Source organism: Coregonus clupeaformis, chromosome 14, assembly GCF_020615455.1.
Source record: "Coregonus clupeaformis isolate EN_2021a chromosome 14, ASM2061545v1, whole genome shotgun sequence".
NCBI lineage: Eukaryota > Metazoa > Chordata > Actinopteri > Salmoniformes > Salmonidae > Coregonus > Coregonus clupeaformis.
In genome coordinates, this window is record NC_059205.1 from 28705728 (window position 1) to 28768885 (window position 63158).

The 63158-nt window shown below is 40.0% G+C and overlaps 1 protein-coding gene across 1 annotated transcript; it reads left to right on the forward strand.

Annotated features, from left to right (window-relative positions):
- The first annotated feature begins 12161 nt into the window (after positions 1 to 12161).
- Positions 12162 to 59162, forward strand: pth1r (parathyroid hormone 1 receptor). Its single transcript, XM_041896856.1, has 13 exons — positions 12162 to 12167; positions 12409 to 12511; positions 25014 to 25124; positions 25709 to 25833; positions 29085 to 29179; positions 33464 to 33650; positions 37805 to 37958; positions 38490 to 38550; positions 39105 to 39171; positions 39349 to 39443; positions 54991 to 55132; positions 55535 to 55576; positions 57624 to 59162. Exons 1-13 carry the CDS (start codon positions 12162 to 12164, stop codon positions 57996 to 57998), a joined length of 1563 nt encoding a protein of 520 aa, XP_041752790.1. The 3' UTR covers positions 57999 to 59162.
- The last annotated feature ends 3996 nt before the right edge of the window (positions 59163 to 63158 follow it).

Sequence of the window (63158 nt, forward strand, 5' to 3'; positions counted from 1 at the left end):
GAAATGTTAGGCTCTGGTGTAAAGAAGGGCAATTGACCAAAACAAGTACAAAAAACAAACATATACCTGTATTCCCATAATTCAGGCGCTTTACGGGTGCAACAGGGTAAATATTATCTGTATATTATTTATCATCTATGTGACGAAGTGTGATCTGGAACGGATAGTCTCACTTTACGTTTAACCAAGAATCCCATCCTCAGTTATTTACTAACCAACAGAAGGAGGATTATTACTAGACTACTTAAGCATTCAGGAAATTGATCTGAAGCACGTTTTCAATCAAAACGCCTACTGATCAGGAGTTTGGTGTTGACAGACAAATCACAGAAACTGGAGTTGGACGTCTGAAAGTGGACATAGGACTTTTGTGTCAATAATATACAGTGTTTGCTTTTTTCTCCCCCAGCATTAAAAATGATTTAATGGTTTGGTGGCTGGACTTATCCCGAAATGACCTAAGTTTTTGAAAATCCATCAAGTGTAATTTGCCATGAAATGAAAAGCAACAGTGAGATATAAAAAAGTTCCCTTGTGTATATTGGGATGTCGGTTATTCACACCTATAGCTGTGCAGAAAGCACAATGCATACTCTACATCTTCAGAATGAGGAAGCCACTATTGACCTTTATTCTTAACAATTCATCAAGTAAGGTTTAGGAGAGAAGATTTTCTTTCATAGGAAAATCCCCTGTAGCTCAGTTGGTAGAGCATGGTGCTTGCAACGCCAGGGTTGTGGGTTCGTTTCCCACGGGGGGCCAGTATGAAAATGTATGCACTCACTAACTGTAAGTTGCTCTGAATAAGAGCGTCTGCTAAAATGACTAAGATGAAAATCTGCATTATTCTTACAAGCAATACATGCATTTAACACTAATATAAAGTGTTCCTATGGTCATTGTATGTTATATTTCCCTACATTTATATTTCCGACTAAAATGGCCTAGCTTTGTGTATTGAGTGATACTTTGTCTGTGTTCACGTTTGAACACCCCTCCCCCCACAGATGGCCCAAAATACACATCATGAACATTTGAAACACAGCTTGTGGCATATTTGTCTGCAGTAGGCAATTGTATCTCTCACATTCACCTTTCTTAATCTTAACCATCCCAGGTTAAGGTTAATGTATTAAATGCATGTCCATCCATATAATTGTTCAGAATGTCCTGCTTTTATAATTGTGGAATAACATGATTTCAGTAACGACTTACTTATCTGTTATTTTTATTTATATAATGTATACATGTTCATTTAATCATCTTGGAACACATACAGTACATTCCACTTTCAGCATTTGAGTCACAAATATACCGAGGGGACGATTTCAGAAAATGCTTTCTGCCATTGTATAAGACTGTCTATAATCAAGACTGTGGGTAATGTAGTGAAACCCACTGTCTCCACTCTGAGCTCAACTCAATATTTTTCACTCATCATCACCCACTTGTCATATTTCACCCATTTCCTATGAAATACAGTGCATTCGGACAGTACAGACACTTTGACTTTTTCCCCCCAAAAAATTACGTTAGACCTTATTCTAAAATGGATGAAATTGTTTTTTTCACCTCATCAGTCTACACTAAAAATTCAAAAGGCATTCGCAACTCTGAGCTATCTTTTTTGCAGGTGCGTCAGAGCTTTTGTGAGTTTTTTAAATTAGCACCCTTATGTTGAAATAGGCCCACCAACATCCATTCCATGCATCGAATGGGGTTGGAGTCGAGGGAAGAAAAGTAAGTGCTACCAAATATAACAATGTGCAACATTCTAATACAGTGTGTACATAAAACGTATTAAACACGTCTGTAAAACCACAATGAGGACTTCAACCCACTAAGCAAGTTTTCATAAATCATTGGGTACAGCACAAGAAAAACGTCAGAGTAATCTGAAATGGTGGCATTATATCATATTCACATTTACAACATAACATACATAGGCATTTCATCATTAATACCTTTAGGAAATAATGTCTGGAGGGTGAAAATCCAAAAACATTATATTTTGCTCAGAGTATTATTTATATCACCTCCCCTTTCTGATATCTTAACTTTCTCTATGCCACAAAATCTAAAGGTAGTAATGTCATGTTTTAGGTCATTAAAATGTACTGCGACTGGGTAATCCCTGTCATTTGTCTTGATTGAACTTTTATGTTCACAAATTCTCTGTTTGAGAGAACAAGAGGTTTTACCTACATAACAAAGCCCACATGGACATTTAATCATGTAGATAACATGAGTGGTGGAGCATGTAATAATGTCATTTATTTGGAACCGTTTTCCTGTATGTGGATGGTAGAAATATTCACACTTCATCATATTGTTGCACTGTGCGCAACCTCTGCATTTATATTTACCATTCGGAACAGGGCGTAAAAGAGCCTGGATGATTTTCTTTTCTGGCTGGCAGTTGGCATGGACCAATTTGTCGCTTAAATTGCGACCTCTCCTATATACAATAAGTGGTGGATTCTTAAATTCAGGTGGCTATGTCTACATAAGGGTGCTAATTAAAAAAACTCACAAAAGCACTGACGAAGGCCTTAAGGCCGATACGTAAAGCTTATTAAGGATCGGACCCTTTTTTAAAATTTTCGCCTAAAATGACTAACTGCCTGTAGCTCAATACCTGAAGCAAGGAAATGCATATTCTTGATACCATTTGAAAGGAAACACTTTGAAGTTTGTAGAAATGTGAAATTAATGTAGTAGAATATAACACATTAGATCTGGTAAAAGATAATACAAACAAAAAAACATGCGTTTTCTTGTTTATTTTTTTGTTCTGTTATCTTTAAAATGCAAGAGAAAGCCCACAATATAATATTGCAGTTTAGGCGCAATTTAGATTTTGGCCACTTGATGGCAGCAGTGTGTGTTTGCAAAGTTTCAGATTGATCCAGTGAAGCATTGCAATACTGGACATTTTTGTATCAAGTCTGCCCAAATGTGCCAAATTGGTAAACTGATACATTTTCAAGTACATAACTATAGAGAACATATAATACAAAAATTGATTTTATCAAACAAAACTATGCTACATTTTATCTCTGGGACCCTCAGGATGACAAATCAGAGCAAGATTACTGAATGTAAGTACATTATTTACCTTCAGAGGTGAATGTATCAAACCAGTTGCTGTGATACGTTTTTTGTGGTTGTGCACTCTCCTCAAACAATAGCATGGTAGTTATTCACTGTAATAGCTACTGTAAATTGGACAGTGCAGTTAGATTAACATGAATTTAAGCTTTCTGCCCATATAAGACATGTCTATGTCCTGGAAAGTCTGCTGTTTCTTACAATAGTCATGCTAATCACATTAGTGCACGTTAGCTCAACCGTCCCATATACGGGACACCGATCCCGTAGAGGTTAAAGAACAGTGATACTATCAAGAGTAGTGTGCAGGTTTCTTCTTCTTCTTTTTTTATCAATCTACACACAATACCCTATAATGACTAAGAAAAAACAGGAATTTTTAGCAAATGTATTAAAAATAAATAACTGAAATCACATTTACATAAGTATTCAGACCCTTTACTCAGTACTTTGTTGAAGCACCTTTGGCAGCAATTACAGCCTTGAGTCTTCTTGGGTATGATGCTACATGCTTGGCACACCTATATTTGGGGAGTTTCTCCCATTCTTCTCTGCAGATCCTCTCAAGCTCTGTCAGGTTGCATCGGGAGCATCGCTGCACAGCTATTTTCAGGTCTCTCCAGAGATCTTCGATCGGGTTCAAGTCTGGGCTCTATGCTGGGCCACTCAAGGACATTCAGAGACTTGTCCCAAAGCCACTCCTGCGTTGTCTTGGCTGTGTGCTTAGGGTCGTTGTCCTGTTGGAAGGTGAACCTTCACCCCAGTCTGAGTTCCTGCGCGCTCTGGAGCAGGTTTTCATCAAGGAACTCTCTGTACTTTGCTCCGTTCATCTTTCCCTCAATCCTGACTAGTCTCCCAGTTCCTGCCGCTCAAAAACATCCATCTTGGTTTCATCAGACCAGAGAATCTTGTTTCTCATGGTCTGAGAGTCCTTTAGGTGCCTTTTGGCAAACCAAGCTGGCTGTCATGTGCCTTTTACTGAGGAGTGGCTTCCGTCTGGCCACTCTACCATAAAGGCCTGATTTGGTGGAGTTCTGCAGAGATGGTTGTCATTCTGGAAGGTTCTCCCATCTCCACAGAGGAACTCTGGAGCTCTGTCAGAGTGACCATCGGGTTCTTGGTTACCTCCCTGACCAAGGCCCTTCTCCCCTGATTGCTCAGTTTGGCTGGGCGGCCAGCTCTAGGAAGAGTCTTGGTGGTTCAAAACATATTCCTTTTAAGAATGATGGAGGCCACTTTGTTCTTGGGGACCTTCAATGCTGCAGACATTTTTTGGTACCCTTCCCCAGATCTGTGCCTCGACACAATCCTCCCGGAGCTCTACTGACAATTCCTTCGACCTCATGGCTTGGTTTTTGCTCTGACATGCACTGCCAACTGTGGGAGCTTATATAGAAAGGTGTGTGCCTTTCCAAATGATGTCCATTCAATTGAATTTACCACAGGTAAATCATTAAGTTTGCCGACGACACAACAGTGGTAGGCCTGATCACCGACAACAATGAGACAGCCTATAGGGAGGAGGTCAGAGATCTGGCCGTGTGGTGCCAGGACAACAACCTCTCCCTCAACGTGACCAAGACAAAGGAGATGATTGTGGACTACAGGAAAAAAAAGAGGACTGAGCACGCCCCCATTCTCATCGACGGGGCTGTAGTGGAACAGGTTGAGAGCTTCAAGTTCCTTGGTGTCCACATCACCAACGAACTATCATGGTCCAAACACACCAAGACAGTCGTGAAGAGGGCACGACAAAGCCTATTCCCCCTCAGGAGACTAAAAAGATTTGGCATGGGTCCTCAGATCCTCAAAAAAATTCTACAGCTGCACCATCGAGAGCATCCTGACTGGTTGCATCACCGCCTGGTATGGCAACTGCTTGGCCTCTGACCGCAAGGCACTACAGAGGGTAGTGCGTACGGCCCAGTACATCACAGGGGCAAAGCTCCCTGCCATCCAGGACCTCTATACCAGGCGGTGTCAGAGGAAGGCCCTCAAAATTGTCAAAGACTCCAGTCACCCTAGTCATAGACTGTTCTCTCTGCTACCGCACGGCAAAGCGGTACCGGAGTGCCAAGTCTAGGTCCAAAAGACTTCTCAACAGCTTCTACCCCCAAGCCATAAGACTCCTGAACAGCTAATCATGGCTACCCGGACTATTTGCACTGCCCCCCACCCCATACTTTTTACGCTGCTGCTACTCTGTTAAGTATTTATGCATAGTCACTTTAACTCTACCCACATGTACATATTACCTCAACTACCTCAACTAGCCGGTGCCCCCGCACATTGACTATGCAACGGTACCCCCCTGTATATATAGCCTCCCTACTGTCACTTTATTCTATTGTATATATAGCCTCCCCTACTGTCACTTTATTTTTACTTCTGCTCTTTTTTTCTCAACACTTTTTTGTTGTTGTTTTATTCTTACTTTTTTTGTTTAAAATAAATGCACTGTTGGTTAAGGGCTGTAAGTAAGCATTTCACTGTAATGTCTGCACCTGTTGTATTCGGCGCATGTGACCAATAAAATTTGATTTGATTTGATTTAATCAAGTGTAGAAACATCTTAAAGATGATCAATGGAAACAGGATGCAGCTGAGCTCAATTTCGAGTCTCATAGCAAAGGGTCTGAATACCTATGTAAATGTAATATTTCTACAAACCTGTTTTTGCTTTGTCATTATGGGGTATTGTGTGTAGATTGATGAGAGAAAAAACTATTTAATCCATTTCAGAATAAGGCTGTAACGTATCAAATTGTGGAAAAAGTCAAGGGATCTAAATACTTTCCGAATGCACTGTATATGTGCATTTGAAACAAAACAAAAATAATCAATCTTTACTTTTTGCAGTATTTCTATAGAAACCAAATCTATTATCTCGTGTTACTCAAACAGCATTGACGACAACTTTGAGTGAGCAGTAAATGGGTGCAGGTTTTATTAAGTCTATAAACTTAATAAAGCAAGAGTGGATCCAATTGTACTGTATATTCATGAACAGGCAATAGCCATAGTGGTACAACACTGACCGTTTCAATGGTCTTGTCCCTTCAGTCTATATGCAGCAAACTCAATATTGGTCTGCACATTTCCTTTAAAGAGATTTAATTTCATTAATTGGCCTGGACTCTGTTCATTCAAGTAGTGTTTGTATTTAGACGACCAATGATGAAAACTCATATTTATATGGTGTGTACTTTCCTCATTTTCTTTTTGGCACGCTGTCAAAAAATATTTAACAAAAATAATACTGTATTTTTTTTTGCAATTCAGATAAATAAGAATGTGCAAAGCTTCTCCGTTTAAGAGTTATGTTTGCTTTAGTGGTTTGGGGCCTGGCCAGCAGAGAATGAACATAGTTTTTGAAAACTATCATAAGGCACAGACTTATTACCCATGATCCTCCTCTAAAGGATGGCTCTAATCTGAAATCATGATATCTTGACATAAGGAGGCATTATCTCTTCTTTACCAAGACGTGTGCCAGCTGCATTGTCTTCTAGTAAAATATTGTCTGAAGTCTGAGGGCAATTCCGTGATACCTGGGGGCCTCTCATTCTCTTTGACCTATTTCTGTCTTAACACAAATGTAACCCCCATTACTCTTCCATGCAACAGGGTCACAAAACTAAGCCATACCAGAAAGATCAAGGTTCACAGTAGAAAATAGCTTTATTAATCCATTATATAGAGACAACCTTTTAAAGGTGACAAATCCCCATCAATTTCCAGCTTGAAGGTATTTATCAAACTGTCATTTGTAGTTCAGGGGCAGACTTGTTCTTCCAGGAACACATTGCATGAAAACTCAAGTAAAACATTTCCTGCAGAATAAAATTGCATAGTAAAACATGGTCTCTATACAGTTATGTCTAAGATCTTTATTCTTCAACTTACTTGTGCATAGTTTCTTTAAAGACCTCAGATGGCTACTTAATGTCAAACTTAATTATTTTCTAAATATGCCATCTTTAGATTTGGAAAGAAGATGATGAAGACACCTGTCTTTTCAAGGGCTGACGTCAGCAAGCTCAGTTTTGTTGTTTTTCTGGCCTGTCACTGGCATTACCCCTGCATAAAGTAACATAAGTCAGCAGCGATTTAGATGTGAAAATTATCTTTGCTTCTCTGGAATAGACCTGTGGAATATTCTATATTGGCATAGCCAGTACAGTAAACAGGTTGTATCTATCCTTGTCGCTGTGTGGTGAAATGTTGTTCCATCTGTGGTTGTTTACCGTCCTAGGCCATAAATGTCTTCTTTCCTCTATAAACCCATTCAGCTCTCAAAATGGATATCCTTATTTCAAGCCTAAAACTAGTGAAAATATTGATGGATCGAGCATTATGGTTTCAAATGCTGCAGTGCAACCCTGTGTGTGGCTGGGGGCCTGGTATTTGCCATTTAATATTATATCACCTGAAACGCATTGCTTTAGAGACAAAACTCACCTATCTTATTTCCCTAATGATATAAGGTAGATTGAAGTCATGCACAATATGGTGTTTAGATATACAGACAACCAGAGTAGGCATTATAGACTGTACTCTGATACCTATTATTAATTTAAAAAACTAAGACTCAAGCTCACTTTCTCCTGGGAGTAGGCCTACATTAAGTCAAATGTCTCTTTTGGGTCAATTTGGTGGCACATTGGAGCATGCCAGTGTCTGCTTTAATGGGGTTTAAATCAATATCTGTGTAAAACAAATGCTGACATACAGTACCACATGCTGAGATTCTGACATGGCTGAGCAATTAAAGTTGTATCACTTCTTTAGTCACAGTAGCTAGGTTTCAATCCAATTGGCGACAGATTTTCATGCAAATATTCTAAAATCCGCATAAAGAAAATATGCAAATTTCCCCACCAGTGGTGTGTTTCCACCAAACTGACTTGTTGCGGATAAAAATCAGCACGTGATGATGTAGTGCACACAAAATGTACTTTTTCGCTTACGTTTTCATGTACCGAATACAAATCTAAAATTCAATGTGTTCCCATCGCATTTTCAACTCCACCGACAATTTTGTCACAAAAACTGTTGCGTTAAATAGCATATGGGCCTACTCTGGTCTTGGCACGTGCACTCTAGCCAACAATTCTCAGCTACAATGCAGGTAGGTTGTGCGGGTAGGTTAGTCTACATGATGAGATTTGTTTGGATAACAGCGAGAATACTTTTTTTTGTTAAACGGCAGTCAAGCATTGATCAACGTGTCACCAGAATAAGACCATCGATATTTAGCATCAAGATCACTGTGAATTTTCACCACCCTGTGAAGTTTATCATAATTTATTTAATCTGTAAGCTAATAAACTACATGGTTTCCCGAGTCATAGTGGGAGTACCACACACCATATCATCGCATGACTCCAAGTTTACTTTGATATGAATGTTATTATATCAATATTTGTGCATAAAGGCATTTCCACTGCTATTTCTAGCATAATTCATTTTACTGACACAAAAAGATCCCACCATGTCGAACGAACAAATTATCTGTTGGCATATATACAATTCTATGACTCGCATAAAAAAATGTGTATGACTCGCATAAAGACTGTCAATGGAAACGAGGTTAGAGAGACAATCTTATCTAGATTCTAGGTTCAACCTTTTTAAAACCTTTTGACATTAGCATGACACTTTGGCTCAGTTAGACTGTTCTTCCTGCACTTACAGTAAAAAAAAAAACGTGTTTTTGAATTGTATTTTTAAATACAATGATAAGAAATGTAGTTGTGTTACAGTGGGGGAAAAAATTATTTAGTCAGCCACCAATTGTGCAAGTTCTCCCACTTAAAAAGATGAGAGAGGCCTGTAATTTTCATCATAGGTACACATCAACTATGACAGACAAATTGAGAGAAAAAAATCCAGAAAATCACATTGTAGGATTTTTAATGAATTTATTTGCAAATTATGGTGGAAAATAAGTATTTGGTCACCTACAAACAAGCAAGATTTCTGGCTCTCACAGACCTGTAACTTATTCTTTAAGAGGCTCCTCTGTCCTCCACTCGTTACCTGTATTAATGGCACCTGTTTGAACTTGTTATCAGTATAAAAGACACCAAAAAGCAAAAATCCCAGAACCACACGGGGGGACCTAGTGAATGACCTGCAGAGAGCTGGGACCAAAGTAACAAAGCCTACCATCAGTAACACACTACGCCGCCAGGGACTCAAATCCTGCAGTGCCAGACGTGTCCCCCTGCTTAAGCCAGTACATGTCCAGGCCCGTCTGAAGTTTGCTAGAGTGCATTTGGATGATCCAGAAGAGGATTGGGAGAATGTCATATGGTCAGATGAAACCAAAATAGAACTTTTTGATAAAAACTCAACTCGTCGTGTTTGGAGGACAAAGAATGCTGAGTTGCATCCAAAGAACACCATACCTACTGTGAAGCATGGGTGTGGAAACATCATGCTTTGGGGCTGTTTTTCTGCAAAGGGACCAGGATGACTGATCCGTGTAAAGGAAAGATTGAATGGGGCCATGTATCGTGAGATTTTGAGTGAAAACCTTCTTCCATCAGCAAGGGCATTGAAGATGAAACGTGGCTGGGTCTTTCAGCATGACAATGATCCCAAACACACCGCCCGAGCAACGAAGGAGTGGCTTCGTAAGAAGCATTTCAAGGTCCTGGAGTGGCCTAGCCAGTCTCCAGATCTCAACCCCATAGAAAATCTTTGGAGGGAGTTGAAAGTCCGTGTTGCCCAGCGACAGCCCCAAAACGTCACTGCTCTAGAGGAGATCTGCATGGAGGAATGGGCCAAAATACCAGCAACAGTGTGTGAAAACCTTGTGAAGACTTACAGAAAACATTTGACCTGTATCATTGCCAACAAAGGGTATATAACAAAGTATTGAGAAACTTTTGTTATTGACCAAATACTTATTTTCCAACGTAATTTGCAAATAAATTCATAAAAAATCCTACAATGTGATTTTCTGGATTTTTTTTCCTCATTTTGTCTGTCATAGTTGACGTGTACCTATGATGAAAATTACAGGCCTCTCTCATCTTTTTAAGTGGGAGAACTTGCACAATTGGTGGCTGACTAAATACTTTTTCCCCCAACTGTATGTGCCACTCGTTTAAGTGTGCAGGATTTTCAACCGTGAGTTTTCAAACAGTTGGAAAGATGCCTGCTGGGAAGCAAGCATATAACATTTCTTGTCACAAATGCCGAAGATGTTACTTGTCAATAGAACAATATTTTTTGCCGATGCGTACTGATTCCAGCGCTCAGCGTCCAGCCAAAGGGACCTATTAAATCAAATTATTCATCACATACACAGTTTACAGCAGGTGTGAAAGGTGCAGCGAAGTGCTTCTACGCTAACTCCCGCAACAATGCAGTACATTGATCAATATCAACTGCCACGTTTTCATGCACAGTTTTTATGCGAGTAAATACATGTTTTACGACAGCTGTGATGGAAACAGGAAGTTTCGGTACAATTATATAAATGCTGACAGATCATTTGTTCGTTCGACATGGTGGGATCTTTTTGTGTCTGTAAAATTAATTATGCGAGAAATGGCAGTGGAAACGCATTTATGCGCAAATATTGATATAATAACCGTAATATCGAAGTAAACTTGGAGTAACGCAATATGGTGTGTGGTCCTCCCAGTACGACTCGGGAAACCATGCAGTTTAATAGGCTGCAGATGAAATAAGTTATGATGAACATTACAGGGTGGTGAAAGTGCACTGTGATCTTGATGCTCCTTCCAAACAATATTGAGGGTCTTATTCTGGTGAAATGATGATCAATGCATGACAGCGATTTGACAAATAAAAGTATTCTCGCTCTTACCCGCACTGTATCTGCGAGCTGTTAGCTAGAGCGCACGTGCCAAGACCAGAGTAGGCACATTTGCTATTTAATGTAACAGTTTTTGTGACAAAACTAACAGTAGAGTTGAAAATGCGATGGAAACGTATTGAACTAGATTTTTATTCAGTACATGAAAACGTATGCGAAAAATGTAATTTTGTGTGCACTATGTCATCATGCACTGATTTTTATTAGCAAAAAGTCCATTTGGTGTAAATACACCACTGGTGGGAAAATGTGCATATTTTCTTTATGCAGATTCTAGAGTATTCGCATGAAAATCTGTCGCCAATTGGATGGAAACCTAGCTATTTATAACAATAAAATAATAAAGTAAAAAATAACAAGTAATAGAAGAGGTAGTATGAAGTAATAATGGACTGTATTTAAAAAATAATGATGTACTTTGACTATATTTTTTTACAAATACAAAATGGGTATTGAATTGGTCACGCGGTAGAATAAATAGTATACAGTATAATTGAAAAGCCTTTGAGTGTGTGTGTGTGTGTGTATGTGTGTGAGTTCTGAGTGCATGTGTTTGTGTGTAAGTTTGTATGTAAGGGTTGGATGTATGGGTAGTCAGTGCAATAATCTCAAATGCAGATAGTCTCTAAGGTACAGGTCTGTGCAGGGACACAGCTTGGGTTAGAAAGGAAAACATTTCCTTGAATGGAAAACCACACCTGGGATATTATGTCTCTCTCTCCAGCACTGTGTTTGAAAGCTGAGCAAATGTTGCGAGGTGTAAGAGGAAAGCGTTTGGTCATAACTGATTAGTGCTTAATGATACACCAGCCACAGAGTGACTAAAATCACAGGCGTACCAGCTGGGACTATAAACAAAGAGCGAAACTGATACTGTTTAGACAAGAAACAGAAACCGCAAGGTCTTTTATAACCCCTTGACTTCATGGGCAGTTAAGACAGGAATAAAAATATGTAACCGACTTTACGTTTACCCAAACCACCGTGACTTACAGTTGGCCAAATGCCTCTTATTTGGTTCATCTTAATTGTACTGTGAAAGAAATTGCTTTTTTGTGTTTTAGCAAACCATTAGACTGGGACAATGAGAGTGATGGGGTTTTGATAATCGGATTGTATTGCATCTATGTACACATTCCACATGCTACAGTCTACCACCTACTGCTGTTGGCTAGGCTTGTTGTTTGTATACAGTATGAGGGTAGGGTGTGTGTGTCTGTATCTGTGTGTGTGTGTGGGGGGGGTGGCGGTGTCAACCTCGCATAAAATGATGCTGTCAACCTCGTATTAAAATGCTTATTGATATGGGAAATTAAATGTGGTTTCACAACAATGCATTCCTGCTCTGCTATCTGATGTTGTTACAAACTTTTCCATTGTGTTTATGGAAGAATGATTGCTCCTCAGTCCACTAACTCAGTGTCATTGTCCTTTTTATGCAGGTAGAGGCAGATGATGTGCTCACCAAAGAAGAACAGATCGGCCTGTTGTTCAAAGCTAAACGCAAGTGTGAGGTAGCCATCAGGAACAAACACAAGCCTGGTGGTGAGTTTTGAAATTGATTTTTAAATGTACTTTTTCTCAGATAAAAGTTCTGTAAACTGATGTACCAGCCTACCCTTTTTTTTATTGACATGAAAATGGTCCTGTCACATTGGTATTGGATAAATGACATATGTGGCTCCCTGCACAGTTAAGTTAATCTCTGTTGGTTCACTGCCTGCTCTGTTAACCAGGCACCAATGTAGTTATGTCACATTGACACCTGAGGGCATATCAGGAGTATAAGCATTATTTTGTCTACTATGTTGTCTTAGCAGGAAAATAACTCTGTTTGAACTGACATCACTATTACAGTGTTGACACACAGAGCAGAGGAAACAGTCGATTAAGAGGCTGAGATGTATAGATTATTGAGCGAGTCAGAACTTAAATACATCAGACATCGAAACAGAACAGGCTTTCTGTAGGAATAATGACTTGACTCTGACAGAACACAGGAAAATGTAAGCTGATTTTTAGAGCCTGTCACAAGATAATTCATTATCTTGTGGAGAAAATGGTTTCCTTTGTCACTATTTGAATCAAATTAGTCAAATTAGTGTGACTTCTGATGGCATTGATCCAATCCAAATTGTAGCTTTAATATGGAACATTCAGTCAGGACAATTACAGATAGTACCATGGCTGGACTATAGTTTTAAATTAAGAGTGGAACATTTATTATATTTTTTCCTGTATGGTTAGGGTGGTCGGGGGGATTTTTGAGAGAAGCTGATCCGGTCCATATTTGTTTACTTGTGGTTGTGTGAAGACCGTCACTTTCAGGCAGACCCCAGAATCCCTGTCTCTGTGGTCACTATATTTTTTTCAATTTGATTATTCTAAAGAGATTTTGGATTCCATATCCAGCCAGTCATATTATTTTCTCTTTAACCCTAGTTCATTGTGGTCTTCTTGTGTTCTTTCTGTGTTGGAAACAAACACATTCTTTCTCCTTATATGAAACACACCATTACAAATATTTATTGTAGAACTAAGAAATACAAAGGGTATTGTTGATGGATTCCCAGTAGTTATATTATCTCTCACAATATTCCCCAAATGTGCACAGATTCTGCAAATGTTCACAGCTTTCAGGCTTAACTTGAAATAGAACTTAAAAGAACACGTTTTAAGATCATCAATCATCTAAAGTCATCAAAATACTTCTTTGTACAAGATGGTTTCAGTATTTAAAAGTTAAAGGGTAAAGCATGCATGTGGTTCCTCAAAGTGTATTGATCAGAATGATTCCAGACACTAACACTAAGCAGAGCACTTGAAGCCACATTAGAGCTGTCTAAGATGAGTCTCCTTACCTCCTCTGACCACCATCAGCCCTAATGCAGCCTGACATGTCTTGCGTGTCACTGTCGTATGAGGTGTTACTATTTTGCCAGGGTATATTTCCCCCTTCAACAGCTTCCTTCTTCGTCATTTGGCAGAGTATTTGACATTTTAAATGAAATTTGTGTTGAGTCGGCCTAATATTTTATTACCATGGAGAATACACATCTTACCTCCAGTTTTCGTCAGTTTCTTTTTAAATTAGTCAATTTGTGAAATGAACAGAAATGCATATCACAAATTGAAATAATTGTATTTAATGTAGTGGTAAACTCCCAATTAATCCAAAGACCAGTTAAATGAATTAATGGATCTCTTGATGGTTGACTTTTGCTAAAACGTTCTATGCAATATATATTTTTATTACCTGGGAGAAATGAAATCTCACCTCCAGTTTGCGTCCGTTTATATTTAAATTAGTCAATTTGTAGGGCCTCCCGAGTGGCCCAGCAGTCTAAGGCACTGCATCGCAGTGCTAGAGGCGTCACTACAGACCCAGGTTCGATCCCGGGCTGTATCACAACCGGCCGTGATCAGGAGTCCCATAGGGCGGCGCACAATTGGACCAGTGTCGTCAGGGTTAGGGGAGGGTTTGGCCGAGGGGGCTTTACTTAGCTCATTGCGCTCTAGCGACTCCTTGTGGTGGGCCGGGCGCCTGCAGGCTGACCTCAGGCGTCAGGTGAACGATGTTTCCTCAGACACGTTGGTGCGGCTGGCTTCCGGGTTAAGCGGGCGAGTGTTAAGAAGCGCGGTTTGGCGGGTCATGTTTCGCCTCCCGAGGCCGTTGGGGAGTTGCAGTGATGAAATTGGGGAGAAAAAGAGGGTAAAACATTATAATAACAATAACAAAAATGTAATGAATATGTTCTCAGATACAATTCTTACTAGTGTGTGTATGTGTGTGTGTGTGTGTGCATCTATCAATTACACATACATGTTAATACATACACACAACAAGTAGGTCAAGCTGTATATTCACAATCTCCGTAGCGGATGTGAGTAAGACCTTAAAACAGGTCAACATTTGGATTACCAAATAAAATCAAATGTTATTTTTCACATACACGTGTTTAGCAGATGTTATAGCAGGTGTAGCGAAATGCTTGTGCTTCTAGCTCCGACAGTGCAGTAATATCTAACAAGTCATATCTAAAAATTTCACAACATATACCCAATACACACAAAACTAGTAAGGAATGGGATTTAAGAATATATACATATATGGACAAGCAATGACATAGCGGCATGGACTAAGATACAGTAGAATGTTATAGAATAGAATGCAGTATATACATATGAGATGAGTAGTCTAAGATGTGAACATTATTAAAGTGACTACTGTTCCATTTCTTAAAGTGGCCAGTGATTTCAATAGGCAGTAGCAGCCACTAATGTGCTAGTGGTGGCTATTTAACAGTCTGTTGGCCTTGAGATAGAAGCTGTTTTTCATTCTCTCGGTCCCAGCTTTGATGCACCTGTACTGACCTCGCCTTCTGGATGATAGCGGGGTGAACAGGCAGTGGCTACTCGGAACATATCCCAGTTTGCGTGATCAAAACAATCTTGAAGCGTGGATTCCGATTGGTCAGACCAGCGTTGAATAGTCCTTAGCACGGGTACTTCCTGTTTGAGTTTCTGCCTATAGGAAGGGAGAAGCAAAATGGAGTCATGGTCAGATTTGCCGAAAGGTGGGTGGGGGAGGGCCTTATAACCATCCCAGAAGTTCGAATAGCAATGGTCGAGGGTTTTGGCAGCGCGAGTGCAACAGTCGATATGTTGATAGAACTTCGGCAGCCTAGTCCTCAAATTTGCTTTGTTAAAATCCCCGGCAACAATAAATGCAGCCTCAGGAAATGTGGTTTCCAGTTTGCATAAGATCCAGTGAAGTTCTTTGAGGGCCGTCGTGGTATCGGCTTGAGGGGGGATATACACGGCCGTGACTATAACCGAAGAAAATTATCTTGGGAGATAATACGGTCGGCATTTGATTGTGAGATATTCTAGGTCGGGTGAACATAAGGACTCGAGTTCCTCTATGTTACTACAATTACACCATGAGTCATTAATCATGAAACACACACCTCCGCCCTTCTGCTTCCCGGAGAGATATTTATTCCTGTCTGTGCGATGAACTGAGAACCCATCTGGCTGGACCGATTCCGACAGAATATCCCAAGAGAGCCATGTTTCCGTGAAACAGAGTATGTTACAGGCCTTGATGTCTCTCTGGAAAGAAATCCTTGCCAGTAGTTCGTCGAGCTTGTTAACCAGAGACTGAACATTACTAGGATGTGTAGTCTGAGCATGCGCTGACCAACTGGCAAGTGTTTTCACTGACATTTTCAACCTGTCCCTGACTGAGTCTGTAATACCAACATGTTTCAAGCAGACCACCATAGTCCCTGTGCCCAAGAACCCTAAGGTAACCTGCCTAAATGACTACAGACCCGTAGCACTCACGTCTGTAGCCATGAAGTGCTTTGAAAGGCTGGTCAAGGCTCACATCAAGCCTATTACCCCAGAAACCCTAGACCCACTCCAATTTACATACCGCCCCAACAGATCCACAGATGATGCAATCTCTATTGCACTCCACACTGCCCTTTCCCACCTGGACAAAAGGAACACCCACGTGAGAATGCTATTCATTGACTACAGCTCAGCGTTCAACACCATAGTGCCCTCAAAGCTCATCACTAAATTAAGGACCCTGGGACTAAACACCTCCCTCTGCAACTGGATCCTGGACTTCCTGACGGGCTGCCCCCAGGTGGTAAGAGCAGGTAACAACACATCTGCCACGCTGATCCTCAACACGGGGGCCACTCAGGGGTGCGTGCTCAGTCCCCTCCTGTACTCCCTGTTCAGCCATGACTGCATGGCCAGGAACGACTCCAACACCATCATTAAGTTTGCAGACGACACAACGGTGGTAGGCCTGATCATCAACAACGATGAGACCTGGCCGTGTGGTGCCAGGATAACAACCTCTCCCTCAACGTGATCAAGACAAAGGTGATGATTGTGGACTACAGGAAAACAAGGACCGAGCACACCCTCTTTCTCATTGACGGGCTGTAATGGAGCAGGTTGAGATTTTCAAGTTCCTTGGTGTCCACATCACCAACAAACTATCATGGTCCAAACACACCAAGACAGTTGTGAAGAGGGCACGACAAAGCCTATTCCCCCTCAGGAGACTGAAAAGATTTGGCATGGGTCCTCAGATCCTCAAAAAGTTATACAGCTGCACCTTCGAGGTCATGCTGACTGGTTGCATCACTGCCTTGTATGGCAACTGCTCGGCCTCCGACCGCAAGGCACTACAGAGGGTAGTGCGTACGGCCCAGTACATCACTGGGGCCAAGCTTCCTGCCATCCAGGACCTCTATACCAGGCGGTGTCAGAGGAAGGCCCTAAAAATTGTCAAAGACTCCAGCCACCCTAGTCATAGACTGTTCTCTCTGCTACCACAAGGAAAGTGGTACTGGAGCGCCAAGTCTAGGTCCAAAAGGCTTCTTAACAGCTTCTATCCCCAAGCCATAAGACTCCTGAATAGCTAATCAAATGGCTACCCGGACTACTTGCATTGTCCCCATTCCCTCTTTTACGCTGCTGCTACTCTCTGTTTATTATCTATGCATAGTCACTTTAACAATATCTACATGTACAGCACCAGTTAAAAGTTTGGACACACCTACTCATTCAAGGGTTTTTCTTTATGTTTACTATTTTCTATAGCCACCCTTTGCCTTGATGACAGCTTTTCACACTCTTGGCATTCTCTCAACCAGATTCACCTGGAATGCTTTTCCAACAGTCTTGAAGGAGTTCACACAAATGCTTAGTACTTGTTGGCTGCTTTTTCTTCACTCTGCCATCTGACTCATCCCAAACCATTTCATTTGGGTTGAGGCCGGGGGATTGTGGAGTCCAGGTCATCTAATGCAGCACTCCATCACTCTCCTTCCTGGTAAAATAGCCCTTACACAGCCTGGAGGTGTGTTTGGTCATTGTCCTGTTAAAAAACAAACGATAGTCCCACTATCCCAAACCAGATGGGATGGCGTATCGCTGCAGAATGCTGTGGTAGCCATGCTGGTTAAGTGTGCCTTGAATTCTAAATAAATCACAGACAGTGTCACCAGCAAAGCACCCCCACACCATAACACCTCCTCCTCCATGCTTTACAGTGGGAAATGCACATGCAGAGATCATCCCTTCACCCACACCGCGTCACACAAAGACACGGCGGTTGGAACCAAACATTTCCCTTCTGAACAGTTGATTTTGAGATGTGTCTGTGACTTGAACTCTGTGAAGCGTTTATTTGGGCTGCAATTTCTGAGGCTGGTAACTCTAATGAACTTATCCTCTGCAGCAGAGGTAACTCTGGATCTTCCATTCCTGTGGCGGTCCTTATGAGAGCCAGTTTCATCATAGCGCTTGATGGTTTTTGCAACTGCGCTTGAAGAAACTTTCAAAGTTCTTGAAATGTTCCGTAATGACTGACCTTCATGTCTTAAAGTATTTGCTTATTTGAGCTGTTCTTGCCATAATATGGACTTGGTCTTTTACCAAATAAAATAGGGCAATTTTTTTACTGTTAGTACAGCATTCCCCGGAGCCCAGAAGGCGGTAACCCGGAAGAGGTCTCCTGGAGGAGACCTGTTTCTTTTCTTTTTCTTTATTGTTGTAAATAAACACCCTTGAAACTGAGGTATCACCCTTGTCTCCGTGGCTGATCTGTGTAAACGTCTTGATCAAACCCCCTGGTCTGCCACATAACATATTACCTCAATTACCTCGACTAACCGGTGCCCCCGCACATTGACTCTGTACCGGTACCCCTTGTATATAGCCTCGCTACTGTTATTTTTACTGTTCATTTACTGCTTTTATTTTTTACTTGTCTATTGTTTACTTAACACTTATTTTTGTTAAAACTGCATTGTTGGTTAAGGGCTTGTAAGTAAGCATTTCACTGTAAGGTCTACACCTATTGTATTCAGCGCATGTGACAAATACAATTTGATTTGATTTGGGGGAGAGGCATTGTGCAGGTGTTTCTTTATTTGTTTTTTGAAACCAGGTTTGCTGTTCACTTGCGCTATATAAGATGGAAGGGAGTTCCATGCACTCATGGCTCTGTATAGTACTGTACGTTTCCTTGAATTTGTTCTGGACCTGGGGACTGTGAAAAGACACCTGGTTGCATGTCTGGTGGTGTAAGTGTGTGTGTCAGTGCTGTGTGTAAATTGATTATGCAAACAGTTTGGAATGTCCAACACATTAATATTTCTTATAAAAATAAGAAGTGACGCAGTCAGTCTTTCCTCAACTTAGCCAAGAGAGACTGGCATGCATAGTATTAATGTTAGCCCTCTGATTACAATGAAGAGCAAGACGTGCCGCTCTGTTCAGGGCCAGCTGCAGCTTAACTAGGTCTTTCTTTGTCGCACTTGACCATATGACTGAACAATAATCAAGATAAGATAAAACTAGAGCCTGCAGGACTTGCCTTGTGGAGTGTGGTGTCAAAAAAGCAGAGCATCTCTTTATTACGGATAGACCTCTCCCCATCTTTACAACCATTGAATCTATATGTTTTAACCATGACAGTTTGCAATCTAAGGTAACACCAAGTAATTTAGTCTCCTCAACTTGTTCAACAGCCATACCATTCATTACCAGATTCAGGTCTAGAATTTAGGGCATTATTTTTACCAAATACAATGCTCTTAGTTTTAGAGATGTTCAGGACCAGTTTTTTGCTGGCCACCCATTCCAAAACAGACTGCAACTCTTTGTTAAGGGCTTCAGTGACTTCATTAGCTGTGGTTGCCGACGCGTATATGGTTGAATCATTAGCATACATGGACACACATGCTTTGTTTAATGCCAGTGGCAGGTCATTGGTAAAAATAGAAAACAGTAGAGGGCCTAGAGAGCTGCCCTGCAATACACCACACGTTACATGTTTGACATTAGAGAAGCTTCCATTAAAAGACAACCTCTGAATTCTATTAGATAGATTGCCATATCATGGATTCAGAGGTTGAAAAGCCATAACACATAAGTTTTCTCAACAACAGGTTATAGTCAATAATATTAAAGACTGCACTGAAATCTAACAGTACAGCTCCCACAATCTTCTTTTTTTTTGGGGGGAATGGATCAGCTTAATATTGCAGATAGATTGTATCTTCTATCAATGTAATTGTCTGCATCACTTCCAATCCCCCATGTCTTTTTTTATTTTTTATATATATATTCCCCTTTATTACTTCCCACAATCTTCTTATTATGAATGCATTTTAAACAATCATCAGTCATTTGTGTCAGTGCAGTACATGTTGAGTGCCCTTCTATATAAGCATGCTGAAATTGTTAATTTGTTTACAGAGAAATAGCATTGTATTTGGTAAAACACAATATTTTCCAACAGTTTGCTAAGAGCTGGCAGTAAGCTGATAGGTCTGCTGTTAGAACCAGTAAAGGCCGCTTTACCACTCTTGGGTAGTGGAATTACTTTGGCTTCCCTCCAGGCCTGAGGACAAAGATATTCCTCTAGGCTCAGATTAAATATATGACAGATAGGAGTGGCTATAGTCAGCTACCATCCTCAGTAGCTTTCCATCTAAGTTGTCAATGCCAGGAGGTTTGCCATTATTGATCGATAACAATAATTTCTCCACCTCTCCCACACTAACTTTACAAAATTCAAACTTGCAATGCTTTTCTTTCATTATTCGTTTTTTTATGCATGAATAGGATGGCTCACTGTTCATTGTTGGCATTTCCTGCCTAAGTTTGGCCACTTTGCCTATGAAATATTCATTAAAATAATTGGCAACATCAAATGGTTTTGTGATTAATAAGCCATCTGATTCGATGAAAGATGGAGTTGAATTAGTCTTTCTGCCCATAATTTCATTTAAAGTACTCAGAAGTTTTTTTTACATCATTCTTTATACACTACATGACCAAAAGTATGTGGACACCTGCTCGTCAAACATATCATTCAAAAATCATTGGCATTAATATGGAGTTGGTCCTCCCTTTGCTGCTATAACAGCCTCCACTCTTCTTGGAAGGCTTTCCACTAGATGTTGGGGGACTTGCTGCGGGGACTTGCTTCCATTCAGTCAGAAGAGCATTAGTGAGGTCAGGCACTGATGTTGGGCGATTAGGCCTGGCTCGCAGTCGGCATTCCAATTCATCCTAAAGGTGTTCGATGGGGTTGAGGTCAGGGCTCTGTACAGGCCAGTCAAGTTCTTCCACACCGATCTCGACAAACCATTTCTGTATGGACCTCACTTTGTGCACAGGGGCATTGTCATGCTGAAACAGGAAAGGGCCTTCCCCATATCGTTGCCACAAAGTTGGAACACAATCGCGTAGAATGTCATTGTATGCTGTAGCGTTAAGAGTTACCTTCACTGGAACTAAGGGGCCTAGCCCAAACCATGAAAACAGCCCCAGACCATTATTCCTCCTCCACCAAACTTTACAGTTGGCAATATGCATTAGGGCAGGTAGCGTTCTCCTGGCATCCGCCAAACACAGATTTGTCCGTCGGACTGCCAGATGGTGAAGCGTGATTCATCACTCCAGAGAACGCATTTCCATTGCTCCAGACTCCAATGGCGGCGAGCTTTACACCACTCCAGCCGACGCTTGGCATTGCGCATGGTGATCTTAGGCTTGTGTGCGGCTGCTCGGCCATGGTAACCCATTTCATGAAGCTCCAGATTAACCGTTCTTATGCTGACGTTGCTTCCAGAGGCAGTTTGGAACTCGTTAACGAGTGTTGCAACAGAGGACACTCGATTTTATACACCTGTCAGCAACGGGTGTGGCTGAAACAGCCAAATCCATTAATTTGAAGGAGTGTCCACATACTTTTGTATATATATTATGTCATTGATCTTGGCTTCATAATACAGTTTCTTCTTCTTTTTGTTGAGTTTAGTCACATAATTTCTTAATTTGCAGTAAGTCAGCCAGTCAGATGTGCAGCCAGACTTATTAGACACTCCTTTTGCCCCATCTCTTCCTCAATCCATGGAGTCTTAACAGTTCTAACAGTCAGTTTCTTAACAGGTGCATGTTTATCAATAATTGGAAGAAGCAATTTCATAAATTCATCAAGTGCAGCGTTTGGATGGTTCTTATTAATCACATCAGCCCAACAAATATTTTTAATATCATCCAAACAATCAACGTTGTTTCCACGTCATTTCAATGAAATGATGTTGAACCACGGTGGGTGCATCAGAGATGACTACTACTTAACCTGTATACCTGATGACGCTGTCAGAGAGTAGTAGACTCGACTTAGCCTTTATCTGGTGGCTGTATCCTGACCTCTTTTGAAAGGTTGCACACATCTTTCCAATCATAGCTCAGCTGAACCTGAAATTTGGGTATGCAAATTACCTACCTCAAAGAGAGAGGAAAGGCTCTGGTTTACTTTATGCCTGATAAAGCTTTCAAGACCTAATTTGGTGTGCTTGATTAATTAAGTTTTCTTTTTACTTTATAATTTGAGCGTTTTCATTTGAACTTCATTTCAACCTAATGTGCACATTGTTTATTGTTATTTTGTTTATGTAAGTTATTCAATCAAAAAGTTTTGATGCCTTTTAAAATGTCAGATATATGATTATGGTAGAATGTCAATATATTATATTAGGTGGCAAAGACTTTGACATCATTATGTTCTGTTCAGTATAGCCTATGTTGTAGTTAGTCTTATGATGACCCTGTAGAGATTATGGTGGAAACTGTTGCTGTTAACTGGCCATTATATGCAAAATTAGCAAATAGTAATGAACTGATCTTGCTATGAATAGTTATTATTTTTGTAATGTTGACAACATTGGCTAAGAAAAGTGTGCCCTTTATTTGGAATAGGCTACAGCTCAATTTGGTCTCCTCTATTGTGGAAAAACCTTGAAACCTGCATGCTGACTCAAACTCAAAGAATAACAACTGAATACATTTTTGAGGCGTTTGGCTTTTCTTCCAGATTTGTCTTGACCATGTCTTATGTGAGCACCCTTGGTGTTATGTGCCACTGTAAACTTGTGGTTAGCCAAACTATTATTAGAACTGTGGAGTGATGACTGTTTCAAATTGTTTGCACTGTGTGGTGGTAAAATTAGCAAATAGTAATGAACTGATCTTGCTATTCTAGCTATTTTGGAAGTGGTGGCCAGTAGGGTGGTGGGCCAACCTCAGCCCAAGGCCAGGGTCTTGCTTAGTGTTGCAGTGTTTCACTGTGAAGTCCCATCTATTTGTTATTATTTCTCAATTGCGCCTTAAATACACATGAGTTCTCCATTACTTCCCTGAGACAACGTTTTCATTGAGGGAGACACTGAGGTTTGCCTGGTTAGGTCAGTGGAGGGATGTGGGCTCAAGGCCCCAGACCTTGCAGTGTGTCAAAATAGCTCAGCATTCAAACCTGTGGTCTTGGTGTAAAATAACATCAGCAATCATCATAAAAGCTTGCATATATCAAAACTCTACTGCAATATGTTTTGACATCTGCAAGACCTGAATCAAATGACTGGAGGGAAAATAAAGTGTTATTAAAAACCTCAATTACATCACCAATACTAAAGTCCCCCACTCCCCCATAGTCACGTTTATATTTAAATCATGGTCATGGAATTTATAGGAAATTATATATGTGTGTGTTCTGTGTTTAATTTGAGCCTGCTGGTAGGTGGTCCGATGGCTTATAAAAGTACAGTGGAAAAAACTAAAACCTAAGACCGATTTCACTCTCAAAACACTCCCAGGACATGTGGTCATTGATTTTGAAAAACGTGAAGCATCATGCTACTCTCTCTACCCAGACATTTCTCTCAATCCAAAATCAGTTGAAAAAATACAAAGTCGACTCTCTAATTATGAGATCCGAATAACGGGCCATTTTGAAGGCACATAAAAATAATGTCGTCATAGCCTCTGATGTTTCTTTGTAACTTTGATTACATGAATGAGAAAATAATAGATTTTATAGCAAAGAGAACACAGTTTTAGTTTGATCCTTAACTAGTTATTAGTGGTGAGTGTGGGGAAGATGTTTTCAATAATATAAAATATAAGCGTTGCCAGAAATTGGCTTCTGCCAGGGATCTGTGGGGAGAGGGTACTACACTCACACTATCGGAGGGCTAGGGTTTCTGGACCATTTGGTATAGCTAACAATTAAGAATCATTTTGTTCTAAAATGGTACTGCTGCCCGTATGTATCAATGAACATGAGGTCCCTTGACATCTATCTATGGTTTGTTCTGTTCGCCAAAGCAACAATTCCTTGTGAGTTGAAGGCATTTTGCAAACTTGCTTAAAGTGTACAAACAGCAACTTTACCGCACAGTACGCACACCCAGGGGGTGAGGAAGAAAGATTTTACAAGAGGGTGGAAATAAGAGAGGTTAGCAGAACTGCTAACTGCTTGACTCTGCTCTTCCACTGTGGTAAACTAGACTCAGTCTTAAGTGGTGTACCATAGTATCTTTGTTTTTTCCCAAGGGATCCAGAACTCTGCACCATTGTCACTGTTGTTTTCTTGATTTTGCATGACATTTCCACAAATAAGATCCATATTGAAACCACTTTAACAGAACAGATGCGCATTTATGTTGAAGTGTGTGAGTGCTGCGGTGAGATCATAAACGTTCAATAAATAGCGCATTTAGGCCTATGCCACTCCTATGGATCATTAGAAACATGCCTGCATAGGCCTACTTAGTTATTTCATGACTGCAACATTGCAAGTCTCCTTTTCATGCAGAGGAAGCAATATAGACTAACAAACATGTCTTTCTTGTGAGGTGGACATAAACAGTGGAAGCAGATTCATGCCAAAACAAATTAAACTAAAAACATTGACATTTCCTACATACCCACCAATTAACAGGCTACTGGGGCCATCTTTCTCTACATGCTATTTATGATCATGACATTAGGTTCAAATTCATTTGTGTATCCTTTTCAGGGGACAACACAATCTAAAAACAGCTTGGTGCCTTGGAATATAACAAAGAAGCCTACAGAGATTTAAAGTTGGAGCCAAGGCAGTGAACAGTCAAACTCACTAGGCTTAAATGTCACCACTGCTTTGGCTCTATTCCTGCAGATGGTTACTGCTCGCCAGAATGGGATGGCATTGTTTGTTGGCCTGAGGGGTCTCCTGGAAAGCTGGTGTCCACTGCCTGTCCAGAGTACATCTACGACTTCAACCATAAAGGTAAGACTGGCCCTGGGTAGCCTGCAGTTCAACAGTTCTCTTGCACTGAGCTCATTTTCAATTTTACGTGAAATGTATGCACGCATGACTGTAAGTCGCTTTGGATAAAAGCGTCTCCAAAATGTCATATATTATAGGTCATGGTGCTCACATTAGTATAATAGTATAACAGCCTCTTGTATCTGCTTTAATCTGTAAGACAGCATTGGACATTGCTTTTGAATAAATGTCTATAGCTACATCGATGCAACAAGATTTGATATTTTAAAACTTGAGTACTTCATCTTACAAGGCTGTTACACTGGAAATAATAAGTTGAAATGTCCATGATTTCCGATGTGATAACATTCTACCAAACATCTAACTTACTATTCACTTTGTTTCCTAGAAAATGGCAACAGCATGTAATTTTTTTTTATAAATGTGCATGTTTTGCTTTTCACATTGCTGATTTATTCTAGGAAATTGTCACGTACAGTATATCTTAGTATCCTAGTATACAACAGCAATATGCACTTACAGGTGAAAAGAAACGACATGTGCATTGTGTCATTCTGTTGTATTCTATGTGTTGTATTCTACAGGACTAGCCTATCGCCGCTGTGACAACAATGGGACGTGGGAGCTGACCACTACCAACAACAAGACATGGGCCAACTACAGCGAATGTGCAAAATTCCTCTCACACTATAACCAAAATAATGAGAAGGTGACAGTCATGTCCATCCTAGCATGCATTTCTTTTTTTTCATTAGACAATGGCAACTTTGTCAGAGACGTGACACAATAGCAGTGGACAGGGACAATGGCCATTGTGTGTCATTTCTGAAAAAAGTGTGACATTTCAGTCTATTTCAATCTATTCTATTGTTTTAGATGGCATTAGCATACACAATCAATGTGGAGGTATTGGAATGTGTATGATATTGGACGTGTGATTTGATTGGTCAGAAACTAGGCCCTTTTTACTGCTGTAGGCTATGCCGCTTTTCATTTCTGTCACACATCAGATGGAGCTGTAGGGGGCTTTGTGTGTAAGTATACTGCAGGGGCTAGCTAGCTAACGCTCTCTGAGAGCTCAATCATTCTCTAACCTCACATGTCTGTAACTTATTGAGCCTCTACAGTGTTCATTGTCTGTCTGCCATCCCCATTGTTGGACATGTTTACGTTCTGCTTTTTCTGATGCCTCTACTCATTTGCAGGAAACCTAACAATAACAAAATATAATTAGAAGATCAACATAAAAACTCAGTTTACCATTTAGATGAAGAGTGTCGCCAAATGGAACAAAAGACGTGTCCCCTCAGAAATGTGAGGCAGACATGCCCATTCTTTACTATTGACTTATTTCCCCCTTGGAGATTATGTGAACAATGCTTGGAATGATTATACTTGTGTTTGGACCAAATAATCTTTTGATAGATTAAGTGAAGCGTTACCTCCGTTGAACCCCTTCTTACAATCTGATATGATTCCTGTATTGATATGTTAGGCTTCTTCCTCTGACTTAAATGGATTGGAGCTGAATTGGATATCAGAATAAAGGCTATATGACCGGCACATCTCTCCAAAAATGAGTGCTGTAGCCAGTATTTCAAGGAAAAGATTCAACATGTGGAAAAATTGATGTTTTAAACACTTTAAAGTAACTTTAATCATAGAAAGATTGCTGATACTGTTACGTCTTTACTTTGCTTTATTCCTTTGTCATCACAGAGGTAATTCCAATTCCATTCATTCAATTATATTTCCTCGGCCCTCAACCGTCATTTGAGGTGCTCATTGATCAAATGGATGACCTGTTACACTCAGTTCTGGGCCAATGGACAGCAAGGTTGGGCTCAATTTGAATTGAAGGCAGTAAAGTCAGGAAGCAAATAAAAATTATAATTCAATAATCGAAAAAAATTGCATTTATTTTCAATGACTTCTCAATAAACTGAAAAGTAGAAGCTATTTCAAAAGTTTAGACATATCTGAATTTTAAATTCAAATCACTTCCTGAATTGACTGCCTTCAATTCGAATTGAGCCCAACCCTGGTGGTCAGCAGGTTGGCATGGGTTACAGGTTGTCTGCTCCGTCACTGGGCCATGATAAGGAGGCAGTAAGTAATCAGCCCCTTAATGACGAGTTGAGGGCACTAAGCAGGAAATCTGTGAACCGCTATTCCCCACTCTTAACCTGAGCAAGGTTACTTAGCGGTTAGCTCCAGCCAAGGTTCAGAAGAGGTCATCCTGAGTACTGAAGGTTGGATGGTGATGGGATCTGCTCAGCTGACAAGAACAGGGCCATAGAGCACAGGGAAAGTGGACCAACTGATTGGACAAACACTGCATTCAGATGAACGAACAGCAAAGATTCTGCCTGCGATTTCTACTGACCATAATTTTTTCGTCCCAATGGGATCTGTTTTCTCCTCAGTGCTGCTCAATGCTGTGTTTTAGCCTGTTAACCCCAGCATTCAGTCTGGTTTAACCAAGCGATCTGCTTTTGGGCTTACTTCCATAATAACGTGCATCAAAGACCGCTTACTGCACCCCAAAATATCTGGCTTCATATGAATATTAAGCCAAACTTTTCTGGTCTCTCCCCACAAGTGCATTCTTCTCTCCTCCTTTTAAATGTAGGTTTCAACATTACGGTTGTGGGCGGAGGAGGTCATGGGTATCCCTCCATCCACATTTTGAGTAGAGGGCCCCTGATTTATTTCTTCTTCTTAGACTTCAAATGTTTATGTTGATGGTCTCCCGGTCCCAGGACTCATAGAAGCAGCAGCTATAGTTAATGAAAAATGCATACGCACCAAATTAAACCCTTCAGCCGCGCACCACAACTTAGGAACCCTTGGGTTTGGCACTGGGTCCCCATCCCTAAATGATAGCAGCAGTGGAGTAGGCTCTGGTTACAGCAGGCCCCAGAGGAGCCCCTCCGTTAGGCTGTGTTGATCCAGCAACCACGGGTAGCTAGCTAGAGGCCAGACCTGGATTCAAATAGTATTTCAAATACTTTGAGAGTTTGATTGAGTCCTGCCTGAAGTGCCAGGTGAACAGGATTTATTTTAGCCAGACAAGCTCAATCAAGTGCAGCTAAAGTATTTGAAATAAAACAAATCCTATTTGAACCCAGGTGTTCTAGCGTCTCACCTCTCCAGCGATATGTCCTCTGGTTGCCTGCTCTGTGCTGTAATCTCCTGCTGGAAGCCCCAGCATGCACCACACTTCACTCAGGGCTTTTGTCAGTGCGGCACATCTCTCAAGCCAAATATTCTGTTTATTAGAAACCTCCATCTCAGTCTGTTGCCTGTTGCCTCAGGGCAGCCTATTGCCTGGTGGGTCTCAGTCCTCTGGTGGGCAGCTCATTGTCAGAAGTAACGCACCACATTATATTCAGAAACTAATCAGAGGCCTGGATTGGTCGCACGCCATGAAATGACCTTTGACCTTGGAATGGCCGCACACCATCACAGCACCTTCTTTGAGCTTTGAGATTCATGGTGTTTTGTTTTTGGTCCGCAGTAGTTTTCTGTGTTGCAATGTGTAGCCTGCAACTGTGAGTCATTTTTGTCAGGAGTAACATTATCCTCAGTGCCTCTGTAAATGTTAAACAGTGATGCACAGAGACACTATGATAGCTTTCAGCAGATTTATGGGGACAATATTGTGTAATTGGAATGTCCTGAGTCAATTACTTATATATTGTAAAACAATCAATGTAGCACACCAGGCACATACTAATCATGGACTTATCAAACATCTATCACTTCCTCAACCAGGCTACTGTAAGTACTCTGACACCTCTGAGTAGACAGTTCACTCCTGACCTGCCACCTGATATGACTAACAATATCTCTCCTTCATATGTTCTTGTCTCTCTTGTCCCAGCAGGAGGTGTTTGACAGAGGGCTACTCCGTCTCTCTAACATTTGTCCTTCATATGACCTTGTCTGTCTCAACAGGAAGTATTTGACCGTCTGTACCTCATCTACACAGTGGGCTACTCCATCTCTCTGGGATCACTTATGGTGGCTGTGATCATCCTGGGATATTTCCGGTGAGTAGTACTTGTTGTCGTTGGGAAAATTCCTTCCTCAGTCAATATTTTATCTCCCACTAAATCTCCCATCAAATGTTTTGTGTGGTAAAACAAAGAGACAAAGCATGCAAAATGTGTTTATATCATGTTTTACATTTGCCTTTTCCATGAGCGTTTGACTTTTAAAAGGATTAGAGGTGGCTGCCTTTGAGGTTGTTGCCTTTTAGCCAGTGTGTGATTGTGATACGTGCCTCGTCTTGCTGGCATTTACAGTATATTCTTTGTTATTTTCATACTTATTAATCTCAGACCTCAGAGATCCATAGGAAAGCCGTGGTTAGTGTGTATTGTTATTATGTTTACTTGGTGGTATGTTTACATGAAGACATCAGTAATATATTGGTGTGCAGTTTCAGCCTAATTAATTAAAATTCTGTCATGTCCGGGCAGAAACCTTTAAGGCAGGCTGAAAGAGAAATAGATTGGCAAATTAATTCTGACAGTCAATTTGATATGTAGTGAATTTGGTTGGGTTTTCTAGGGACAGATCCTTAGTTCTTATTATTGCCTTAGCCAAAAAACGAATTACTCAAATTCAGCAGCTTGAACACTAATCCTTGCACACAAGATCAAATTTGTTTGACATTTTACATTGAATCATTTCATTTTTCTTTTGGATGATTAATGCAAGGAAACCTCCCCATTATTTGCTCATTTTTGTTTAGCGGAGGGAGAGTGTCAAGTCCAGGAATTGGTGTAAAGTTGTGTTTACAAACATTCCACTCAACGTGACTTAGAGCCTAACCCAGGCTTCTCAGAAGGGAGTAAATGTTTTAAGAGAGAGAGACCCTAAACTGGCACCAGGAAATCTACAGGCCAAATGAGTTTAATCACACGTCTCAGGGGTCCCCGAGGGTCTGGGCTGACGTCCCAGCAGCGCGTTCAGGAGCACTCCAGCTACGTCTCCCTCTTCCCTTTAACATGTCAGGCTTTTAAAACCCTCAGACACAAGAGAGGCAGGTTCATAAATGTTTTCTGGAGAGAGACCGAGGGATACATACTGCACATTAGCAGTGGTGTTTTCTCTCTTCCACATGATGCACTGGGGAACTGTTCACAAATTAGTTTCCCTCACAACTTCACAAATCAAAATACCCCAAATGAGAGCTTGTCCAATAGCTTAATAGCCAGTTTAGAGGCGGCAGGTAGCTTAGTGGTTAAGAGAGTTGGGCCAGTAACCAAAAGGTCGCTGATTGGAATCCCCAAGCCAACTAGGTGAAAAATCTGTCGATGTACCCTTGAACAAGGCACTTAACCCTAATTGCTCCTTTAAGTCGGTTTGGATAAGAGTGTCTGCTAAATGACTAAAATTTTGTAATGGGTTTGACTGCAGAGGTTAGACACAAGCAAATAATGAGGGAATAATGATTCATTAGTTTTCTGCGGTTACTTGTTATATATACACTCACTGCTTGCCAGAGTAATACACTATAGGCCTAAACTTATATAGGGCTGGGAATTGCCAGGGACCTCACAATACGATATTATCACGATACTTAGGTGCCGATACAATATATATTGTTATTGTCACGACTCTCACAATTCTATGTGTATTGCGATTCAATACTGCAATTTTATTGCGATTTGATGTTCCAAACATATTGCTCACTATATGTCTGCTGCAGAGAGACAAGAGAGAACATGAGGAAATTAGTTCTGATCGGTCATGGAAATATGAAAACATGATGGCTGGATGGAGAACAAGCTATTGGATGAAAAATACCGGAGTTTTGGTGCAGGTATAGCCAACTAGCGCTAGCTAACGCTACCTAGCAATCAATACTTGGAGTCAAAGTATCGATAAAATATTGTCCAAAATAATATTGCGATATGTAACTGTATAGATTTGTTCCCCCATCACTACACTGATAAGGGTTTTTAGAATATTCTTAGCCAAATTGGCTCATGATCAATAATAATGTTATATTTATACAGTGAGGGAAAAAAGTATTTGATCCCCTGCTGATTTTGTGAGTTTGTCCACTGACAAAGACATGATAAGTCTATAATTTTAATGGTAGGTTTATTTGAACAGTGAGAGACAGAATAACAACAACAAAATCCAGAAAAATGCATGTCAAAAATGTTATAAATTGATTTGCATTTTAATGAGGGAAATAAGTATGTGACCCCTTTGCAAAACATGACTTAGTACTTGGTGGCAAAACCCTTGTTGGCAATCACAGAGGTCAGACGTTTCTTGTAGTTGGCCACCAGGTTTGCACACATCTCAGGAGGGATTTTGTCCCACTCCTCTTTGCAACTCGAACCTTCAGCTCCCTCCACAGATATTCTATGGGATTAATGTCTGGAGACTGGCTAGGCCACTCCTGGACCTTAATGTCCTTCTTCTTGAGCCACTCCTTTGTTGCCTTGGTCGTGTGTTTTGGGTCATTGTCATGCTGGAATACCCATCCACGACCCATTTTCAATGCCCTGGCTGAGGGAAGGAGGTTCTCACCCAAGATTTGACGGTACATGGCCCCGTCCATCGTCCCTTTGATGCGGTGAAGTTGTCCTGTCCCCTTAGCAGAAAAACACCCCCAAAGCATAATGCTCCCACCTCCATGTTTGACGGTGGGGATGGTGTTCTTGGGGTCATAGGCAGCATTCCTCGTCCTCCAAACACGGCGAGTTGAGTTGATGGCAAAGAGCTCGATTTTGGTCTCATCTGACCACAACACTTTACCCAGTTCTCCTCTGAATCATTCAGATTTTCATTGGCAAACTTCAGATGGGCCTGTATATGTGCTTTCTTGAGCAGGGGGACCTTGTGGGCGCTGCAGGATTTCAGTCCTTCACGGCGTAGTGTGTTACCAATTGTTTTCTTGGTGACTATGGTCCCAGCTGCCTTGAGATCATTGACAAGATCCTCCCGTGTAGTTCTGGGCTGATTCCTCACCGTTCTCATGATCATTGCAACTCCACGAGGTGATATCTTGCATGGAGCCCCAGGCCGAGGGAGATTGACAGTTCTTTTGTGTTTCTTCCATTTGCGAATAATCGCACCAACTGTTGTCACCTTCTCACCAAGCTGCTTGGCGATGGTCTTGTAGCCCATTCCAGCCTTGTGTAGGTCTACAATCTTGTCCCTGACATCCTTGGAGAGCTTTTTGGTCTTGGCCATGGTGGAGAGTTTGGAATCTGAAAGATTTCTGGCTCCCAGGTGTCTTTTATACAGGTAACAAACTGAGATTAGGAATACTCCCTTTAAGAGTGTGCTCCTAATCTCAGCTCATTACCTGTATAAAAGACACCTGGGAGCCAGAAATCTTTCTTATTGAGAGGGGGTCAAATACTTATTTCCCTCATTAAAATGCAAATCAATTTATAACATTTTTGACATTCGTTTTTCTGGATTTTTTTGTTGTTATTCTGTCTCTCACTGTTCAAATAAACCTACCATTAAAATTATAGACTGACCATGTCTTTGTCAGTGGGCAAACGTACAAAATCAGCAGGGGATCAAATACTTTTTTCCCTCACTGTATTTATATTGGGTGTCTCAGAAATGCTTGGATTTACATGAAAGCAAATGTCAGAATATAGATAACCGTTTCTAGTTTGGTATATTCTGTCTGTCTATCGACAACACAACACAAGCCGTCTCCAACTTCATCAAATGCTCCCTTCGATGTTGGCAAGGGATGTTTTGAGGATAATGTGACAGATAACCTTTTGCTTGTCTGGGAGGAAATTCACATGCTCTTGGATCTGCTCAACACATGCTTGCAATTTTGTTTTTACAGCTCACTTTGAGCCCTGCAATTCAATATTTGTGCTTTTCAAGCCCCTAAATCTCAAGAATGTGTTATAGTCAGCGCGGAATTCAGCTGGCTCTAATTAGGATGAGTATTGTTCTGAAGAGTGTGAAAACACAAACATACGTGCACACACGTGCATACACACATATACACACACGTACGTGTGCACGCACACCCACACACGCACACACATCACACACACGTACATACAACCTTACTCACTGTGGAAAACTCTCCCCCCTCCACACACTTACCACCTTGATAATATTTAAACATGGGTTCCTAGTGTATTAACGGCTTAGTAGCATCAGATTGTCAGAAGTTTTGCAGAAGGATTAATGTATTTTTCAATGATTGTCTTTGGTTTGAGTAAGCCAATAGTATGACCTAGTATTACCACAACACGACTATTGCTTATTACTGTGAAGATTATATCATCTTTTATATGATATTTATCTCCTCCTCTCCACTCATCCAGGCGGTTGCATTGTACCAGGAACTACATCCACATGCACCTGTTTGTGTCCTTCATGCTGCGAGGCATCAGCATCTTCATAAAGGATGTGGTGCTATACTCTGGTTCTGCAATAGAGGACATGGAAAGAGTCAGTGTGGAAGATCTCAAGTCCATCACTGAGGCTCCTCCAGCTAACAAAACCCAGTTTGTAAGTACCTAACCTTGTCCCCAGACTATAGGAAGTTTAGTGCATGAGAATAGTAAGTATCAGGCTAAGGTAGTTCAGTTATTGACCAAGGCACCTGTGTAATTATTTACGTAGAACATGTTTTCATTAATACTTGTTGTTTACAATGTCTATAACTTTGTTATTGTGAAATGTCTGTTCTAAATTGGTTGGATCGTTGTAAAAGGCCATCCTCTAAGGACATAGTGATCAATGTAATCCAGGGACTATTGGAAATGAGTTGCTAAAGTCATTCCAGCATTCAGTACATATGACTCTTCAGGCTTTTTATTATGATTATTATTTTTTCATTACTGTCTCTCGCAGCATTTCTAAATAAGCACAATCAATACTATTGGTAGACTTGCCACAAAGGAAGTCTGATTATAAAACTGGATAAGAGAGAGGGAGTAGGAGAAAATTCTAAGTGGATAAGTCTCTCTTGGCTCGCGTGTATTATCCCTAGTTAGAGTGCGCAAGCCTGGCCTCCACAATCACCCGACCTCAACACAATTGAGATGGTTTGGGATGAGTTGGACCGCAGAGTGAGGAAAAAGCAGCCAACAAGTGCTCAGCATATATAGGAACTCCTTCAAGACTGTTGGAAAAGCATTTCTCATGAAGCTGGTTGAGAGAATGCCAAGAGTGTGCAAAGCTGTCATCAAGGCAAAGGGTGGCTACTTTGAAGAATCTCAAATATAAAATATATTTTGATTTGTTTAACACTTTTTTGGTTACTACATGATTCCATATGTGTTATTTCATAGTTTGGATGTCTTCACTATTATTCTACAATGTAGAAAATAGTAAAAATAAAGAAAAACCCTGGAATGAGTAGGTGTGTCCAAACTTTTGACTGGTACTGTACATCAAAGTATCTTGGTTGAGGATTAGGACCAATAGCATAGTGGAGGTATATGCCTTATCAATTAATAAGGCTGATGGAACAGATCAGAATGTTTAGCTTAAAATGTCGATAAACTATTATTTATTCATATTTTAAGCGCAGCAATGTGCACACGGCGGAAGGCCTATGCGTAAATGTTCCAAAATGTAATTTGCGGGAAAACACAGTTCTAAAATGCGCACCGCACCTCCGAGCAGTTTCATGGACAGAGATGGAAATTTAGAAAGAGGGGAGATCTAAAGATGCAACAACTATTTTGGGTTGCGAATATGACTAGGATAATATCTTTGGCTGCTAGACAATGAAAGAAAGTTGATTTGAAAACCAGTAGAACAGGAGATATAACACGTTTCTATGGTGGGATTTTGGCTATAGGCTACTTTGAAGCAAGGTAAGACATGCCTCATAATATGAAGTAAAACGTCCAGGTTTCATACAATTAAGGAACAGGAGAAATATAGTGACGCTAATGATAGGCTTAACCATCTTCTGGTAGATGGAAAGGCTTTCCCAAAAACCTTCTCAATTAAATGTTAACAAAGTAGCCTATTCCTACCTGGCAGAATGATATCATAATTATTTACAACAATCCATTTGCCATTTGTTTTGCAAACTCCATCTCATGTGCACTACAGAAACACTGCTAACAAAAAAAGAGCTAGGTCCCTGCAAAGTGAAATTAAAGAGTACAGTGGCTTGCGAAAGTTGGCATTTTTCCTATTTTGTTGCCTTACAACCTGGAATTAAAATGGATTTTTTTGGGGGGTTGTATCATTTGATTTACACAACATGCATACCACTTTGAAGATGCAAAATATGTTTTATTGTGAAACAAACAAGAAATAATACAAAAAAACAGAAAACGTGCATAACTAGTCACCCCCCCAATACTTTGTAGAGCCACCTTTTGCAGCAATTACAGCTGCAAGTATCTCTATAAGCTTGGCACATCTAGCCACTGGGATTTCTGCCCATTCTTCAAGGCAAAACTGCTCCAGCTCCTTCAAGTTGGATGGGTTCTGATGGTGTACAGCAATCTTTAAGTCATACCACAGATAGTCAATTGGATTGAGGTCTGGGCTTTGACTAGGCCATTCCAAGACATTTAAATGTTTCTCCTCAAACCACTCAAGTGTTGCTTTAGCAGTATGCTTAGGGTCATTGTCCTGCTGGAAGGTGATCCTCCGTCCCAGTCTCAAATTTCTGGAAGACTGAAACAGGTTTCCCTCAATCATTTCCCTGTATTTAGCGCCATCCATCATTCCTTCAATTCTGACCAGTTTCCCAGTCACTGCCGATGAAAAACATCCCCACAGCATGATGCTGCCACCACCATGCTGATGGTGTTCTCGGGTGATGAGAGGTGTTGGGTTTGCACCAGACGTAGCGTTTTCCTTGATGGCCAAAAAGCTAAATTTTAGTCTCATCTGACCAGAGTAGCTTCTTCCATATGTTTGGGGAGTCTCCCACATGCCTTTTGGCGAACACCAAACGTGTTTGCTTATTTTTTTCTTTTAAGCAATGGCTTTTTTCTGGCCACTCTTCCATAAAGCCCTGCTCTGTGGAGTGTACGGCTTAAAGTGGTCCTATGGACAGATACTTCAATCTCCTCTGTGGAGCTTTGCAGCTCCTTCAGGGTTATCTTTGGTCTCTTTGTTGCCTCTCTGATTAATGCCCTCCTTGCCTGGTCCTTGAGTTTTGGTGGGCGGCCCTCTCTTGGCAGGTTTGTTGTGGTGCCATATTCTTTCCATTTTTTAATGATGGATTGAATGGTGCTCCGTGGGATGTTCAAAGTTTCTGATATTTTTTTATAACGCAACCCTGATCTGTACTTCTCCACAACTTTGTCCCTGACCTGTTTGGAGAGCTCCTTGGTTTTCATGGTACCGCTTGCTTGGTGGTGCCCCTTGCTTAGTGGTGTTGCAGACTCTGAGGCCTTTCAGAACAAGTGTATATATACTGAGATCATGTGACAGATCATGTGACACTTAGATTGCACGCAGGTGGACTTTTTTTTAACTAATTATGTGACTGCTGAAGGTAATTGGTTGCACCAGATCTTATTTAGGGGCTTCATAGCAAAGGGGGTGAATACATACGCATGCACCACTTTTCCGTTATTTATTTCTTATAATTTTTGAAAACAAGTAATTTTTTTTCATTTCACCAATTTGGACTATTTTGTGTATGTCCATTACATGAAATCCAAATAAAAATCCATTTAAATTACAGGTTGTAATGCAACAAAAAAGGAAAAACGCCAAGGGGGATGAATACTTTTGCAAGGCACTGTAACTACACTCAAATATCAACATTTCTTAGATTTTTCCCAGACCTCAAAAATTGTCTCTCGATGTGGTTTAAGCATTGTTGTGGACTTAGAACATCCAATTTGGTTGTTTTTCTATTAAATAAGTGTGACTCAAAAACCTGAAAACATTTTTTAAAAAGTGAAACCTGTGAATTTCTGACTCAGTTGACAGACTAATTTATCTGTTTCAATTGTAGGCCTACGATTAGCCTACTTGCACCGTACAGCTTGGGTTGGCCTGACTGTGAAAGACCAATATAGGATTGATAATTTTAGGTCATTCAGAGTGTATGTCACTGTTTGTCATAGAATTTAGAATTGTTCACACAGGAATCTTTTCCTTCACCGGGCAGGCCGTTTGGAAAGAAAGTGTCAAAATTAGAGTATACCCACTTCTCCAGGCACCACTACACCACTGAGTAGGACAGACAGAGGCATAGAGGTTGGCTTCCCTTGGGGCATACACAGGCTAAACTACCAGGAATTCCCTGTTGTTTATATTTTATCAACCTCTCCAGGTTTGTGTAACACACAGTATTCATTGGATTAGAATAAATCTTTCATTTTACAAACCATGCTTGGAACCTAGAGATTTCATCCTGGAGAGGCTTGGATTTTGGTTTACTCACTGCAAAGTGATTTCACATTTGTCAATGTACACACTACCCTTAGAGTTGCTGTATGTCACAACTATATAACAGTGCAAAGCAAGAATGGATTATAAAGATTCAAAATGTATGGCTTCCGGTCACTACAAGAAGAACCAAGGCATTATGTGTTGATTTTGTGATTAACAGGTGTTAGAAAACATTAGTCATACATCTACAAGTGCTTGTTACCATGAAATAGCCTATTGTATTTCAGGGTACTTAGTAAATTCATTATATTAGATGTATTTGTCTGTTGTGTTTCCTTTAGATTGGCTGTAAATTAGCAGTGACCCTGTTCCTGTATTTCCTGGCCACCAACTACTACTGGATCCTAGTAGAGGGTTTGTACCTCCACAGCCTCATCTTCATGACCTTCTTCTCAGACAGGAAGTACCTCTGGGGATTCACTTTGATTGGATGGGGTATGTGATGTCATAGAAAACACGTTTTTACTGCAGATGCACTGCTGATAATGAAATTAATGAGCTAAATGAACCCCTTTAAAAAACAAATATTAATCAATTCATTTGAAAAGCATTTCCTATGTCATAATGTTTCGTATAATGTTTGTCAGACAGCTGATTTTTGATTGATCAACAATTATCAACTTTTCAATGGTTTCACACATACGGTGTGAATACTGTTATAAGCAGAACTCAAGAATAGTTCAGAGAACTAGGCTCTACGGCTCCTGCATTGTACACACTGTGCGTAACTGTTATGTAAGCACAGCGCATACAATGTGGATGCTGTGTCGCCCAATTGCCTCACTATATTAACAGGGTAATCTTGACTTGAACCCACTATAATAATTTGAAGAAAATTACTGTATTTTGTATTTAATCATTATTTGTGTGATTGTAGATAATTATGATCTGTTCTGCAGGGGTCTCAGCTGTTAAGTTGTTTTGAGATCTATCTTGATGTTCATTGTTGTTATTGTTGATTTGCAGGGGTCCCAGCTATGTTTGTGACAGTGTGGGCAAGTGTGAGAGCCACCTTGGCAGACACAGAGTAAGTATTGCGCTATAATCCCAATTTGTCATCATTGATGTTGGCTCTGAACACAAAGTACTGTACATTTGCCAGAATCTTTCATGGGAATGTGAGACAGAACCTTAGAACGTGTTCAAGAATCCCCTTAGATTCATAGAATGTTTAAAGGCAGCGTGTATGTCTTTAATTTAATCGAAACCCGCATTGCAGTATTTACACAGTATTACCTATTTCCCCATGGTTATATAAAATCACAGAATGACTTTGAGTACTGTAGAAACGTAATACTACTAGCCTATCACGTAGACTCCACTCAAAGGTAGATTCTGCCAGTTTTCAGAATAAGAATTGTGTGTGCGCAGGCAGTAGTTGCATAAACATTGCCATGGCAGGTTGGATTGAATTCCAGCCAAGAACTCAGAGCATAGGACCAGTCTGTAAGGGTTGCCAACTTCCCCATGTGTTGTTGTTACACTAGGATAAACAGAAAGATTAGTTCCTGAAACCAATTAGTTACACAATCATACGTATCTGTATTAGTTTTTCATAAATGCCCTTTTTATCAATTACAGGTGCTGGGACCTAAGTGCAGGCAATCTGAAATGGATCGTACAAGTGCCCATTCTAACAGCAATAGTGGTAAGTAAACATGTCAATTGAAAATGTAAATTGCATAATGGCATTTAACATTTTCAATTGACACGTTTAATTAGCACAATTACTGACCACTATTACCACTATCTGCTTTTTGAGAGAGTTGGTAGTTGAGATATTTGGCTTTGGTGTGCTACATTGTGTCATTGTCTGTTATCAAAGGTGAATTTTATGCTGTTCCTGAATATAATCCGAGTTCTGGCCACTAAACTTCGAGAGACAAATGCTGGCAGATGTGACACAAGACAGCAGTACAGGTAAGAAGCCATTCTCTGACTGTTCCTTCCCTGACTGCTTTATCATGACATGTATCACTCAAGCCCAGCTCAGTTAATCCCTACCATTGTGTCGCTGAGTTGTCATAATGATTCAGCAAATCTACATTATCCCAGGGGTGCTGGTAGACACAATGTAAGTAACCTAATGTACATGGCATTCGGAAAGTATTCAGACCCCTTCCCTTTTTCCAAATGTTGTTACGTTACAGACTTATTATAAAATTGACAAAATTAGTTTTTTTCCTCATCATTCTACACACAATACCCCACAATGACGAAGCGAAAACAGGTTTTTATCAATTTTTGCAAATGTATTAAACACAGAAATACCTTATTTACATAAGTATTCAGACCCTTTGCTATGAGACTCGAAATTTAGCTCAGGTGCATCCTGTTTCCATTGATCGTCCTTGAGATATTTCTACAACTTGATTGGAGTCCACCTGTGGTAAATTGAATTGATTGGACATGATTTGGAAAGGCACACACCTGTCTATGTAAGGTCCCAAAGTTGACAGTGCATGTCAGAGCAAAAACCAAGCCATGAGGTCGAAGGAAATGTCCGTAGAGCTCCGAGACAGGATTGTGTTGAGGCACAGATCTGGGGAAGGGTACCGAAAAATATCTGCAGCATTGAACGTCCCCAAGAACACAGTGGCCTCCATCATTCTTAAATGGAAGAAGTTTGGAAACACCAAGACTTATCCTAGAGCTGGCCGCCCAGCCAAACTGAGCAATCGGGGTAGAAGGGCCTTGGTCAGGATGGTGACCAAGAACCCGATGGTCACTCTGACAGAGCTCCAGAGTTCCTCTGTGGAGATGGGATAACCTTCCAGAAGGACAACCATCTCTGCACCACTCCACCAATCAGGCCTTTATGGTAGAGTGGCCAGGCGGAAGCCACTCCTCAGTAAAAGGCACATGACAGCCAGCTTGGAGTTTGCCAAAAGGCACCTAAAGACTCTCAGACCATGAAAAACAAGATTCTCTGGTCTGATGAAACCAGGATTGAACTCTTTGGCCAGAATTCCAAGCGTCACGTCTGGAGGAAACTTGGCACCATTCCTACGGTGAAGCATGGTGGTGGCAGCATCATGGTGTGGGGTGTTTTTCAGTGGCAGGGACTGGGAGACAAGTCAGGATCAAGAGAAAGATGAACGGAGCAAAGTACAGAGAGATCCTTGATGAAAACCCGCTCCAGAGCGCTCAGGAACCCAGACTTGGGTGAAATTTCACCTTCCAACAGTACAACGACCCTAAGCACACAGCCAAGACAACGCAGGAGTGGGGACAAGTCTCTGAATGTCCTTGAGTGGCCCAGCCAGAGCCCGGACTTGAACCCGATCAAACATCTCTGGAGAGACCTGAAAATAGCTGTGCAGCGACGCTCCCCATCCATCCTGACAGAGCTTGAGAGGATCTGCAGAGAAGAATGGGAGAAACTCCCCAAATACACGCTGTTCCAAGCTTGTAGTGTCATACCCAAGAAGACTTGAGGCTGTAAACTCTGCCAAAGGTGCTTCAACAAAGTACTACGTAAAGGGTCTGAATACTTACGTAAATGTGCTATTTCCATTTATTTTTATTTTATACATTTGCACAAATAAGATTATTTAATTTTTTTGCTTTGTCATTATGGGGTATTGTGTGTAGATTGATGAGGGGGAAAAAACAGTTTAACCTCTTAAGGATCGGACCCTTTTATAAAATGTTCGCCTAAAATGACATACCCAAATCTAACTGCCTGTAGCTCAGGACCTGAAGCAAGGATATGCATATTCTTGATACCATTTGAAAGGAAACACTTTCAAGTCTGTGGAAATGTGAAACTACTGTAGGAGAATATAACACATTAGATCTGGTAAAAGATAATACAAACAAAGAAACTTTTTTTGGTTCCATCATCTTTCAAATGCAAGAGAAAGGCCACAATATAATATTGCAGTTTAGGCGCAATTTAGAATTAGTAGTGTGTGTGCAAAGTTTCAGATTGATCCAATATTGGACTATTTTGTATCACGTCTGCCCAAATGTGCTGAATTGGTCAATTAATACATTTTCAAGTACATAACTATAGAGAACATACAAACATGATATGGTAATACAAAATGTACGTTTACACACTCCCAGGAATGTCATACATGATGGATCATTAGCTTATACACTAACTTTCACACATCTAGATGGCCGGGCGGGGTGGGTGTGGAGCCAGAGACAGCAGGGGTTCAAACTGTAGAACCCAGTTCCTACATTTGAATATAAAAATGGATTTTATCAAACAAAACTATGCTACATTTTATTTCAGGATGACAAATCAGAACAAGATTACTGAACGTAAGTACATTATTTACCTTCAGAGGTGAATGTATCAAACCAAGCCATAAGACTCCTGAACAGCTAATCATGGCTACCCGGACTATTTGCACTGCCCCCCCCACCCCATCATTTTACGCTGCTGCTACTCTGTTAATTATTTATGCATAGTCACTTTAACTCTGCCCACATGTACATATTACTTCAACTACCTCAACTAGCCGGTGCCCCCGCACATTGACTCTGCACCGGTACATCCCTGTATATATAGCCTCCCTACTGTTATTTTATTTTACTTCTGCTCTTTTTTTCTCAACACTTTTTTTGTTGTTGTTTTATTTTTACTTTTTTGTTAAAAATAAATGCACTGTTGGTTAAGGGCTGTAAGTAAGCATTTCACTGTAATGTCTGCACCTGTTGTATTCGGCGCATGTGGCCAATAAAATTTGATTTGATTTGATAAGTTTTTTGTTGTTGTGCACTCTCCTCAAACAATAGCATAGTATTATTTCACTGTAATAGCTACTGTAAATTGGACAGTGCAGTTAGATTAACAAGAATGTAAGCTTTCTGCCCATATACAGTGGGGGGGAAAAAGTATTTAGTCAGCCACCAATTGTGCAAGTTCTCCCACTTAAAAAGATGAGAGAGGCCTGTAATTTTCATCATAGGTACACGTCAACTATGACAGACAAATTGAGATTTTTTTTTCCAGAAAATCACATTGTAGGATTTTTAATGAATTTATTTGCAAATTATGGTGGAAAATAAGTATTTGGTCACCTACAAACAAGCAAGATGTCTGGCTCTCACAGACCTGTAACTTCTTCTTTAAGAGGCTCCTCTGTCCTCCACTCGTTACCTGTATTAATGGCACCTGTTTGAACTTGTTATCAGTATAAAAGACACCTGTCCACAACCTCAAACAGTCACACTCCAAACTCCACTATGGCCAAGACCAAAGAGCTGTCAATGGACACCAGAAACAAAATTGTAGACCTGCACCAGGCTGGGAAGACTGAATCTGCAATAGGTAAGCAGCTTGGTTTGAAGAAATCAACTGTGGGAGCAATTATTAGGAAATGGAAGACATACAAGACCACTGATAATCTCCCTCGATCTGGGGCTCCACGCAAGATCTCACCCCGTGGGGTGAAAATGATCACAAGAACGGTGAGCAAAAATCCCAGAACCACACGGGGGGACCTAGTGAATGACCTGCAGAGAGCTGGGACCAAACTAACAAAGCCTACCATCAGTAACACACTACGTCACCAGGGACTCAAATCCTGCAGTGCCAGACGTGTCCCCCTGCTTAAGCCAGTACATGTCCAGGCCCGTCTGAAGTTTGCTAGAGTGCATTTGGATGATCCAGAAGAGGATTGGGAGAATGTCATATGGTCAGATGAAACCAAAATATAACTTTTTGGTAAAAACTCAACTCATCGTGTTTGGAGGACAAAGAATGCTGAGTTGCATCCAAAGAACATCATATCTACTGTGAAGCATGGGGGTGGAAACATCATGCTTTGGGGCTGTTTTTCTGCAAAGGGACCAGGACGACTGATCCGTGTAAAGGAAAGAATGAATGGGGCCATGTATCGTGAGATTTTGAGTGAAAACCTCCTTCCATCAGCAAGGGCATTGAAGATGAAATGTGGCTGGGTCTTTCAGCATGACAATGATCCCAAACACACCGCCCGGGCAACGAAGGAGTGGCTTCGTAAGAAGCATTTCAAGGTCCTGGAGTGGCCTAGCCAGTCTCCAGATCTCAACCCCATAGAAAATCTTTGGAGGGAGTTGAAAGTCCGTGTTGCCCAGCGACAGCCCCAAAACATCACTGCTCTAGAGGAGATCTGCATGGAGGAATGGGCCAAAATACCAGCAACAGTGTGTGAAAACCTTGTGAAGACTTAGAGAAAACGTTTGACCTGTGTCATTGCCAACAAAGGGTATATAACAAAGTATTGAGAAACTTTTGTTATTGACCAAATACTTATTTTCCACCATAATTTGCAAATAAATTCATAAAAATCCTACAATGTGATTTTCTGGATTTTTTTTCTCGTTTTGTCTGTCATAGTTGACGTGTACCTATGATGAAAATTACAGGCCTCTCTCATCTTTTTAAGTGGGAGAACTTGCACAATTGGTGGCTGACTAAATACTTTTTTCCCCACTGTAAGACATGTCCCAGTCCTGGAAAGTTTGCTGTTACGTACAACAGTCATGCTAATCACATTAGCGTACATTAGCTCAACCGTCCCGTAAACGGGACACCGATCCCGTAGAGGATAATCCATTTTAGTATAAGGCTGTAACGTAACATAATGTGGAAAAAGTAAAGAGGTCTGAATACTTTCCGAATGCACTGTATGTCCCTTTAACTGCCCTGAATGCCTCTGCTGATCCTTCAGCTATTGTATGCAGCTATCATGTGCCTATGAACCAGAGTTATATTGTTAGCACTGAGGCGGTGTGCCCTAGTAGGAAGTCCACTGTGTGCAGCTCACCCTGCACTAACATAAATAACACGAGCATGTCTGCTTCTGCTAAGCTTCCCAGTAAAGCAATGACAACAATCAAGCATCCCAGAAAAGTGCTAAAAATGTGTTAACATATGTAGCTTAAGAAACAAGGTTCATTAAATAAATAATTTGCTAGTAACAGATGACTTTCATGTTCTAACAATCTCTGAAACTCATTTGAGAAAACCTTTGATGATACATTGGTAGCAATAAGTGGTTATAATGTCTACAGAAAATACAGAAATGCCAATGGTGGAGGTGTTGCTGTTTATATTCAGAACCACATTCCTGTAAAGCTTAGAGACGATCTCATGTTAAATACTGTTGAAGTAATAAGGCTACAAGTTCATATGCCTCACCTAAAGCCCATTCTTGTGGGAAGCTGCTATAGTGCTAATAGTCAGTATCTGGATAACATGTGTAAAATGCTTGATAATGTATGTGATATCAACAGAGAGATATATTTTCTGGGTGATTTCAAGCTGCCCACTCAAGAAAAACTTCAAACTGTAACCAGTGCCTGCAACCTGGTTCAGGTTATCAGTCAACCTACCAGGGTAGTTACAAACAGCACAGGAATTAAATCATCAACATGTATTGATCACATATTTACTAATGCTGCAGAAATTTGCTTTAAAGCAATATCCAAATCCATCAGATCACAATATAGTAGCCATAAATAGGAAAACCAAAGTTCCAAAGGCTTGGCCTTATATAGTGTATGCGGTCATACAAGACAGTTTGTAGTGATTCCTATGTTGTTGATGTAAATAATACTTATTGTTCTGTGGTGTGTAATGAGGAGCAACCAGACGCTGCACTTGACACATTTTATGAAATTGTGTATTCCAGTTACTAATAAGCATGATAAGGAATTGAAAAATTGTATGGTTGAGAGGGATGAGGCAAAAGGAATGGCAAATACTTCTGGCTGCACAACCGATTGGCAAACGTACTTCAAATTGAGAAATCATGTGACTAAACTGAATAAAATGAAGAAGAAACTATAATATGAAACAAAGATAAATGGTATAAAGAATGAAAGTAAAAATCTTTGGAGCACCTTAAATTAGATTTTGGGCAAAAGGGCAAACTCAGCTCCATCATTCATTGAATCAGATGGCTCATTCATCACAAAACCCACTGATATTGATTATTATTATTATTATTAATTAATGATTTTTTAATTGGCAAGATTAGCTAACTTATGCATGGCATTCCATCAACAAACGCTGACACTACACATCCAAGTATAACTGATCAAATTATGAAAGACAAGTATTGTAATTTTGAATTTCATAAAATGAGTGTGGAAGAGGTGAAAAAAGTATTGTTGTCTATCAACAATGACAAGCCACCAGGGTCTGAGAATGAATGGAAAATTACTGAAGATAATAGCGGACGATATTGCCACTCCTATTTGCCATATCTTCAATCTAAGCCTACTAGAAAGTGTGTGCCCTTAGGCCTGGAGGGAAGCAAAAGTAATTCCGCTACCCAAGAATAGTAAAGCCCCCTTTACTGGCTCAAATAGCTGACCAATCAGCCTGTTACCAACCCTTAGTAAACTTTAGAAAAACAATTGACCAGATACAATGCTATTTTACAGTAAACAAATTAACACACTTTCAGCATGCTTATAGGGAAGGACATTCAACAAGCACGGCACTTACACAAATGACTGATTGGCTGAGAGAAATGTATGATAAAAGATTGTGGGAGCTGTTTTGTTTGACTTCAGTGTGGCTTTTGACATTATCGATCATAGTCTGCTGATGGAAAAACGTGTTCTGGCTTTACACCCCCTGCTATATTGTGGATAAAGAGTTACCTGTCTAACAGAACACAGAGGGTGTTCTTTAATGGAAGCCTCTCCAACATAATCCAGGTAGAATCAGGAATTCCCCAGGGCAGCTGTCTAGGCCCCTTACTTTTTTCCATCTTTACTAATGACATGCCATTGGCTTTGAGTAAAGCCAGTGTGTCTATGTATGCAGATGACTCAACACTACACATGTCAGCTACTACAGCAAGTGAAATCACTGCAACACTTAACAAAGACCTGCAGTTAGTTTCAGAATGGGTGGCAAGGAATAAGTTGGTCCTACATATTTCAAAAACTTAAAGCACTGTATTTGGGATAAATCATTCACTAAACCCTAAACCTCAACTAAATATTGTAATAAATAATGTGGAAATAGAGCAAGTTGAGGTGACTAAACTGCTTGGAGTAACCATGGATTGTAAACTGTCATGGTCAAAACATGTTGATACAACAGTAGCTAAGATGGGGAGAAGTCTGTCCATAATAAAGCGCTCCTCTGCCTTAACAACACTATCAACAAGGCAGGTCCTACAGGCCCTAGTTTTGTCACACCTGGACTACTGTTCAGTTGTGTGGTCAGGTGCCACAAAGAGGGACTTAGGAAAATTACAATTGGCTCAGAACAAGGCAGCATGGCTGGCCCTAAAATGTACAGGGAGAGCTAACATTAATAATATGCATATCAATCTCTCATGGCTTAAAGTGGAGGAGAGATTGACTTCATCACTACTTGTTTTTGTAATAAGTGTTGACAAGCTGAATGCACCGAGCTGTCTGTTTAAACTACTAGCACACAGCTCGGACACCCATGCATACCCCACAAGACATGTCACCAGAGGTCTCTTCACAATCCTCAAGTCCAGAACAGACTATGGGAGGCACACAGTACTACTTAGAGCCATGACTACATGGAACTCAATTCCACGTCAGGTAACTGATGCAAGCAGTAGAATCAGATTTAAAAAAACAGATAAAAATACACCTTATGGAACAGCGGGGACTGTGAAGAGACACACAGGCACAGACACACATACACATGATAAGACTCGCACTCTACACACACATACACATGGATTTTGTATTGTAGATATGTGATAGTAGAGTAGTGGCCTGAGGGAACACACTTAATGTGTTGTGAAAAGTGTTATGAAGTGTAATGTCATGTAATATTTTATATTGTGTATAACTGCCTTAATGTTGCTGGACCCCAGGAAGAGTAGCCGCTGCCTTGGCAGCAGCTAATGGGGATCATTAATAAATACAGAATACAAATGTATTGTAAGGTAGCCTACAGTTGTATTCTGTATTATCGCCAGCATGCTGATAAAATATTTCTATCTTTATCACACCAAAACATGCCACCACCCACTGGCACAAACTGGTAAAATCAACGTTGTTTCAGCATAATTTGTCAACGTATTCTGACATGGAATCTACGTGGAAAATACATTGAGTTTGCAAAAGTCATCAATGTTGTTTTGAGGGTGAAATTTCAACCACAGGATTATGTCATCATGGTTACCAATTTTCAAGCTAGACAAACCTTATATTTAATTTGTACCTTTGAAACAACTTCAGATTTTCAATGTTATATCCACTATCAGAAAAACGATGCTGGGCAGCACCTCCTACTGGAGAGTTGATCTATCTACAGCTATCCCTTTGGTCTCCCATCCAGGATTTTAACAAAGCCCAGCTTATCTTTGATATTTGTTACTGACTACTACCAATGTGCTATAGTGAGAATGAGTATTGAGAGATCACTTAATAACTAAATAGGTTCATTGTTGCTATCAAAGTCATTCCAAAGGGTATGTTTAACATTTTCACATGCGAGTTCCAAATATCTCTAACGGCCGCCCCAGCGTGAGTTGTTTAATGCACGTGATGTCAGAATGCACTCACTGTTCCAAAATGTGATTGTTACGCAACAGGACAGTTAACACACTCTGCATGCTAATTATCAACTTGTCAATTTCATATTATTTTACAACTTGTATTTTCTAATATCAGTTTGAATTTATGTGTGTTCCGCCTTCTCATTAATTCACATAGAAGTAGCCCATTTCAGTGTTGCGGACAATTTATGTTTGAGGCTTTACAGAGCCGGACAAACTTCCCTCTTCGAGGAGAGCCCTTCCCCATTTTTTCGGCACATGAAGTATGCAGACATTTGTGCAGTCTTGCACGAACTGGCACATTTTCTGGCTGGCACTCGCATTGTTGCATTGATGTTTTCCTTACAAATAATGACTTTGGACATGTGTGGTTTCCTATCACATTAAGTGCCTTATTTTCTGTATATCGTGTTGTCGTTTCTACTGTAGCATACAGTATGTATGTATGTACACTACCGTTCAAATGTTTGGGGTCACTTAGAAATGTCCTTGTTTTTCAAAAGAAAAGCAATTTTTTTGTTCATTAAAATAACATCAAATTGATCAGAAATACAATGTAGACATTGTTAATGTTGTAAATGGCTATTGTAGCTGGAAACGGCAGATTTTTTATGGAATATCTACATAGCTGTACAGAGGCCCATTATTTCAGACTGGCCAATAAAAATAAAATATTAAGATGGGCAGTCTGAGATATGGCTTTTTCTTTGTAACTCTGCCTAGAAGGTCAGCATCCCGGAGTCGCCTCTTCACTGTTGATGTTGAGACTGGTGTTTTGCGGGTACTATTTAATAAAGCTGCCAGTTGAGGACCTGTGTGGCGTCTGTTTCTCAAACTAGACACTCTAATGTATTTGTCCTCTTGCTCAGTTGTGCACCGGGGCCTCCCACTCCTCTTTCTATTCTGGTTAGAGCCAGTTTGCGCTGTTCTGTGAAGGGAGTAGTACACAGCGTTGTACAAGATCATCAGTTTCTTGGCAATTTCTCGCATGGAATAGCCTTCATTTCTCAGAACAAGAATAGACTGACGAGTTTCAGAAGAAAGTTATTTGTTTCTGGCCATTTTGAGCCTGTAATCGAACCCACAATTGCTGATGCTCCAGATTTTTATTTTATTTTATTTCACCTTTATTTAACCAGGTAAGCCAGTTGAGAACAAGTTCTCATTTACAACTGCGACATGGCCAAGATAAAACAAAGCAGTGCGATAAAAACAACAACACAGAGTTACATATGGGGTAAACAAAACATAAATTCAAAAATACAACAGAAAATATATATACAGTGTGTGCGAATGTAGTAAGTTATGGAGGTAAGGCAATAAATAGGCCATAGTGCAAAATAGTTACTCAACTAGTCTCAAGAAGGCCAGTTTTATTGCTTCTTTAATCAGCACAACAGTTTTCAGCTGTGCTAACATAATTGCAAAAGGGTTTTCTAATGATCAATTAGCCTTTTAAAATGATAAACTTGGATTAGCAAACACAACGTGTCATTGGAACACAGGACTGATGGTTGCTGATAATGGGCCTCTGTACCCATATGTAGATATTCCATTATAATCAGCTGTTTACAGCTACAATAGCCATTTACAACATTAACAATGTCTACACTGTATTTCTGATCAATTTGATGTTATTTTAATGGACAACAAAATAAATTTTCTTTCGAAAAGAAGGACATTGAGCCCAAACTTTTGAACGGTAGTGTATGTATGTATGTATGGAGCATAATGTATTTACAGTTTTATTCACATGTTTTCAAGTAATGGTGACAAATAATGCATTCCGAATATTGCATAGATTGTAATGGACACCTATGATGTGTGTAAAATACTTTTTTGAAGGTTGTACTGATTATAATGAGATAATGCTAAGCTATTTGCCAGCTATGTGTGGCGCACTGTTTGTTGACATTATACAATGCATTCTGGGTGTCATGTAAACGTCTGTCAGACCAAAGATGTTATAATGAGGTGAAGGAATGGTTCACTCATCTTTCGAAGAAACTTCCGGAAGTGAATGAAGGGAAGTTAATGATCACAGACGACACACCCCCTTCAACATGCATACTGCAAACAGACCTAACTCATCTTGTCTCCTCTTAATATCTTTGGTTGACGCGGGGAAAAAAACATGGTGGCACGCACAAACTACACATCGTCGGATTACTTTCGAATTCTAGAAAGTGTTTTACTTAATTATTGTGATCAGTGTTGAGATCACCCGTGATGTGATGAATTATAAATAGTAATTGCTATTAGCTAATTCATATGGTGGTTTCTGTCAGCCGAGAGTTCTCTAAATACTTGTGTTACGTCAATCTTTCCTCAGTTAGCGCTAGGACTAATGTAGCCTACTTTTTCCGGTTTGGATGATTGTGTATGCTGTTGCTACTTCTGTGAATAAATTGTTCACATTCAGGACATAACTTTGTAAGGACTGTGTTTGTCAAAATGTTTCTGTGAAAAACCAATGTGGCTAGCTCAAATACTGACTGTTGATTCAATCAAAACGGAACATTCTAAATAAGCATTCTAATCACACTGGTTTGAGCGTACGCTGCAGGGACCACTGTAGAACGATCACACCCGTTTGTTGGTATGTGTGAAAAGGTTAATAGAGCAAATGAAATGAAACCATATTTCAATTTAACCCAGGGTTCAACTAAAAATAGAGAATATATATAGTCCTATGGCTCTATTTTTGGCTGGCGTTAAGGCGGCACTAGTGTCAAACACACACTTTGGCAATTTCAACTTGTAAAAGGCAGCACTGGTGCCAGGCTTGGTAATTTATCTTATAAAAAATTATAATAAATAAATAACGGAAAAGTGGTGCATGCATATGTATTCACCCCCTTTGCTATGAAGCCCCTAAATCAGATCTGGTGCAACCAATTACCTTCAGCAGTCACATAATTAGTTAAATAAAGTCCACCTGTGTGCAATCTAAGTGTCACATGATCTGTCACTTGATCCCAGTATATATACACCTGTTTTGAAAGGCCCCAGAGTCTGCAACACCACTAAGCAAGGGGCACCACCAAGCAAGCGGCAACATCAAGACCAAAGAGCTCTCCAAACAGGTCAGGGACAAAGTTGTGGAGAAGTACAGATCAGGGTTGGGTTATAAAAAAAATATCTGAAACTTTGAACATCCCACAGAGCACCATTAAATCCATTATTAAAAAATGGAAAGAATATGGCACCACAACAAACCTGCCAAGAGAGGGCCGCCCACCAAAACTCCCGGACCAGGCAAGGAGGGCATTAATCAGAGAGGCAATAAAAAGACCGAAGGTAACCCTGAAGGAGCTGTCCATAGGATCACTTTAAGCCGTACACTCCACAGAGCTGGGCTTTACGGAAGAGTGGACAGAAAAAAGCCATTGCTTAAAGAAAAAAATAAGCAAACACGTTTGGTGTTTGCCAAAAGGCATGTGGGAGACTCCCCAAACATATGGAAGAAGGTACTCTGGTCAGATGAGACTAAAATTGAGCTTTTTGGCCATCAAGGAAAACGCTATGTCTGGCGCAAGTTATGCACGCTCAGGTTTTCTGTTTTTTTGTCTTATTTCTTGTTTGTTTCACAAGAAAAAATATTTTGCATCTTCAAAGTGGTAGGGATGTTGTGTAAATCAAATGATACAAACCCCCCCAAAAGGCAACAAAATAGGAAAAATGCCAAGGGGGGTGAATACTTTCGCAAGCCACTGTATATCCGCTCGCTTGCGCTGAGGTGGGAGGTGTGTCCTTAAAAATGTGCACCAATGTGTCAATTTCAAGCAGCGCTACTGGTGATATTTAAGACTCAACAAAAACTGGTCTTAGCGGTAATGCAACTGGTTATGGCATCGATTTTGCCAGTGTAGGCGCACAGCTTAATCAGTAGCCTATAACCAATGTTTTATTAAAGTATCACAAACAGCAGAGCAGTCAACTGACATTCCTGTTTTTTTCTTTATATTGGATATTATTTTTGTCCATGCAGCTTCTGTGAAAAGTTTGGACTCATTAGGCCTATGTTTGATGCCCATTGAATGAAAGGTGTCAGTGACTGTATGGATGTCTGTTTAGGAAGATGAATTATTACAATAGACTGCTTATTGTTTTTCCTTTATCATTTTGTTTTTAAAAAAAGCGTCTTGCACTTTCATCTGTTTTCAACTGTAAAATCGCAGGAATCCGCTTGTAGCGTAGACTATTTTCCTGTTTGTTTGTTTACCTTTGACTTGGCAATGTCACTAACAGGCCATATCAACGGCGATGGGAGGCTAATCTTATTACAACGTTTGGTCAATATCCAATTGTCTATGGCTCGAAGATGCAGTGCATTTTCGAAATGTGAATGCAATGTGTGTAGACTAATATTTCCATGTTGAAACCAAAAAAACTTTATCGGCTACATGTTTGTTATATCTAGGCCTATTGTAGGGTTACTGTATACTATTTATACTGCCGAAGAGCCCTTAGGCCTACGCGTGTACACATTGCCTTATGCTCATGGAACGAGAGATGCAATTTATTATATCATGCTTCTGACCTGATCCTATTTAGAAATATTGTTGTTGTTTAAAAAAACAGATTGATTGTTTTTTGTTTAATTTGATTAAAGACCAAACTAATTAGAAAGATTAACAGTCCATGGGTTTATGTTAAGAACTCAAATGCAATGCAATTTAGCCTATTTCTGGAGAAGTGCAAATATGATTTGTAAGATGGTTCCATTATGTTTATAAAACATTACATTTGGGAGCATTATAATGGTTAGTGGACAATCCCACTTTCTCTTTATATTGGATCTTTGTCCAGTTTCTGTGAAAGGTTTGCATGTGTGTAAAACCCTCCATAGTCTAAGTTGCCTTGTTTGTTGTATATGCCCAATATAAGCCATTATGGTGCCTGTAACTGTATTTAGACATAGCCTATTTAAAACAGGTTGTTGTTTCATTATTATTAGAATTTGATTATAATTATACACTGTCTTTTTAGGCCTTATCAATAGCTTAGTGAGTTTAATTTTGCTTATTGACTACGTTTGGCATGTCCAGACTGCAATTTACAGTAGGCCTAGCCCCTATATCAATGTGAATGCTATAGTCAATGTTTAACCATGTATTCCCATACTGAAGCAATGCAATTAGAAAAATGTGGACTGCAAACATGTTCAACATATTTAGCAAATATGGGGCAGGGTATTTAACGAACTAGGCTATAATGGACTAACATTCGAATTGGAGTTAATGACAATGCAATACATAAAAGACCATAAATTCACAACTTGAAGCATCCACGTATTAAGCCATGGAGCACGTTCTGATTGGCCAGTGAGGTGTCAAGCTCCAACACACACAACTTTTTTATTATAACTTTATAACTTTCGCGCCACCGCCAGCTACTGCGCCCATAATTCAGGTTGTGAAATTAGCTAAAATATTTCTGACACACCCCTGAAGCTATAGCGCTACCGCCCGCACTAAGATTTACCATTGTGTTAGGTTTGTTAAAATAGAGCCCCTAGGGTTTCAAGCTTTGGTTGATTTCAAATGTGATATACAAGTTTATAATTAATATGTTGGATTCACATCTCCATCTCAACCAAAAGTCAAAGATAAAGAATAGGACTAAATCAAATCAAACTTTATTTAAAGTGCATTTAAAGATTGCTTTGATTTGATTTAGTCCTATTCTTTAACTTTGATCTTTGGTTGAGATGGAGAAGTGAATCCAACATATCAATTATTATTTTGAAGACAAACTGGATATTCAATTGTATTTGGTTGTCAATGCAACCAAATATCAACATTTGAAGGAGATATATTATATCTTCTGCTTGGATAGTTCCATCTGTGCCACTGACTTAGTCTGGCTTTAATTCTAGTTTGTCTACAAAGTTATAATATGTTGGATTTACGTCTCAATCTCAACCAAATATCAAAGTTAATGAATTGGACTAAATAATATAAAATCTAACTTTAAATGCACTTTCAATCAAGTATGATTTGATTTCATCATATTCTTTTACTTCGATTTTTGGTTGATATGGAGATGTAAATAGCCTATTAGCGTGTAAACAAGTTAAAAAATTATATGTTGGATTCACGTCTCCAACTAAACCAAAAATAAAAGTTACGGAATAGGATTAAGCCAGTGGCTCAGATGAAACTATCCAATCATTAGATACATCTCCTTTAAATGTTGATATTTGGTTGAGTTGTCAACCAAACACAATTCAATACTACTTTTGTAATACAGTTAATAGACAGTTAAAAATTAAGTCTATCTTAGAAACTAATGTAACAGTATTTATTCAACATTAAAATGAGTAACACATTCATGGCCACATTTTGAGGTTACTATAACTAAGTTGTCTTATGTAATCATAGAAAGTGTGCATGTTCAAGATAGCATGCAAAGGTTGCAGGTCTGTGGAGTTGCTATAATAATCTGTGCAGAATCTTGAACAGCATTGATCACTTGCACTGTACTTTTAATGTTATCAAAGCTGCAATCCAGGTAATTTGGTTGTGCTATTAGATGAAGCACATTGATGAAATAAGTTGTTGTATAAATACAAAATATCTGACATCTGAACAGATATCTGAACTGTGTTGTGCTTTTAAATGGTTGAAAGTGCACTGATAAAACATTTAGATGACAACTAAACCAAATATCTGACATCTGAACAGATATCTGAATTCGGTTGTACATTTAGATGGTTAAAAGCATAGTGATAACACAATGAGAATGCAATAAACTTCTGGATGTCTTTTTGAGTGGGTGAATAAAGGTTGAAATCTCATTGATCAATGTCATGTCAGTAATACAGTATGTATGAAAATGAATAATACAGTGAATGTCCATGATAATATAAAATTGAACTCCCCATCACAACTGTCACACACAGTAAATGTCACAATAAATGTAAAATGAACCACTGCTATTATTCATTCCCTCCACAGGAAACTGTTGAAGTCTACTTTGGTCCTGATGCCACTGTTTGGCGTTCACTACATAGTGTTCATGGCCATGCCTTATACTGAGGTAACTGGAGTGCCCTGGCAGATACAGATGCACTACGAGATGCTCTTCAATTCATTCCAGGTACTGACTGGTCTTGTACCACATGAATGAATGAACGATCGAACTAATGTTGTTTTACCGCATGTGGGTTTAGTCACAGGCAGCCAGCAATGGATCCGAAATGGTGAGCTACTACAGTACTGTAAAAAGGAGCTAGATCAATCGGCCAAAGTCCACAATGGGACACTGCATCTGCTCTAGTGGTGTGCTACACATAATGAAGTATTGAGTTGTGATTAAACTTTTATGAGTAAGAATTTGAGAGAGCTGCACAGCTCAGTGTTTTCAGAGTAAGCAGCTGGTGTTGAAGAGTCACTTTATATTGTATGGTATTCTTCTAGAGTGCTCTGGATAGATGCTCAGATCAACCTGTGCACTTTGAGGCATACGCAAAAATGTTATAATGTTTTATCTTCTTTTCAGGGATTCTTTGTGGCAATTATATATTGTTTCTGCAATGGGGAGGTAAGGACAACTTTGAACAATTTTATTAATATTTATCTGTGAAAATGTCTTCAAGGAAATCATGATAGATTATAGTCTATTATTTAAGACAAAATATGTAATCCTGATATATAATATTATGCTCATGATTAATTGCAGTCACAGCATGCACACCAAAAACCTGAGACTCAATTATTGTATGCAGGGCTGTGCACAGTTGTGATGTTTCAGGGGGCCAGGCTCTCAAAATGAATAGGCCTATTTATTTCTGCAACACACTCACTCATCACAAAATGTAAGCAAGCTAGTTACCATGCCTCTTGAAGACATGATTGACATTGGGAAAAGAGGGTAGGCTATCAGCTGATCATTGATGTTGATGATTGATGTAAATCTGCTAGTTACTGGTTGTGATTTATATCGTCAATGATCTTAAATAATAACTTCATAATATAGCCTAATATGCATAATCTTCTAACTCATGATATATGGCTGACTAGAGGTTTTTGTGGATATTTTTGTATATGGTGGTTAGCTAGAGTCTAGACTACCTGTGTTCAGTGCTTCATTTGTTAATTTCGGAGGAACAAAAAGTGAACGAGAGAGGGGGGTGACCTAGGGAGCTCTGAGGTACCAGAATGCATGAAATAAACAAAAATTAGGATATAATAAAGCATTGCATGCATATCATCGCAATTGCGTAGTGAGTATAGAGAAGTAGCCTAGAGTAGAGGCGCTTACAGAAGTTGCACATATGGGGGGGAAAAAATGTGGGCCTACTTATAAACGCATTTCGTGCAATTCTACATCATTTTACATGACAGAATCGTTTTTAATACCGCACAAATGATCAAAATGACTAGCTACTTTGACAGTGACAAACTGAGAATCTGAGATCAATAAAAAACAACCTTGTTTTGAATACCGCACAAATGATCAAAATGACAAGCTACTTTGACAGTGACAAACTGAGAATCTGAGATCAATAAAAAACAACCTTGTTTTGAATCCATCAATAGCCTAGGCCTAGGTATGTGGAGACACACATATTGTACAATATGAGGATGAAATTATAGTCTTAAAAAAGCTTTCCAGTTTAACTGACTCACCCAATGATGTGCAGGTCACTCGCCAGCAATGGCCGATGTGCTCGTGCCAAAAGCCTATCTCTCTCTTGTAAACAATGTTCGCTCAATAGGCCTATTTGGAAGTAGATAAAATATTTTGGTAGCCTACAGCAGAGAGATTCATATTCTCTTTTCAGCAGGAGCCATTTGCTTTCCAACCTGTGTTTTCCAACGATTGTATTTGAAATATTGTGAAAGGCCTGTTTTTTCTGCATGCTGTTCACTGACAGATTTGCTGTGCGTTCCCGACTGCATTGTTATTGGGCTACACACAATCCACAGCTATGCTATTTAAAAAAAAGAAGCCATTGATCCTCTGTGGCTAAATTATAGGCCTACTCATGGTGTAGTAGGCTATTCTGAATTATTTCAATTTATCAGGGGTTCTACAGCACCTCCAGCACCCTTCCCACGGCTATGATTCTATAAGGAAATAAATGATGAAGGGCTGCTGCACGTAGTCTATCAGCCAACCAGACAGATATTGATGATGTAAATCAAGTGTTATCAAGTGATAATCAAATGTTATGCAGTACTGTTGATATTTAAACTAGGTAGCTTGCTACACACACACTCAACCGGTGACCTGCATCACAAGCTATGCATGTTTGGATACCGGGCGCACGCAATCCCCATACAGGTCAGACTGTGAAAAAGGCAGTACCGGGCACACGTGAGCTCCGTACAGGGCAGACCAACGGACAGGAGGGGTGGGGGGTGGCGAACTTGACTACGTAACGACGACGTGGGTTCAGAACAACAACGACTAAAACTGTATTAAAAAAAAGTTCTAACACCACCCAAAAGGGCACTAGGCGAGTGGGAGGGCAAAGGGGCAGATGCTTGGGCACAGGTAGACACATATCCGTGCACGTGCCTGATTAATATGCCACAGTAGTTTAGATGTAGTGACAATCTCATTTCTTTCCATCTTCCTTTAGGTCCAGGCGGAAATTAAGAAAACCTGGAGCAGGAGGACACTAGCGCTGGACTTTAAACGTAAAGCCCGTAGTGGCAGTAACACGTATAGTTATGGACCTATGGTGTCTCACACCAGTGTAACCAACGTCACTGCCCGGGGGCCCCTGGCCCTCCATCTCACCACGCGCCTTGGGGCCCCAGTCACCATCAACGGGCACCGGAACCTCCCAGGTTATGTGAAGAACGGTTCCGTCTCCGAGCACTCTATCCCTTCCTCGGGACAGGAGTTACACATTCCCGAAGAGGAGCAGCCGTCCAATAACGAGCCACCGCATTCTGTAGAGGAGGAGAAACCCTCGCCTGTGGTGGAGGAGGAGCGGGAGACCGTTATGTGATGTTCATGTGACCTCTAGTGAGAGATAGTCATGTCATGGGGACCTTCATGCAGCCAATAGCCCCTCCGTTGTGAGGACGAACTCAGTCATGGAGCATAGCACCAGTCATTATTCTCAGGATGTTATACAGTAGGAGGATGGCTGCCTTTCGTCGACACTGGGCAGTTTTTCTCCTGTGAATCGAGCCAGGATTTTAGTGGGTGGATAAGGACTGGAGGACAAAGGCTCATGGCTAAAAGGATACCTCAATGTTTGAGGTGAGCCACCAACACAGACAATCACCTTCTCTATTGTACTGTAGCAAACACCACCGCTCTTTTAAGACTAATTCCACCTGCCATACGGACAAAAATTCATATTTGTTTTGTTTTATTTCACTGCCTTCAATGAGTTGCAGCAGGTAATTTATAATTGATGAAAACCAACTTGCAGATTTTCCTTTTTCACATTCTAAAACTATTATAAATCTTGTGGATCATGAATGGTCTGTGGATGGACAGTAGGCTAACGTGTCTGACTGAAACCTATAGCATTGATGGTCCACAGGTCCTGTGGTTGAAGGTGCCTAACAGTATATGTAGGTCCTCATTCTGCCAGGAGCATGTTAGCTTATGTTAGTGTAGCGGATGTATAAATTAGCGTACAGCTCACTAGCTTACATATGTTACATTAGGAACTCCTAGTGATATGAGGAAATGCCTGGCTGCAGTTGATTCTGCCTGCATGGTTGGGGAGATCTCACCACATTTCAATTGGTTTGAAATATGGATGTAAATTCAGAAAACCTAACCCACTTTGATGTAGAAGGGATTTAAACTCAGGTACTCCAAACCCACCATTCTAGTGCATCAGTTTGAGCTAGTCTGTAGTTTCAGAGGTGTGCTGGCTTCTAGTGTTGATTGATATGGAGGAAGGCCCAATGGAAGACATTTCCCCATGATTATCAACTTTTTGTACAGTTTTTATTTTTGCTATTTAAAAGAGACTATCCTGATATTCAACAGTGTAATGACTATGGAAGGTTATGTTGTTTCAATGATGTGTTGATTATTAAATTCTTCAATGATAATATTCTGTTTCACAATATAAAAGTAACCGAAACATATCAATTGAGTGGGAGAGACGGTGTTAAGAGGATTTCTAAAAAGTTTTTATATACTGTACAGTGCCTTCCGAAAGTATTCATACCCCTTGACTTATTCCACATTTTGTTGTATACAGCCTGAATTCAAAATTGATTAAATAAAACATATTATCTCACCCATCTACACAATATACCCCATAATGACAAAATGAAAACATGTTTTTAGACATTTATGCAAATTTATTGAAAAGGAAATACAGAAATATCTAATTTACATAAGTATTCACAACCCTGAGTCAATACATGTTAGAATCACCTTTGGCAGCGATTACAGCTGTGAGTCTTTCTGGGTAAGTATCTTAAGAGCTTTGCACACCTGGATTGTACAATATTTGCCTATTATTCTTTTCAAAATTATTCAAGCTCTGTCAAATTGATTGTTGATCATTGCTAAACAACCATTTTCAAGTCTTGCAATAGATTTTCAAGCAGATTTAAGTCAAAACTGTAACTCGGCTACTCAGGAACATTCACTGTCTTCTTGGTAAGCAACTCCAGTGTAGATTTTGCCTTGTGTTTTAGGTTATTGTCCTGGTGAAAGGTGAATTAATCTCTCAGAGTCTGGTGGAAAGCAGACGGAACCAGGTTTTCCTCTAGAATTCTGCCTGTGCTTAGCTCTATTCCATTTCATTTTTATCCTGAAAAACTCCCCAGTCCTTAATGATTACAAGCATACCCATAACATGATGCAGCCACCACTATGCTTGAAAATATGGAGAGTGGTACTCAGTGATGTGTTGTGTTGGATTTGCCACAAACATAACACTTTGTATTTAGGACAAAAAGGTAATTGTTTAGCCACATGTTTTTCAGTATTACTTTAGTGCCTTGTTGCAAACAGGATACATGTTTTGGAATATTTTGTATTCTGTAAAGGCTTCCTTCTTTTCACTCTATCAATTAGGTTAATATTGTGGAGTAACTACAATGTTGTTGATCCATCCTCAGTTTTCTCCTATCCCAGCAATTAAACTCTGTAACTGTTATAAAGTCACCATTGGCCGCATGGTGAAATCCCTGAGCGTTTTTCTTCCTCTCCGGCAACTGAGTTAGGAAGGACGCCTGTATCTTTGTAGTGACTGGGTGTATTGATACACCATCCAAAGTGTAATTAATAACTTCACCATGCTCAAAGGGATATATCAATGTCTGTTTGTTTTTTTACCAATCTACCAGTAGGTGCCCTTCTTTGCAGGAATTGGAAAACCTCCCTGGTCTTTGTGGTTGAATCTGTGTTTGAAATTCACTGCTCGACTGAGGGACCTTACAGATAATTTTATGTGTGGGGTTCATGAGGTAGTCATTCAAAAATCATGATAACACTATTATTGCAGTCCATGCAACTTATTATTTGACTTGTTAAGCACATTTTTACTCCTGAACTAATTTAGGCTTGCCATAACAAAGGGGTTGATACTTATTGACTGAAGACATTTTAGCTTTTAATTTTTAATTAATTTGTGAACATTTCTAAAAACATAATTCCACTTTGACATTATGGGATATTGTGTGTAGGCCAGTGACAAAAAAAATCTCAATTTAATCCATTTTAAATCCAGGCTGTAACACAACAAAATGTGGAAAAGGTCAAGGGGTGTGAATACTTTCTGAAGGCACTGTAATTGTAGAAACAACTTTATTAATGTTTCAAAGGGAGGCACCCTCTCCAAATCTCAGGGTGTAGGAAAAAGTAACATTTTTGAAACAAAATGTTATTTAAATGAGGAATTCCAAGGGATTCTCAAATTCCACAGGATAATTCCAAGAGAGAATTCCAAGGGAGACTTGTGAAGAGACGGTATGAAGGAACACCAGAACTGAATAGCACACAACTGTTATGTTTTATATGGTCCAGTGTTATGCTGCTCTTTTTGTATATACAGTATGTATGCATTTGCATAGAAGTCACAATGTTTACAATGATAATAAAATCCATTCTAGTTGTGAGCTAAAATAGCATCAAGGGTCATGGAAATGTATTCTAAATATAATTTGATGTTTGTACAGACTGTTCAAAAATCTAAGGGGCGTTTGATATTTGAAATATGTTATTTTGTATATAGTCTTAAATATATAGAAACTGGAAAATATACTGTAGGTGTGGGACAATAATGTATGTATCAGGACCGCTAAAGTAAGATTTCAGTAGAATGCCTAACAAAGGTATTGACAGAACATTAGGGCCCGTAAGTAAGCATTTCACTGTTAGTCTAAACCTGTTGTTTACAAAGCATGTGACAAATCAAATTTGATTTGAAATACCCCAGCTTTACAAGTTCACTTCCATCACACAGCAGTTAGTTTTCCAGCCAATGTTCTCAGAGGGAATTGAAGGTTTAAAATGATTTGTCACACAACCAGTATTTGTGTCTTTACACTCTGTAAAAGTAGCCTTGCCCTATACTCTGTGCTGTAGCCAACGCTTCTATCATTGTCATGCCTTACGTATGTTTGGCATGAAAATAAACGAACACATACAGTGGGGAAAAAAAGTATTTAGTCAGCCACCAATTGTGCAAGTTCTCCCACTTAAAAAGATGAGAGATGCCTGTAATTTTCATCATAGGTACACGTCAACTATGACAGACAAATTGAGGAAAAAAAATCCAGAAAATCACATCGTAGGATTTTTAATGAATTTATTTGCAAATTATGGTGGAAAATAAGTATTTGGTCACCTACAAACAAGCAAGATTTCTGGCTCTCACAGACCTGTAACTTCTTCTTTAAGAGGCTCCTCTGTCCTCCACTCGTTACCTGTATTAATGGCACCTGTTTGAACTTGTTATCAGTATAAAATACACCTGTCCACAACCTCAAACAGTCACACTCCAAACTCCACTATGGCCAAGACCAAAGAGCTGTCAAAGGACACCAGAAACAAAATTGTAGACCTGCACCAGGCTGGGAAGACTGAATCTGCAATAGGTAAGCAGCTTGGTTTGAAGAAATCAACTGTGGGAGCAATTATTAGGAAATGGAAGACATACAAGACCACTGATAATCTCCCTCGATCTGGGGCTCCACGCAAGATCTCACCCTGTGGGGTCAAAATGATCACAAGAACGGTGAGCAAAAATCCCAGAACCACACGGGGGGGACCTAGTGAATGACCTGCAGAGAGCTGGGACCAAAGTAACAAAGCCTACCATCAGTAACACACTACGTCGCCAGGGACTCAAATCCTGCAGTGCAAGACGTGTCCCCCTGCTTAAGCCAGTACATGTCCAGGCCCGTCTGAAGTGCAAAATATAACTTTTTGGTAAAAACTAAACTCGTCATGTTTGGAGGACAAAGAATGCTGAGTTGCATCCAAAGAACACCATACCTACTGTGAAGTATGGGGGTGGAAACATCATGCTTTGGGGCTGTTTTTCTGCAAAGGGACCAGGACGACTGATCCGTGTAAAGGAAAGAATGAATAGGGCCATGTATCGTGAGATTTTGAGTGAAAACCTCCTTCCATCAGCAAGGGCATTGAAGATGAAACGTGGCTGAGTCTTTCAGCATGACAATGATCCCAAACACACCGCCCGGGCAACGAAGGAGTGGCTTCGTAAGAAGCATTTCAAGGTCCTGGAGTGGCCTAGCCAGTCTCCAGATCTCAACCCCATAGAAAATCTTTGGAGGGAGTTGAAAGTCCGTGTTGCCCAGCGACAGCCTCAAAACATCACTGCTCTAGAGGAGATCTGCATGGAGGAATGGGCCAAAATACCAGAAACAGTGTGTGAAAACCTTGTGAAGACTTACAGAAAACGTTTGACCTGTGTCATTGCCAACAAAGGGTAAATAACAAAGTATTGAGAAACTTTTGTTATTGACCAAATACTTATTTTCCACCATCATTTGCCAATAAATTCATTAAAAATCCTGCAATGTGATTTTCTGGATTATTTTTTCTCATTTTGTCTGTCATAGTTGACGTGTACCTATGATGAAAATTACAGGCCTCTCTCATCTTTTTAAGTGGGAGAACTTGCACAATTGGTGGCTGACTAAATACTTTTTTTCCCCAC

Coding starts and splice junctions, on each gene's coding strand:
- pth1r (XM_041896856.1), top strand. Junction 37,959..38,489: donor ATTCACTTTGATTGGATGGG/GTATGTGATGTC, acceptor GTTGATTTGCAG/GGGTCCCAGCTATGTTTGTG. Junction 55,577..57,623: donor ATTGTTTCTGCAATGGGGAG/GTAAGGACAACT, acceptor ATCTTCCTTTAG/GTCCAGGCGGAAATTAAGAA.